This window comes from Melanerpes formicivorus, unplaced genomic scaffold (assembly GCF_026170545.1).
Source record: "Melanerpes formicivorus ecotype bairdi unplaced genomic scaffold, bMelFor1.0.p_v2 SCAF_18, whole genome shotgun sequence".
In the NCBI taxonomy this organism is placed as follows: domain Eukaryota; kingdom Metazoa; phylum Chordata; class Aves; order Piciformes; family Picidae; genus Melanerpes; species Melanerpes formicivorus.
Window position 1 is genome coordinate 12261848 of NW_027142370.1, and position 70881 is coordinate 12332728.

At 46.8% G+C, this 70881-nt stretch overlaps 2 protein-coding genes across 2 annotated transcripts in view; both read right to left on the minus strand.

Annotated features, from left to right (window-relative positions):
* Positions 1-5050: 5050 nt before the first annotated feature.
* Positions 5051-47541, minus strand: CPZ (carboxypeptidase Z). Its single transcript, XM_068149649.1, has 11 exons — positions 47324-47541; positions 33668-33691; positions 31615-31989; positions 29707-29919; positions 26937-27133; positions 25616-25777; positions 20352-20510; positions 15413-15548; positions 13594-13733; positions 8049-8148; positions 5051-5611 (listed from the first exon to the last, which is right to left on the minus strand). Exons 1-11 carry the CDS (start codon positions 47538-47540, stop codon positions 5256-5258), a joined length of 2079 nt encoding a protein of 692 aa, XP_068005750.1. The 5' UTR covers position 47541; the 3' UTR covers positions 5051-5255.
* A 14677-nt stretch (positions 47542-62218) lies between these two features.
* Positions 62219-70881, minus strand: part of GPR78 (G protein-coupled receptor 78) — a 9295-nt gene continuing 632 nt past the window's right edge. Inside the window, exons 1-3 of the mRNA XM_068149729.1 lie at positions 70846-70881; positions 70257-70370; positions 62219-64977 (exon numbers count right to left, since the gene is read on the minus strand). The exon at positions 70846-70881 is cut by the window's right edge and continues 632 nt beyond it. Coding sequence (XP_068005830.1) covers positions 64740-64977; positions 70257-70370; positions 70846-70881 — 388 coding nt within the window. The 3' untranslated portion in view covers positions 62219-64739. The remainder of the gene's footprint in view (positions 64978-70256; positions 70371-70845) is intronic.

The window sequence follows — 70881 nt, forward strand, 5'->3', positions numbered from 1 at the left end:
TAGATTGTCTCACATTGCTGGCTGCTTTTGTATCCACCAACGACATCTCTGGCTTGGTTTGGAGCTGCAGTGCAGTGCTGGATGCAAAGCAATGGCACTGCCTTGGCAAACTTTGCTAGACAGCTGGTTTGCAGGACTTCAAAACAGGCTGCAATATTGTTCTGGAGTGCTTCCCTTGAGCTGCTAAATTGAGGCATGAAAGGGAGAAGAACTGTGTAAACACAGTGAGGAATGATAGCAGGAAAAGCTTCTCTTAGGGATTTTGACACTTTGAGTTTGGTTTTCAGGCAGCCAGCTTGAGACGCCTCGCCTTCCATCTTTAGGAAAACAAAGCTATTGCTTCCCATGTGTGTGTGGCCCAAGAATGGGACATCATTTTGTTCCAGGAGATGAAGATCTCAGCAGCTGCAAACTCTGCTGCCTTTGTTTATTATTGTTATTTTTGATCTACAAAAGTTTTTTTTTTTCTTAATGGAACCAACTGACTCAAATCTTTGCTGGTAGAATTCATGCACCCAGCTTGGGGCTGATATCCTGAGAGTCTCTGAATGAGTTCTTCACTTCTTTTTTATTCTGCCACATGAATGAAAAAAGGAATTGCATTTTAGCCTGGAGAAGAGGAGGCTCAGGGGAGACCTTCTTGCTCTCTACAACTACCTGAAGGGATGTTGTGTACAGGTGGAGTTGGTCTCTTCTCCCAGGCAACCAGCACCAGAATCAGAGGACACAGTCTCAAGCTGCACCAGGGGAGGTTTAGGCTGGGTATTAGGAAGAAATTCTTCACAGAAAGAGAGATTGGCCATTGGAATGGTGAGATTCTTCACAGAAAGAGAGATTTGCCAGGGAGGTAGTGGAGTCACCATCACTGGAGGTGTTAAGGAAGAGACTGGATGGGGCACTTGGTGCCATGGTTTAATTGATTACATAGTGTTGGATGATAGTTTGGACGCAATGATCTTGAAGGTCTCTTCCATCCTGGTTAATTCTATTCTATTCTATTCTATTCTATTCTATTCTATTCTATTCTATTCTATTCTATTCTATTCTATTCTATTCTATTCATTCCTATTCCTATTCCTAATCCTATTCCTATTCTATTCCTATTCTATTCTACATAAGCAGATCTTTCATAGAATCCTTTAGGTTGGTAAAGACCTTCAAGAACACTTTGTCCAACCACCACCCCTACTCTACCAAGTCCACCACTAAGCCATATCCCCCAGTATCATATCTACACAGTTTTTAAACACCTCCAGGGATAGTGACTCTACCACCTCCCTAGGCAGCCTGTGCCAGTGCCTGACCACTCTTTCAGTGAATTTTTTTTCCTAATTCCCAGCCTAAACCTCCCCTGATGCAGCTTGAGGCCATTGCCTCTTTTTCTGTCACTAGTTACTTGGAAGAAGAGATCAACACCCACATCACAACAACCTCCTTGTTGCTTTTCATGCTTGTAATGTCCTTAGAGAGATTTACACACTTCAACTTGTTGGGAGGATTCATTCCTGGCATAGCAAAGAGGTCTGGACAGTTGGCAGGTCAGAACATTTATTAATGTGATTGCTGTGTGCAGAAAAGGTTTGGCTCCAAGGAAGAGAAGATCCCCTCTGAAAAGGAGCCTAGGAAATTAATTATTAAGGAGGATGCTACAAAAGCACACATCAATAGTGGTCAATGTGTGGTTGGAGGGTAATAGAAAATAATTCTGTAGACTGACTTAAAAGGAGAGGGCGTCTCAGGAGCACACACTGCAACTCCTGACAGCACTGCCTGGCTGCTGAACCTGTCACGTTCCAAAGCAGCACTGGAAGAAGGCCAAATTCAGTCTGGAATTTGATTTAAGCTCTATGGAGACTGCCAGGGAACTTAGACTCCTAGAGCTGCCTGGTTGGAAAAGACCCTAAGATCATCAAGTCCAACCATAACCTAATATTTCCCTGTACACAACTGTTAGACCATGTCCCTAGGCACCTCTTCTAAACATCTTTTATACACCTCCAGTGCTGGTGACTCCACCAATACCCTGGGCAGCCTGTTCTGGTGCCTGATGGCCCTTTTGGGGAAGACATTTTTCTTAATATCCAAGCTAAACATGCCTTGGTACAAACTTGAGGCTGTTCTCTCTCATCCTATACCTGCGAGAAGAGATTAACACCCAGCTGGCTACAACCTCCTTTCAGGTAGTTGTAGAGAGCAAGAATGGAATGGAATGGAATGGAATGGAATGGAATGGAATGGAATGGAATGGAATGGAATGGAATGGAATAGAATAGAATAGAATAGAATAGAATAGAATAGAATAGAATAGAATAGAATAGAATAGAATAGAATAGAATAGAATAGAATAGAATAGAATAGAATAGAATAGAATAGACCAGGTTGGAAGAGACCTTTGAGATCATCGCATCCAACCCATCATCCAACAGCATCTAATCAACTAAACCATGCAATCAAGCACCCTATCAAGACTCCTCCTAAACACCTCCCTGGGCCACCCATTCCAATGGGCAATCACTGTCTCTGTGTAGAATTTCTTCCTAACCTCCAGCCTAAACCTCCTGTGCTGCAGCTTGAGACTGTGTCCTCTTGTTCTGAAGTTCTCCCCTCAGCCTTCTCCTGTTCAGCTTAGGTTGGTTTTTCACTTCTTTCCTATGTTATTGGTACTTGAGCTGTAGGATGATGTGTTTGACTGAAGCATTTTTAGCCCTCTTCTTACTCAGAAAGTATTTCCTATGCTCCCAACTCTATCTTGCATTGCACTCTGCACATGAACATCTTCCACAGAGATGCCGGAGAGAGCTGATCCCTGCTTTCATTTTCATGTGTTAATTTGAGAGCTGCCTACAGCTTCTTACATCTCACCACCACTTACAATCCTTTTAAGCATGTTGCACATATTGCAGGGTGGGGTGGGAGCTGGTTTTATTTATTTATCTAGTTGTTTATTTTGAAAGAAAACTGTCAGATAATAACCAGACATTTCTTGTCTGAAATGAATATTCAAGGAGATTTATGCAACCTAGTCCAGAATCCAAACTGAAGCCAATACTTTTCTCTCCCAAGTAAGTGTAGAACTGTCTGTATTAATCTCAAATAAATATTGAATTCCTCCCTCCCTTCCTCATTCCTTCCTCCTGAATTCCTTCCTTCCTTGACTTGATGGGCCTACTCATGGTGCCAGAGACAGCCTCCAAGAATTTATCTAATAAGTATCTTATTGTAGCTATTGACTTGCCTATAACTTTTGAACATACCTTATCGATATTGAAGCCTTCAACTCCTGAAAAATCTCTTGTGAAAATAGCTCATTACTGCTCTCAACTTTCTTAAGTCAAGAATAGTGAAGACTTTCCTAAGAACAATAGTGAAGAGGTGATTTGGAACAGTCAGCATGGCTTTGCCAAGGGTAAATCCTGCCTGACCAAACTAGTTGCCTTCTATGAGCAGGTGACAAAATTAATAGCTGAGGGGTGAGCAACTGATGTAATTTACCTGGACCTGAGCAAAGCCTTCGACACTGTCCCACACCACATCCTGGTCTCCAAACTGGTGACACATGGGTTTGATGGGTGACCACTAGATGGATAAGGAACTGGCTTGATGGCCGCACCCAAAGAGTGGCTGTCAATGGCTCCATGTCCCAGTGGAGGCCAGGGACAAAAGGAGTCCCTCAGGCATCAGTCCTGGGACCTGTCTTGTTCAACATCTTTGTGGGTGCCATGGACAGTGGCATTGAGTGCACCCTCAGCAGGTTTGTTGATGACACCAAGCTGTGTGGTGCAGCAGACAGGCTGGAGGGAAGGGAGGCCATCCAGAGGGACCCTGACAGGCTGGAGAGGTGGGCACAAGCCAACGTCAGGAGGTTCAATAAGAACAAGGGCAGGGTCCTGCATCTGGGTCGAGGCAATCCCAGGCACAAATCCAGGCTGGGCAGTGACTGGCTGGAAAGCAGCCCTGAGGAGAGAGACTTGGGGGTGCTGGTGGACAAAAAGCTCAACATGAGCTCTCAGTGTGCACTTGCAGCCTGCAAAGCCAATCAGATCCTGGGCTGCATCAGGAGAAGTGTGGCCAGCAGGTCGAGGGAGGTGGTCCTCACCCTCTGCTCAGCTCTGGTGAGATCCCACCTGGAGTACTGCCTCCAGTTCTGGAGCCCCTATTACAAGAGGGATATGAAGGTGCCGGAAGGTGTCCAGAGAAGGGCCACAAGGATGAGCAGAGGGCTGGAGCACCTCTCCTATGAGGACAGACTGAAGGAGTTGGGGCTGTTCAGTCTGCAGAGGAGAAGGCTCCGAGGTGACCTCATTGTGGCCTTCCAGTATCTGAAGAGGGCCTACAGGAAGGCTGGGGAAGGACTTCTCAGGATCTCAGGTAGTGATAGGACTAGGGGGAATGGAATGAAGCTGGAGGTGGGGAGATTCAGGCTAGATGTGAGGAGGAGATTCTTCCCCATGAGAGTGGTGAAGCCCTGGAATGAGTTGTCCAGATAGGTGGTCGAGGCCCCGTCCCTGGAGGTGTTTAAGGCCAGGCTGGATGAGGCTCTGGCCAGGCTGATCTAGTGTGGGGTGTCCCTGCCCATGGCAGGGGGCTTGGAACTAGATGATCCTTGTGGTCCCTTCCAACCCTGACTGATACTATGATACTAAGTGATGCCCATCACACTTCAACTGTGATCCTATTGAACCTCTTACTTACTAAGCTGCAGATATATTGCCAGTTTCCTAATAACGTTCTTTTTTCTGCCTGAAATCTACACCAATACCACAAAGTGGGTTTAAAAACATAAACTAATTAAAAGTTATTGTGAGTTGTAGTAGAAGAGTTAATAAACTGGACTTCATATGCTAAAATAACAGAAAGAGAGGACAGAAAAGAGCTTTCTGAAAGTTGTTTTTATAATATGGTCATTAATGTGTAGAAAAATGCATTAAAGGCTCAGGAATATGTTTCTGCAGGTACTTGGAACCTAATAAATAAGGACTGTGGTCATTAGCTCCATGGGCAGAAGTACAGAGCATTGCCAAGAACAAAAGTGCACAACAGCTGGGCTGTGAATGGGTGAGCACCATGGCTTTTAATAGAGAAAACCACTTGAACACAGTCAGTTTGTGAAGAGAGAATGAAAGAGGAAAGTGTGCTTGGATTCACTTTGTGTTTTCAGATGAAACATTTAAATATTGCCAAGAGCAGTGAAGAAAGACCCCTGGAGTCGGGGGGAAGGGTAGCAGAGCCAGGTGAGCAGAGCACCCTCATTCCCTTCAACGCTGCTTGAGCAGCCACAATGGTTTGTGCAGGTCTAGAGAGCTGAAGTAAGACCACCACCAAGGCTTCTCCCTGCCCACTGATGACCCACCTCGAGCCTCAGGCTGCCCATGTTGGGCATGAGGGTCAAAATGTTCCAGTGGGTCATAGGGGTCATAGGTGTTTTCCATTGAGCGGCGGAGGAGCTTGTTGGGCCAGCCCTCAATGGGTCGCAACACAAAGTCGACGCGCCCAGCCTGCTTCATCTTGGCAGGGATGGTGACCTTCTTCATCACCCTGCTGTAGCCTGCTGCTTGGGCAGTCACCATGTACGTCCCTGGGGGCAGCAGTCGCCAGTAGTCTCCATCAGCAGCTTAAGAGAGAGAATGACAGAACAAAGCTGAGTTTAGCTTTTGGTCTTTGCATCCTTTATAGCTCTACGTTCACACACACACAGAATCATAGAATTGTTAGGCTTGGAAGGGACCTCAAGGATCAGCCAGTTCCAACCCCCTTGCCATGGGCAGAGATACCTCACGCTAGATCATGTTGGTCACAGCCACGTCCAGCCTGGCCTTCAAAAGCTCCAGGCATGAGGCTTCCACCATCTCCCTGGGCAACCTGTGCCAGTCTCTCACCACCCTCATGGGGAAGAACTTCTTCCTAACATCCAATCTGAATCTACCCATTTCTAGTTTTGTTCCATTCCCCCCAGTCCTATCACTCACTGACACCCTGAAAAGTCCCTCCCCAGCTGTCTCGTAGGCCCCCTTAAGATACTGGAAGGTCATGCACGAGCATTTAAGGGGCAGGTTTCCAAAGGATCTCAGAGGAGTTTGGGCTCAGAGTTTGACCAAAATTCAGATGCAAACACTTGAATGAAAAAGAAAGAGATCCCCTCTGTGAAAATCTGCCCTTTGGGAGCTGGTGGAGTAATATCCACACACAACATCTCAGTAACTGCATTGCCTGTATCCCAGGGCAGGGAAGCTTTCCTGCAGGCTGCTTTCCCAGGGGTACAAGGAAAGAAATTGAATGAATTCAAAACTATGTGAAACCTAAGAAAGTGAAATCCAGGCTGCAATATATCTCTCCACATATCTTGTGTCTAAGGAGCTAAGAAATCCCTGCTTTGATTATATTACATCCAATTACTTTGCAGACATCTTAGCACATTAGGCTGTGGAGTCAGAGCTGCAGCTGGGATAAATTGCCATTAGTGTAAAATTGGTGCAAATTTCCTCCAGCTGAAGGTTCCTCCAGCCTGCAGGCACAAGCAGGGAGTTTTAAACCAGAGTATTTATTCTTCATTTTATGTTTCCTTCATTTTGAAGGGTAGGTTTTCTTAGCTCGGAGTTAATGTGGCCTTAATGCGAGCTTCTCATGGAATTTCTCAGCCCATTTCAACACTGAAATGAAAAGGCTTCTTAATCATATGACATTCTTAACTCCACCTAACTCAAGAACAAATACCCCTTTTTCCTTCAATGTAAACAACATGTCTTATTTAATCCTTAATTCTTTAAAGGTCCACTGCCAATGGGAAGCCATTGTCTGGGAAGACGTTTGAAAAAGACCCTAATTCATGCCAGAGTCTCCCACCAGGCTCAAGAATCTGCATCATCTCCACTATTGTATCCCCTCTAATGTTGGTGTTTTGGAAAGCTGGAAAGCATCCACTGCATTATGAACCGTTCTGCCTTTCCCAATTGATTCAGCAACTATCATTAGAGCAAAATGTTGCCATTCCTGTCTCCTATTTTGCACTCCTCTGGCCAGCCCTCCTCTCGCTGCAATCAATAAGAAACGGAGAGCATTGATTTCAGTCAGGGCCTAAAAGCTCAGAACTTTATGACTGTGAAAATTAACAGCTGCATATGCCTCAGTACATGGTTACCAGCTGCTGACAGGTAGAAAGTGGACATAACTCAACGTTCTGATAGGACTGTGGGCCAAAACTTGCATACATTGATGCTTTCCCACCTGAAGAACAAAGGCTGTGAGCCCTTCAATCACTGCAGTTATTCCAGTTGTTAAAGGCAGTGTGGATCCTACTCGCTGAATGTCTACACCTTGTGCTCACAGTATTTCAGCTAACTTATTCTATCAGGCTCTGCACCTCCACAAGCTGAGTTAAAGCCCCTGAGATGGGCTGTTGCCATGTTGCCTCAAACACGAAGCATAAAAGTGGAGCTCTGAATCTCACTGAAGACATATTGGCTTTACTGGGCAGCAGACAGCTCCAGGGAGAAGATTCCATGGCAAGGACTACGTCAGTCTCAAGGTGACAGACTCACCAGCCAGTTTGACATGTTTTCTCTCATCTTATTCTAGAAACAAACCCACAGCTGAACCTTCAGTTCTCCATTAAGGTGCTGTTCCTCTCAAATCCAACAAGTCTTTTTTAGGTGAATTTAAGAAGGACATTGAGACTCTTGAACATGTCCAGAGAAGGGAAACGAGGCTGAGGGAGCTGGGGTTGTTTAGCCTGGAGAAGAGGAGGCTCAGGGGAGATCTTATTGCTGTCTACAACTACCTGAAGGGAGGTTGTAGCTAGGTGGGGGTTGGTCAGGCAATCAGCACCAGAACAAGAGGACACAGCCTCAAACTGCACCAGGGGAAGTTCAGACTGGAGGTGAGAAGAAAGTTCTTCCCAGAGAGAGCTGTTAGCCATTGGAATGTTCTGCCCAGGGAGGTGGTGGAGTCACCATCCCTGGAGGTGTTCAAGAGGGGATTGGACGTGGCACTTGGTGCCATGGACTAGATGATTTCACTCTGCCCTAGGAGAAAGCTTCAATCAAAACTATTACCTGTGGTGATGTCGTGCCTGATGCCCCTGACTGAAATACGAGCGTTTTTTATCGGGTTACCAAACTTATCAGACACAATTCCTTTGATCCCACGATGAACCTGGCAAAGCAAAGTAAAAGTTAGAAGGCAATCACTTCTGACATTATCACCTCTTCGTCTTCTACAAGGAAATCTCTGTAGAGAGGAAACAGCTTTCAAGAGGTTCAACCTGTTATAGAGGCTCTCAGATGCCAAGCTGATGCCCTTTCAGATCACATCCTCTATTTTGAGAGCTCCAAGGTGGCAGCAAGAGCTTTTTCTGGGATGTGCTTCAAGAAAAACTTCTCTGCACAGATCACTGGCACCTCAGGATCTGACCACAGTATTTAAAGACTGGTGAAGAATGTCTGCCCCAGCCCCAGAACCTCAAATGCAAAACAAAAGCTTTAAAAAACCCAATCTGCTGCTCTATACACACAGAGAAGGTCTCACTTTAACTACTTGGGACTCATCATCTCTCTGCTGCCTACACTTCACTACATGTCAGGATGTCATGATAGCAGTGCGTGTAATATCCTGTTCCTCTTCTCTGCAGGCACAGAACTGAGCTGCTTGATTTGAGAAACATGCTTAGTGCCAAACTGAGAAGCAACTTGAATTCTGTCACCCAGGAGGTGCACACAGAACTCATCATAGCTGAAGTCCAATAAAACTAAACAGGAAAAATATAAATCTAAGTATTTAAACATTCACAGACTCATAGAATACCAGGTTGGAAGGGATCTCAAGGATCATCTAGTCCAACCACTTCAGGATATGAGTATAGTTTAAATGAGACAGCCCAGCACCCTGTCAAGCTGGGCCTTGAAATTAGGATAGAATAGAATTAACCAGGCTGGAAGAGATCTTTGAGATCATCGAGTCCAACCTGACATCCAACACTATCTAATCAAGCACCCCATCCAGTCTCCTCCTAAACACCTCCAAGTGACGGTGGCTCCACCACCTCCCTGGGCAGCACATTCCAATGGCCAATCTCTCTTTCTGGGAAGAACTTCTTCCTCACCTCCACCCCAAACCTCCCCTGGCACAGCTTGAGACTGTGTCCTCTTGTTCTGGTGCTGGTTGCCTGGGAGAAGAGACCAACCCCCACCTGGCTACAACCTCCCTTCAGGGAGTTGTAGACAGCAAGAAGGTCTCCCCTGAGCCTCCTCTTCTGCAGGCTAAGCAACCCCAGCTCCCTCAGCCTCTCCTCACAGGGCTGTGCTCCAAATTCCTCCCCAGCTTTGTTGCCCTTCTCTGGACACCTTCCAGCAACTCAGCATCTTTCCTAAACTGAGGAGCCCAGAACTGGACACAGGACTCAAGGTGTGACCTAGCCGGTGCTGAGTGCAGGGGCAGAATGCCCTCCCTGCTCCTGCTGGCCACACTGTTCCATATCCAGTCCACCTGGGCACACTGCTGGCTATTATCTATTATAAATATATTATCTATTATTACTTACTTACTATTTATTTCTGCTAGGTCTCTTCCAACCTGGTCTGGTCTATTCTATTCTATTCTATTCTGTTCTATTCTATTCTATTCTATTCCTATCTATTATTAATTATCTAATGTATGGTAATCCAACACCTTCCTTGGGAGTTTGTTCCAATGTCTAATAGTTTGAATGGTGCAATTCTCTTTTCTGGCATCCAGTCCTCTTAAGTTTCTTCTGTTTTGTCTCTTTTCCTCCATTTTCTGCTGGACACTCTATATGATCTTTTTAAACAAAAAGGAATTCTATTACTAATTTCCCCCCTGGGCTGCTATGATCAGCTTGAGCCTGCTCTTTACTTCTTTCTCTTCCTCCCATTTTTCACTCTCCATTATTCTTTGTCATAAAAGAATAGAAAACAATAACAATATCACCAAAGAAGAGCCTCAAAACAATGGAAAAAATAAATGTGCTTTTCTCTCAGAATTTAGGAGGGTTTAAAAAGAAACATTTTACTATCTGACTACAATAATTCTTAATATGAAGCTGGAGGGGAAAAAAAAAACAGAAACAAAGAAGCCTAGCTTGGTGGCAGCAGTGCTTTATTCCAGGTGAGCCTGTGGTGTCACTGCTCTTGTTAACCAGCCTTTCTGTACTGAGTGGAGTTACTCACTGGAGGGCTTTAGAAACTGCTCAGTGTGAGGATTTGAAAACTCTCCCTGAAGACCTGATCTCCTTCTGTGACCAGAAGACTGCCTAGTGGATGTGGGGCAGGCTGTGGATGTAGTCTACCTGGACTTCAGCAAGGCCTTTGACACCATCCCCCACAGCAAACTCCTGGTCAAGCTGTCAGCCCCTGGCTTGAACAGCAGCACTGAGCTGGGTTAGGAACTGGCTGGAGGGCTGTGCCCAAAGAGTGGTGATGAATGGTGACACATCCAGCTGGCAGCCAGTCACTAGTGGTGTCCACCAGGGATCAGTGCTGGGCCCCATGCACTTTAATATCTTTACTGATGATCTGGATGAGGGCATTGAGTCCATCATCCGTAAGTTTGCAGGTGAAACCAAGCTGGGGGCAGTTGTTGATCTGTTACAGGGTGGAAGAGCTCTGCAGAGGGATCTTGCCAGGCTGGACAGATGGGCAGAGTCCAAGGGCATGAGATTGAACACATCCAAATGCCAGGTTCTGCACAGTGGCCACAACAACCCCATGCAGAGCTACAGGCTGGGGTCAGAGTGGCTGGAGAGCAGCCAGGCAGAAAGGGACTTGGGGGTACTGGCTGACAGTAGGCTGAACATGAGCCAGCAGTGTGCCCAGGTGGCCAGGAAGGCCAATGGCATCCTGGCCAGCAGGAGCAGGGAGGTCATTCTGCCCCTGTACACTGCACTGGTTAGGCCACACCTTGAGTCCTGTGTCCAGTTCTGAGCCCCCCAGTTTAGGAAAGATGTTGAAATGCTGGAAGATGTCCAGAGAAGGGCAATGAGGCTGGTGAGAGGTGTTGAGCACAAGCCCTATGAGGAGAGACTGAGGGAGCTGGGATTGCTTAGCCTGAAGAAGAGGAGGCTCAGGGAAGACCTTCTTGCTGTCTACAACTCCCTGAAGGGAGGTTGTAGCCAGGTGGGGGTTGGTCTCTTCTCCCAGGCAACCAGCACCAGAACAAGAGGACACAGTCTCAAGCTGCACCAGGTTTGGGCTGGATTTTAGGAAGAAATGCTTCATAGAGAGATTGGCCATTGGAATGTGCTGCCCAGGGAGATGGTGGAGTCACCATCACTGGAGGTGTTTAGGAGGAGTCTTGATGGGGTGCTTGGTGCCCTGGTTTAGTTGATTAGATGGTGTTGGATGATAGGTTGGACTTGATCTTGAAGGTCTCTTCCAAAACAGTTAATTCCTATTCTATTCTATTCTATTCTATTCTATTCTATTCTATTCTATTCTATTCTATTCTATTCTATTCTATTCTATTCTATTCTATTCTATTCTATTCTACTCTACTCTACTCTACTCTACTCTACTCTACTCTACTCTACTCTATGTTGTGATGAAGCGCTGCAGTTTGCTTTTCAGCATGGATTTGAGGATTTATCATATGGATGGGGGGTGTGGGGGGAGGTAAATCTGTTCAGAAGAGTCATCTCAGGCCCAAATTTAATTTACAGTGTAGACATACTCAAAGCAGTATGACCTCATCCCACTTCAATAATCATTTTGCAATTACAACATGATGGGGGTAAAAAAATGACGAGGTTGACATTTCTTTACCAATGTTGGTTTGCTTTGCTTCAGTAAATACACTGGGGTTTGGGTTGCCCTGAGCCTGTGCCACAGAAGTTAGGGGAGAGACTTTTTGCTATCACTTCTGACCAGGATAAGAGATTGGCATTTATGAAAATGAATTCTACTTCATGTTAAGCCAAGTAGATTTGTGCACACAGCAAACAGCCTGGCATCCATCAGAAGAAAAAAAGTTTGAATTGGCTGTGGCAGACTTAATCCTTATCAGGAGTAATTCAGTCATCCTTATCTACAAAGTTGGTTTGCTTACTGCCCTGCATTTACTCAAAAAGCTTTTCCAGCATAGTCTTCTGCAGTATCACCCCACACTATAAAAAATCTTTACATCTTGAAGACTTCAGCTGCAATCTATATGGATTTAACCCAGCTCCATTTGGATTCACTAAAGCTCATTTTCATCAGACAGCTGTAAAATGAAATGAGTTTGGTGGTCTGGACTGTAGACTTTATTGAATGATAATACTTACCACAAGTAGCAAGAGGTTGCTTAGAAAGGCCATAAAAACACTCCTAACAATTTTAAATTACTGCATGCTCTATCAAAACAAGGCATGGAGAAAGCTAATCTGCTAATGGCTGAGAGAAAGATGAGCAACTTCTGCTTCTGTGTTCACTTACTTATTGTCAGTGAGGCATTTGTTTGGGCTGAGCTTAAAGGCATCATTAAAAATGATTCTTACATGGTTTGGTTTAATGCTCACAGACAGGGAGTTGTGCCTTTAGAAGATCAGGCTTCACATCTTTTTCAAGCTACTTTCCTAAAGAAATCAAGGTGGGAAACATGGAAATGGCTTGTCTAGTAGGATACTTAGACCTTCTTTATAGCTGGATCTACATCTGCTGCCATGAGCCAGAGTGTGGACCACAAAGATGGAATACAGAAAGGAAAAAGTTCCAGGAAGCTCTGTAGAAAACAGATCTTGGGGTTTTGTTTTGTGGGGTTTTTGTTTGATTATTTGTTCTTTTGGGGGGTGGTGGTGGTGTGTGTTTGTTTGTTTGCTTTGGTTCATTTATTTTACTTCAAGAGAAAGGTTGATCCATATTTTCCTGAATATTTTCTTTAGCATTACGTTTTGGACAGTTGATTTATATTCACTTGGTGCCATGGTTTAGTAGTCAGGAGGTGTTGGGTGACAGGTTGGACTTGATGATCTTTGAGGTCTTTTCCAACCTTATTGGTTCTATGATTCTATGATAATCAGGGGAGCCCTTGTTCCCAACCTCTCCCTGAAAGGATGTTGGAGCCAGGTGGAGGTTGGTCTCTTCTCCCTAGCAGCAAGAGACAGGATGAGAGGAAATGGCCTCAAGCTGCACTAGGGGATGTTTAGGTTGGATTTTAGAAGAAAATTCTTCACTGAAAGGGTTCTCAAAGACCAGAACAGGCTACTAAGGGAGGTGGTTAAATCCCTACCCCTGGTGGTGTCTCAAAGAGGCAGCAATGTGGTGCTGAGGGACATGCTTTAGCCCCAGCCTTGGTAGAGTTAGACAATGACTGGACTGGATGATTTTAAAGATCTTTTCCAATCAAAACCAATTCCAAAGTATTTAGAGACAATTTAATTCCCCCTTGTTTTCAAGGCCTTCAGAGTCCTCAGTGCCCATCCTCCCTGCAATGTAAGCAATGTATTACCTGCGTGTCCTGCTAGACAAACTGAGGCACCAGGGTGGAGTGTGATGACTGAGTCAGTGCTGTCTCAATAACTAACCAGGGAAACAGTTAAGAAATAAATACCTGACAAAGAATGAAGAAGACAAAGTGTAAGCACAATGCTTTGCAGAAGCAGAGCCCTACCATTTCCATGTAATTCAGCAGGGCACCTCTGTTTTCATGCCAGATTGTAAAGAGTTCTTCCTCCAAGGGAAACTTTTCACATCCTACCTCCACAGTAACTTCAAAGCAGTTTGTGTGAAGGTAATTAAAATCTGCCATACCTATGGGATGAAAAAGAAAAAGGAGTGCTCATGAACAAGCCACATAACCCTTAAGTGGAGCTCGGTGGTTCAGTCAGCTGAGTGCAGCCCCCTGAGTGCAGCCCCCTGTATGTATTGTAACAAGTGTGCACAGCCCAAATAGTAAAAGCATGCAACAAATCCAGGATTTACAACTCATTGCAACCACAAATCAACTAATGACAGTGACACTTCTCACAGGGAAAAACAACAAAGGAGAAGTATAATTTAAAGTGGTTATTCACCTGACCAAGAAGTAATAGTGGAGAGGTAAGGATTGGTTCATGCATCAGGAATAGTGTGGCCAGCAGGAGCAGGGAAGTCATTGTGCCCCTGTACTCAGCACTGGTTAGGCCACACCTTGAGTACTGTGTCCAGTTCTGGGCCCCTCAGTTTAAGAAGGACATTGAGAATCTTGAACGTGTCCAGAGAAGGGCAATGAGGCTGGGGAGAGTTCTGGAGCACAGCCCTGTGAGGAGAGGCTGAGGGAGCTGGGGTTGTTTGGTATGGAGAAGACTCAGAGCAGACCTTACTGCTCTCCACAGCTACCAGAAAGGAGGTTGTAGCCAGAAGGGGGTTGGTCTCTTCTCCCAGGAAACCAGCACCAGAACAAGAGAACACAGTCTCAAGCTGTGCCAGGGGAAGTTTAGGCTGAAGGTGAGGAGAAAGTTCTTCCCAGAGAGAGTTGTTAGCCATTGGAATGTGCTGCCCAGGGAGGTGGTGGAGTCACCATCCCTGGAGGTGCTCAAGAGGGGACTGGACGTGGCACTTGAAGCCATGGTTTAGTAGTCACGGGGTCTTGGGTGACAGGTTGAACTTGTTCTTTTCCAACCTTATTGATTCTATGATTCTATGATTGGATAATCACCTGTATCAGAGGTGTTTGCCAAGGGTCACCAGCAAAGAGGTGACCTTTTGCCATGAGCATGTTCAAAACTGTTTCTGTACAGGAGGCATTGGATATAATTTCCAGAAGACTGCAAGCTGAAGATACTTAAAGCTAATTCTCACTCATGCCCCAAAGCTTTCTAAATGCCAATTTTCAACACAATTTTCTGGGGGGAATCCAGCTGAGCCCTGCATGAAAACACAGCTGAAAGTTGATGTTCGCTGATACTTCATCCAGGCTGGTACTTCAGGAGTCATGGAGAAAACTGAATGTTGCTGGGGTGGGGAGGGGGAATCAAATTAAAAAACCTAAGCACAAAGGAAGGGGATGTTCTTCTCTGTTGTAGTTTTCCTTGAAAAAAATAGAAAGGAAAAGAAAAGAAGTTTCTTTAACCAGCCTGAAAAGAAGCAGCATGTGCGGAGTCTGCCAGATGGATGCAAAATCCTGCTGCTGAGGAGCAGAAGCATGGCATAGAACACTCACTTCTCCATTTTGGATCTGAAAGCTAAAATGCTATCATATGCAATAATATATTTGACCCTTGTATAACTCATTAACTTCCTACAGGTCACAGCAGGGCTGAATACATCCCAGGGTATAAAACATCACCAACACACAGCCGTGCGGCTTAAATCCCTTACAGGTTACGTCTTGCAAGCGTCTGACCTAAAGCAAATGGAGATGAATAAAATGATTTCATTCAAAACCTTGTGTCTCATAAAGGTCATATAGAGGTTTTACCTCACTTGATATGATGGTAAAGTGGTTTTACCTCCAGTGAAGCTGTACCACTCAGCACCATTTATAATACCTCCACGTTTTACAAAGCTGCCCCCGCAGCGGAGTTCGGATCGGTCGGAGATGACCGGGTGTGCATCTGCGTAGGCTTTGGCCAGCAATTTGAACATCTGGAACAAGAGGGTTACCAGAGACATTTGCTTTTACAAACTGTAAACACTCTCATTGCTGTTCTCTACAGTTACCCAAAATGATGCTGTAGTGAGGTGGGTGCTGGTGCGGAGTCCAAGGGCATGAGATTGAACACATCTAAGTGCCGGGTTCTACACATTGGCCACAGCAAACCCCATGCAGTGCTACAGGCTGGGGTCAGAGTGGCTGCAGAGCAGCCAGGCAGAGAGGGACTTGGGCCATGAGCCAGCAGTGTGCCCAGGTGGTCAAGAAGGCCAATGGCATCCTGGACTCTATCAGGAACAGTGTGGCCAGCAGGAGCAGGGAGGTCATTGTGCCCTGTACTTAGCACTGGTTAGGCCACACCTTGAGTCCTGTGTCCAATTCTGGGCTCCTCAGCTTAGGAAAGATGTTGAGTTGCTGGAAGGTGTCCAGAGAAGGGCAACAAAACTGGGGAGGGGTTTGGAGCACAGCCCTGTGAGGAGAGGCTGAGGGAGCTGGGGTTGCTTAGCCTGGGGAAGAGGAGACTCAGGAGAGACCTTCTTGCTGTCTACAACTACCTGAAGGGAGGTTGTAGCCAGGTGGGGCTTGGTCTCTTCTCCCAGGCAACCAACACCAGAACAAGGGGACATAGTCTCAAGCTGCATCAGGGGGGTTTAGGCTGTATGTTAGGAAGAAGTTCTTTCCAGAAAGAGAGATTGGCCATTGGAATGTGCTGCCCAGGGAGGTGGTGGAGTCACCATCACTGGAGGTGTTTAGGAAGAGACTGGATGGGGTGCTTGGTGCCATGGTTTAGTTGATTAGATGGTGTTGGATGATGGGTTGGACACAATGATCTCGAAGGTCTTTTCCAACCTGCTTAATTCTAGTCTCCCTAGTGTTGAGTGATAGAATGAGAGGAAATGGCCTCAAGTTGCACGAGGGGAGGTTTGGGTTAGAGATTAGGAAAAATTTCTTTGCTGCAAGTGTGTTCAGGCATTGGAACAGGCTGCCCAGGGTGATGGTGAAGTCTGTAGAGGTGTTCAAAACACTTGTGGACATTGCACTTTGGGATGTGGCTTAGTAGTGATAGTGATGCTGGGTCAATGGTTGGATTAAATGATCTTAGAGGTCATTTCCAACCAAAACAATTTTAAGGTTCTGTGATTTCTTGCTGCTGGCAACTGTTGGTGGTGTGAGCTCAGTGAGACACTCTGCATCCTCAAGACTGATGTAGAGGGTGAACCTCCATGCAAGGATATTTTGCCAGCCAGTTTTTATTTTTCTTCTTCTCCAAAGTCCTTCTCAGGGATTCCTTTCATCTAGTCTGAGCCAACATTAAGTAACCAGTGGATTTTGTTATGCTTGATGTCGACCTATCGTCTGGGGCATGAGCAGAGGGCTTGGTTGTGCTTCAGATCTCAGGTTTAGAAGCTGAAATTAGTTCTTGCTATTTTCACCCTTTCAAGAATGCCAACACCAACCTCAGCCTCACCAGGTCTTCACGCTGGCTGCTGCTGTTTAAAATAGACAGTGTCAATTTGCTTTGCACTTATCACTCTCACAAGACAACCTGCCAGGCTGATCTCAGTGACAGTTGCTTCTTTACAGGGCAGAAACCGTCCCTAAAAAGTGAAGGATAGGATGTGGTGGTGGAGGATGTCACCACTGGTTGCCTAAGAGTGTTGATGCTGATGAATAGCAGAGGAGTCACCACCCAGAGAGCAAAAGTGACAGGTACATGTAGTGAAGACAGAAGAGACAGCAGTGATCTGCAGAAGCTGTTTCTTTGAATCAGGTTCTTGTCACTTTTCTCCAATGCTTGTGCCAACTTTGTACAGAAATCCCACCTCTCCTTTCTGTTTATTTGAAAGCTCTAATTTCAGATTTCAGCACCATAAAGAAAGCAATTTTCAGATCCCACTACCCAGCAGCATGACTCCCACGGCATATTGCTTGAGGCAATGTGTGCAAGAAGTTGGGTGCTTAAAAGCCTGGTTTAGAAGCAATCCTGAAGCTGTATCCTTGATGCTGACCTCCAAGGTCCCTTCCAACCTAAGCCACTCTGTGATTCTATGTTGATATCAAGACCAAAATGAGTCAATTATGGGATCAGGTAGGTGACCAAGGAAAGGTGGAAAGAGTCTGCTCTGTAAGAGCAGAGAAAATGTACCAAAACACTTCTGATGGCCAAACAATGTCCTGACAATGCCAAATGCTTTTGCATCTCCCTTGAGTTTATATTTGTATTGCCCATCCCAGACAATTAGGTCTCCTTCAAAGAGAAGAGAAGAAATGGATGGTAATTAAAGATGTTAAGAAGAACTTTTACTGTCACTATTTTGGGGCCAGGACCAAGATCTTTAATTTGGCAATTTGGGTCCTAGCTCTGAACCTCCTGTGGAAGATATTTGATGGAAGTTTAAAAGGTGCCTGGGTGACTAATGAACATGTTCCTTTCCTTTCCCAAAGACATCTGCAGATGTTTTATTTCCAGTGACCAAGTCTTTTCTTCTTTCACACCAAGAGGCTCAAGGCTGTTGCCTGGCCACTAGCACAAGTGAATGAAGAAATGATATCCAAAATAAAGCTTTGTGAAGTCAGAATGTGCTCAGAGAGCAATACACTTAGCAGCTAAAGTATCATGAGTCATGGATCTCACCATCCCTGGAGATGTTAAGAATGAATGTGGTGCTGAGTGACGTGGTTTAGTGGCAGGGGCTTAGCAGCAGTGGTGGGATGTGAGCTCTAGGTGAGCTGTTGGACTCAATGATCTCAAAGTTTGCTTCCAACCTTAACAGTTCTATGATTTTATGATCATCTAACTCAAACACATCTGCTGTTCCTGTCTGGAGATGATGGAGAGACTGCAGCCCTTCCATCTGACAGGTGAACTGCTTGCTAAGGCACTCATGGCTGTATTTCTCCACCATCTCTGCATCCATCAGGATACTCTTAGCCCAGGCACTTGGATGTAGGTGCGCAGGCTGATGACTTCCCCTCATCCTCACCAAGAGCTTCTGGAGCTTTCATTGCCCCTGGTTGATTTTACTGCTAAATCAGTGTCACACACATAGTCAGCAGGTATGGCACAGCTCAGAAGAAATGGATTGATAGAGAAAAGGCTTAATAGCCACCAGTATGTAAATATCAGCCATGTGCTGCTGAGAACTGTCGCTTCAGAAGAAGTCAGGCCAGAGCCATGCCCAAAGAGAACAGATGCTCCAAGTCAAAGATCAGCTTCTGACTATTTTCAACCTCAGTTTCTTATAGAAAAGAACCACTTCTTCCTAAGAGGCCAGAGACATTTCTAACGCACGCTAGAAGGCTGAAAACTGAGCTGCCCTCCTCGTGGGCATGTCGGCAATGAATACTAGATTGAGGAAACCAAAGGGAAATAGGGAAGATGGCAAAAAATTTCACAGAAGATTTACAGCGAGTCCCAAATGGGGAACCTCCCAGGGACTAGAGGGGAAAACCATTCCTGTGCATCCGAGCTGGAATAAACGTTACAAGGCTGCCACCGTATGGCAGCCCAGCTGCTTTCATTTCCTGCATGGAAAATAATGCTGCTGGTCAGGCTTAGGGTAGGGTAGGGTAGGGTAGGGTAGGGTAGGGTAGGGTAGGGTAGGGTAGGGTAGGGTAGGATAGGATAGGATAGGATAGGATAGGATAGGATAGGATAGGATAGGATAGGATAGGATAGAATAGAATAGAATAGAATAGAATAGAATAGAATAGAATAGAATAGAATAGAATAGAATAGAATAGAATTAACCAGGTTGGAAGAGACCTTTGAGATCATAGAGTCCTACCTATCATCCAACACTATCTAATCCTTCTCTTCTGGAAGTCAGGGGTAAAAACAAACCACAGCCTGCACCCTTTATATAGGAAAAGCCTGGCATTTCCCACCATAGAATCACAGAATGTTAGAAGTTGGAAAAGATCTCTGGAGATCATTGAGCTCAACTCCTCTGCCAAAGCAGGATAGAATAGAATAGAATAGAATAGAATAGAATAGAATAGAATAGAATAGAATAGAATAGAATAGAATAGAATAGACCAGACCAGATTGGAAGAGACCTTCAAGATCCAGGTGGGTTTTGAAAGTCTCCAGAGAGGGAGACTCCACAACTTCTCTGTGCATCCTGCTCCAGTGCTTCATCACTCTCACAGTAAAGAAGTTTTTTCATCATGTTGAGGTGGAGCTTCCTGGGTTCCAGTTTGAATACAGAATACAGAATTAACCAGGTTGGAAGAGACCTTTGAGATCATCAAGTCCAACCTATCACCCAACACCATCTAATCAACTAAACTATGGCACCAAGCACCCCATCCAGTCTTTTTAAACACTTCCAGGGATGGTGACACCCCCTCATCCTGTCACAGGACACTACTGAAAAGAGCCTGGCCTGTTCTTGACACCCACCACTCAGGTATTTATAGATGCTCATAAGGTCCCCTCTCAGTCTTCCCTTCTCCAGACTAAACAGCCATAGGTCTCTCAGGCTGTCCTCATCAGACACGTAACTTCTGAAGTCATGTTTGGCCTCACAAAACATGGCTCAGTGTTTACAAATCAAAATGCTAGTGTGTAAAGTATCCTAATTTTAAAGCACATTAAGTAAGTGCATAAATCATGTCACATATATATACATTAATGTGTAATGTATTGCATATTTGACACACACATGCATCTGTAATCACACTTGTTTATCACCTAAATGAATCCAGATTTGTCACTTGTTAAAAGCTAGAGTCACCATAATTGCACAGGTGGAAATCCTTCTGATATGTGCACCCTGCCAAATCAATATTACCTTCTCATCAGGTGTAGGGGAGAACATCTTTTCCTCCATAGGATGCCTTGAATAGTCATAAGGATAAGTCACAACCAGCTCACCCCCATGGAGGCTGGCAGAGAGCACAAATGGGATAGATCTCGACCACTTCATGACTGCTTTTGTCTCAGGGGCAACCTGAAATCCAGGAGAAAACAAAACAAAACCACACTGTGAATAATCTTGCAGCTCCAAAGGGATTTCATCCTGGGCAGGATGAAGCCCAGCAGAGAAGGGAGTGTGTCAGAAAGAAGAATGCTGAGGCCGCTTGCTTCTCCCATTCCAATGAATAATAGAGGAAGAGCCCCAGTTTGCTCCAGGGAACAGAGGAAACAAACTGTCCACTGTGGAAAAACTGAAGAAAACAGCCCCAAACCCAAAAACAACAAAGAGGAACTTTGACAGAGGAGTAACTTTTTGTTGCATTGACATTTTCAGCAGTTCAAAGTGATGCTGACAGCAGCTTAGGCTTGAAAAATGACTGTACTGCTACTTGCAAAACTATCTCCTAATCCAATTCAATTTCTGACTCAGCAGGATGGACTTTGGATGGATAAACAGGAACATAGGGCTCAATTTGTAATTCTCAGCACTTGTTGGAAACACATTGTCTCACTTGCTATAAAATCACTAAGGTTGGAAAAGACCTCTAAGATCCAGTCCAGCCGTCAACCCAACACTATCATGGCCGCTAAAGCAAGTATCCTTTGGTTAAGGCTCATCTGCAAATAGAATCATGGAATTGTTAGGGTTGGAAGGGACCTCAAGGCTCATCTACTTCCAACCCCCCTGACATGATCAGGGACATCTCACACTAGATCAGCTTGCTCACAGCCACATCCAGCCTGGCTTAAAAACCTCCAGGGATGAGGCTTCTACCACCTCCCCGGGCAACCTCTGCCAGTGTCTCATCACCCTCATGGGGAAGAACTTCTTCCTAACATCTGATCTGAATCTACCCATTTCTAGTTTTGTTCCATTCCCCCTAGTTTACCTGACACTACCTGACACCCTGAAAAGTCCTTCCCCAGCTTTCTTGTAGCCCCCTTCAGAAACTGGAATAAATGAAAAGTGATGGAGGTAAAGCAGTTTAGCTGCAGTGAGCTGCTTCAGATCAGTCCCAAGAGGTCTTTGACAGGCCCTGCTCAGCAGCACTGGCCAAGGGAGCAGGCACAGAACTCCCAAAGATGCTTAGGCACTCATCTACCCCTGGAATGCTCCTTCCCCTTCTCTGAGGAGCAGTTTCAGCACCCTGCTGCAGTGTTAGACGGTTCTTATGACTAACAGTGTCATCTGCCGGCCAGTCCCTGCAAACCCAGGCACATACCAGTGTCGTTGGGGGAGCTGCGGTACTTTTCCTTGCAGCTTGTGAAGTTAACAGAGGAAAAGTGGACCGAGGGTAGAGGCTGCTAGTCCAGACTTTGCTTTGCACGAGTGCAGATATATGGGATTTAAAACAACGAGCAAGATCTGCTATGATGGACTTAGTTCTGCAGCTCCGTAGGGCTAACGTTACAGCTCACTCTTTGCTTTGATTCCACCAGCCATCAGCAAACCAGCCAGCCAGGATCCCAGAGTGGCCAATGACTAGTAACAGCGACTCAGCCAGAGAAAAAAATTACACAAAACCCCTCAAACACACAAAAACCCAACCAGCCCTGGGATGGTTTGATAGTGAACTTCGTCCCAGAGGAATTTGGGACTCAACTAGCCACTCTAAACTGAGCCCTCAAAAGTGTGTTGTTCATCCTCTGAGCTCAGCCTTTCTGAAGACCAGATGTCAGGTGGCTGTGTCACTGCTCACTCCATGGGTCCCTGTCTGGGGGTTCACTGGGGGATGGCTGAAGACCTGGTACCAAACCCACACCCTCCAAACCCTGTAGCACCAGCACTCCCCAGAAGGATGCTGCCCTAAACTCTCAGGAGGTCCCTGACGTGCCTGCAGCTGCCCCATCTGCTGCTGCCCAGCCTGAGAGGACATGCCTGATGCTAGAACCAGCCCTGCTTTCAAACAGCAACCTCAGGCCTCAATAAATAGATTTCTGAGTTGCTTCTTCAGTTCAGTGAGCAAGGGTGAGGTGACCAGAGCTCCTAAATTCAGTCCCTCCCCCTGAGCAGCCAGCTCCCTCACTAGATACTTGCACAAGGCCTGTGACACCTGCTGTGTCCCAGAGCCAAGCTCTTACTGAGGGGAGTGTTGTGGAAAATCAGGAGTTTCAGTGTCACTATTTTTATCCTGATAACATTTCAGTGACATCATGCAGAGTGATTAAGGCTTTGAACATCCTGGTGCAGCTCCACTGGATGACAGCAGATGCTCTCTGTGTCTCTCTGGCCTTTCACTATTCCCAGGCTTCTTCCTTTAATGTGGGGTTTGAACTTTTGGGCTTGGGTTTTGTTGTTTGGTTTGGGGTTTGGTTGTGCTTTCTTTTTTTGCTCAACTGGGGCTCTTGCTTTTCAGTCAGAGGAGATCAATTTTAAAGCATCCATCTCACAAGGACAATTTGGGACACGGTTAGAAAACAGCTGAATTATTTCTGCCTAAGCACAGGGAATGGCCACTACCCTTTTTAAACCTGCATCCCATTTCTGCCAATTAGACTGCAATTAAGCCCTAAGACTTCTTTCTTTCTCCCCCTTTTAGAAGCAACCAGACTCATTTTCCTAAAGACTCTGCCAGCCTCCCCTGGCACAGACATCCAAATTCTGTTTGAACCAAGTCAATTTAACCGACTTCATTTCAGATGAAGGTGAAGTCTCTCAGTCTGAGCCCTCAGACCACTTATTACAATAATTCCTAATGATAGGGAACAAAACAGGCTGTACAGAGAGGGTTACAGGGGAACAAGAGCTCTCCTGAGCTTATGGGGTTGGCTAGGAGCTTGCTTTCCATTTTCTGATCTTTGCACCATGCCCTGCAATACCCAGATAATGACTTTAATAAGGCAGGTAATAAACACTATTAAGTAATTGAGAGCTGAGAGGCTGGTGTTGAAGCATCTGATCTAATGCTTTCACATGCACAAAGCCAGCTGCTCAAAGAGCCACAGGTTCATCAGCCTGACAAAATGGAACCTGCCACGGGAGGCTGTTCTGTGGTACCACCAGCAGAGGAGAGGAGTGTGAGGCTGCCAGACCCTCACTGCCACGTTTCTCAACCATGTGAAACTGCAGCCAGCAGAGAGATTTTGTAGGGCAATTCAGGTCACAGGCAAATTGTGGTGGTAGGTAGGTGTTCAAAAAGGGATTGGACGTGGCACTTGGTGCCATGGTTTAGTAGTCATGAGGTGTTGGGTGACAGGTTGGACTCGATGATCTCTGAGGTCTTTTCCAACCTTATTGATTCTATGATTCTATGAAATTGGTTCCCTCCTTTGGTCTGCAAAGCATATGGATTCAGAGATGCTTTGAGTGATGTTTACTCCAGGTTAACTTTAGGGTTAGAAGAGCATCTAGACAGTGTCTGAGGTTTAGTGCTCAGAGGAATGACTCATTACACCACCACCTTAACTCAGTTTCTTCTTCCAAGACAGGAAAAAGTTTGCAGGAGAAAGGATGTCTTTGTAACTCAGGGTCTGCACCCACTCAGGCAGAGCTCTCACAGAGGTTGTTTGTGTTCCAAGGCTTGCTGGAGTGTGGTGACAGACACCCCAGGGTGACTAGCACACTGCAGCTGGAGCAGAGCTGATCAGGACATGCAAGGCTCTCTCCATCTAACCATCTATAAACTACTATGATGTTATACAGCATCAGAGAAAACTAAATGCATGGTAGAAAAAAACCCTACACATTCAAGTGTTTGCTTGACAATCCCAATGGCAATGAGAAGGACCAGGGCAGAAGCAGGACTTAGTGGAGAGAGTGGAGAGGGCAGAACCAGAATGTTCGGTTATGGAGACACTGGGTGGCAGACTGTGGACCAAGCTCACAGCTTGCACCAGGCAATATAGAATCATAGTATCTGTCAGGGTTGGAAGGGACCACAAGGATCATCTAGTTCCAACCCCCCTGCCATGGGCAGGGACACCCCACACTAGATCAGCCTGGCCAGAGCCTCATCCAGCCTGGGCTTGAACACCTCCAGGGACGGGGCCCCAACCACCTCCCTGGACAACCCATTCCAGGGCTTCACCACTCTCATGGTGAAGAAATTCTTCCTCATGTCCAGCCTGAATCTCCCCACCTCCAGCTTCATTCCACTGCACATTCCATTCCAATAGCACAAAGAGGTGTCAAAGCCATGGTTGTCCTTCCTCAGTGGTTCTTGGGCCTTCAATCCTGAACATGTAAAACAGCAGCAAGCACATGTCCAGAGGAAGATCTCCATCCCTTCCTTCACACCTCAATGTCTTTTCCATGGCCACTGCACCCAGTCCAAAAGGATGGAAGCAGCTCCATGGAAATCCAAAGGCATTTCCATGATTGTTTTAGGTATTCCAGACTGTTTCCATGGATCCAGCTGGTTACAGTCATTTATAAACATCCTTTTTATTGTGAAAGCTGATGCCACACAACTCCACACAGAACCTTTGTATGTTTCCCAAGGCAGAAAGCGCTGCTGCATCAAACTGGTGCAGAGCTTAGTGTGGCAAGCAGCAACTCCACAATGCCTTTAGCATGCTACAACAGGAGACATCACTAATGATGAATCATTACACACTTGTGACCCCTCCCTAACACTCATTATTCTTCATCTAAAATAGCAAATTCCAAATTACCCACAAAGTTTCCAATGATTTGTGACACCTGCCTCTTTGGCCAGACCTACACCATGATTTTCCACGCCAATTCTGAGCCTGGGCAGTTTAGTCCTACTTTAATGGTCTGATTATTGCTCTCTACAACTACCTGAAGGGATGCAGCCAGGTGGGGGTTGGTCTCTTCTCCCAGGCAACCAGCACCAGAACAAGAGGACACAGTCTCAAGCTGTGCCAGGGGAAGTTTAGGCTGGAGGTGAGGAGAAAGTTCTTCCCACAGAGAGTTGTTAGCCACTGGAATGTGCTGCCCAGGGAGGTGGTGGAGTCCCCATCCCTGGAGGTGTTCAAGAGGGGATTGGATGTGGCAATTGAAGCCATGGTTTAGTTAGTCATGAAGCGTTGGGTGACAGGTTGGACGTGATGATCTCTGAGGTCTTTTCCAACCTTACTGATTCTATGATTACCAGAGAATGACTTCAAAGCAAGCAATCTTGACTCCCACATTGCTCTTTAGCAGATGTGATTTATAAAAGCTGTAATTCATACCTTACCCCACCAGTAGGATTGCGGAATGGGGATGTGGTCAAGGCGGGCACCACGGATCTCAGCTCTTCTGTAAGCCTCAGATGTCAAATCAGGGAAATTTCTGTTCAGGTCCAAGTTCTGAGCTGTTTGTCGTCCAATGACCCATCCATTGTAACCAGCTCCCTAAGTTGCAAGATAACAGCCAAGCTCAGAGCCACCTCCTGAGTCAAAACATCACTTTGTAGCCATTGTTTGAAATGTCATTTCAACCAAAGGAAAGTTTGAGATGAAGTAAGTGAAAATGTCTGTCCTCTTCAAAAGCCACACTTATTAATCCACATTTACTAATCATGTTTGATCCCCATGGACACTGAGGCACTAACGAGCAGGCAGGAGGCATTTAACTCACCACTGATGTGACTCACAAATGGAACACAGCAGCTTCTTACTCAGCACCGAGCAGCATGCAGAGTGGGTTAGAGGAGGAGAAAAAGAACACACAGCTGACGCTCCAAGGCTGGATCAGGCAGAGTGCAATCACCCCAGACTCACACAACAGAAAGAGCTCATCAGATGAGCACTGCAGAAAAAGAAAGGTCCTACTTCCATGTTAGTGGTGCTAGGGCTAAAAGAAGAACAGCAGGCAGCATGTAACAGAAGTTTTGCTTTCACAGGTCTCCTTCACACACTGGCAGGTCTCTGAACGCTGCCACCCATGATGCAAGCATGACAACAAAGAAACACAGACTGGCTTGAGTTGGAAGGAACCCTATAGATCATCATGCTCCAAACCCCTGCTGTGGACAATGACACCTTGCACTGGATCAGGTTGGTCACAGCCTCACCCAGCCTGGTCTGAAACACTTCCAGGGATGAGACTGCCCCAGCTTCTCTGGGCATCCCTTTCCACATTTCATTGTGTTTATTATGCCTTATATTCACATTTTATTCCATGTATTCCTCCTCTTCTAGAAGAACATCTGCTCCATAGTATCAAACAAGACTTCTTTATAAAACAACTTGCAAGTGCTCAGAGTGAGTCAGTGGGCATTTTGTTCTGGAGCTGAGATCAGAAAGTGCCAAATGTCTGATCAAGTAACACAGTCACTGCCACGTCACCGCAGGCAGGCAGCACGAATGACAAACAGAGCCCTGGTTTCCTCTTATCTCTGGTCATATCATCTTTGGAAAGCAACCTACCACCAAATCAACCTGGGATTCAGGCTGCTGATTGTTAACACTGCCTCCCACACGTGACGCTCCCCCTTCCCACCTTGTCCTTTCCCGTGGGGCACCTCAGAAACACAAAGCCCTGAACGTTTCCTTACACAAAGTCTTTTACCTCTTCTGCAGCCAGTTCGTAGCCATCAGGGTTGAGGGAAGGCAGGAGATGGATTCTGGTGGTGTTAATCAGGGTCTGGATGCGAGGGTTCCCGAGCAGATACTCTGAGCACAGGTACTGAGCGAGGTATATCAGCAATTCTTTCCCCACAACTTCATTGCCATGCATATTGCCAATGTATTTAAATTCTGGCTTGACTGTGGAATATGAAGGAATGAGATGCTTTAATTTGATTATACCTGGATGGTTCCCCAAAGCAGAGCAGCCCAAATAGCTTACTGATAAGTCAGGAAGTATTCTTCACACTGATTTAATGCATATGTCTTTGTAACTAGCACATCAGTTCCAGGTGAATTTCCCTGCCTGGCAAGTCAGTTCAGCAACAGAATCACAGAATGGCAGGGGTTGGAAGGGACCTCTGGAGATCATCAAGGCCAATGCAACTGTCAGAGCAGGTTCACTTAGAGCAGGTTCCACAGGATAGCATCCAGGTGGGTTTTGATCGATTCCAGAGATAGAGGCTCCACCACTACTCTGGGCAGCTTGTTTCAGTGCTCCACCACCCTTAAAGCAAAGAAGTTCCTCCTCATGTTTAGATGGAACTTCCTATGTTCAGGTTTGTGCTCATTACCTCTTGTCCTGTCACTGGGAGCTACTGAAAGCACAATGGTCCCATCTTCCTGACACCCACCCATTAAGTATTGATAAGATTGAGAATATCCCCTCTCAGTTTTTCTCCCTCTAGGCTAAAAAGCCCCAAGTCCCTCAGCCTTCCTATTTCAATAGTGTGGAATACCGCAAGTCCACTCTTTCAGGATCTCAGGCCACAAGAGGCAGTCATTGCCCTGAGCTTTTGCAGGGCCCATCATTAATTGTGAACAAAGAATGCTGCAAACAAAAATGCCAAGCCATGGCTGGGAAGGGACAAAACACACCCCTGGCAGACTCATTGAGCCTGGGCAGCCTCAGTGCCTTACATTGTCACAGATCCTGGAAACGACCTGCAGATGTGTAATACATCAACCCCTTTACTTGGAACAGAAATTAGGTCGTGCATAAAAAGTGGCATTTAGGCTAAATAGCCTTGGAATAGAGCTATTAGAAACATAAAACTTCACAGTTCCCTGCAGTCATTCTCTCAGTTTCCATCCTTCCTTAGAGACTAATGGAAAGTGTCAAATAGATGCAGTTTGGAGGCACCCTTTCCTGTCTGGCCTTTCATCCTCCTCTTTGATCCTGACCAACCTTCAGCACTAGACACTTAAGGAGGGCTGGCACAGAGCTGTTGTGCCAGCTTGCTCAGGCTGGTGAAATCACCAGCCCTAGAGCCATTCCCATCCTTTTTTTTCATGCTGTCCTGAGCAGCATGAAGCAACAGATTTAAGAAGGACATGCTAGATAGTATGTTAAAGCACCATCTTCTGTCAGGCCATATCACAGGTTTAATTTAACCCCTGATTCATAGGCTTTGTGTTTCCCTGGCAAATGGAGCAGCAGTTTAAAAAGACACCTGCAGCTTCTTTTATTACAAAGGAGAGGCAGGAGGATAAGGCAGTTGGTGTTTGCTCTGTTAAAGGCACCTACTGAGATCTTAATGAAGTTTAAAAGCACCTCAAAATACTTCTAACACCGTGCAAAGAAGCGAGGCTGAGAGTAAATAAAGATAACGCCAGTCATGGAATTCAGGGAATTGCTTGGCTTGGAAGAGACCTCTAAGATGCTACGCCAAGCCTAACTGTTAAGCCAGCACTACCAGGTCACCACTAAACCACATCCCCCAGCACCACACCTACATGGCTTTGAAGCCCCCTCTCCAGGGATGGGGATTCCACCACTGCCCTGGGCAGCCTGGGGCAGTGCTTGACAACCCTTCTGGGGAAGAAGTTATTCCTCATGTCCAACCTAATCCTCCCCTGGAACAATTTGAGGCTGTTTCCTTTTGTCCTATCACTTAAATACAGAACAAATAAATACAGAATTAACCAGGTTGGAAGAGACCTTTGAGATCATTGAGTCCAACCTATCACCCAGCACCATCTAACCAACTAAACCATGGCACTAAGTCCCTCATCCATCATCTTTTCAAACACTTCCAGTGATGGTGACTCCACCACCTCCCTGGGCAGCACATTCCAATGGCCAATCTCTCTTTCTGGGAAGAACTTCTTCCTAACATCTAGTTTGAACCTCCCCTGGGGCAGCTTGAGACTGTGTCCTCTTGTTCTGGTGCTGGTTGCCTGGGAAGAGACAAACCCCCTCCTGGCTACAACCTCCCTTCAGGGAGTTGTAGACAGCAATAAGGTCTCCCCTGAGCCTCCTCTTCTCCAGGCTAAGCAACCCCAGCTCCCTCAGCCTCTAGTCACAGGGCTGTGCTCCAGACCCCTCCCCACCTTTGTTGCCCTTCTCTGGACACATTCCAGCAACTCAACATCTTTCCTAAACTGAGGGGCCCAGAACTGGACACGGGACTCAAGGTGTGGCCTAACCAGTGCTGAGCACAGGGGCAGAATGTCTTCCCTGCTCCTGCTGGCCACAGCATTCCTGATACAGAAGCAACCTGAGGCTCATGATATGCAGCAATGACCATAGCACTCCATCCACCAGATTTAGACAGGGACTATTTTTGAGCTGGGAGTTGGTAACTGAAAAACAATACCCCACAAACACTGCCCAAGAAAATGCTCTGGGTTTTGAAGAACTGAGCACATGGGAAAATCTGGCCCTTGCCCAACTCCCTTCATGCAACTCAGTCAGCACTGGTGTAACTCACGCAGTTCATGGTGCCCAGGCTTGGTTGAAAACTCAATCACAAAAAGATCCTTCCCTTCAAAGCTGCGACCGATGCTGTACGTTGTTGCAATGTGGGAGCACTTCGAAGCGGTCTTCTTCAAGGTGCTCACCATCTGGGAATAGGAATGGTGCTTGAACTGGATAAAAGTTGCAGGCAAGTCTGAAGGCAACTCTTCCTCAGCATCCACTTCTCCTGCAAGGTAAAAATCATAGCACAGTGTTTAAAATCACAGTGCTTGGAGGATTCCATGGATGCCTGCACTCTCCTGCAACATACCTTAGTCAGCAGTAGAACACTACAGAACAGAACAGAACAGAACAGAATAGAATAGAATAGAATAGAATAGAATAGAATAGAATAGAATAGAATAGAATAGAATAGAATAGAATAGAATGAATTGAATTGAATTGAATTGAATTGAATTGAATTGAATTGAATTGAATTAACCAGGTTGGAAAAGACCTTTGAGATCATCAAGTCCAACCGATCACCCAACCCTATCTAATCAACTAAACCACGGCACCAAGCACCCCATCCAGTCTCTTCCTAAACACCTTCAGTGATGGTGACTCCACCACCTCCCTGGGCAGCACATTCCAATGGGCAATCACTCTCTCTATGAAGAATTTCTTCCTAACATCCAGCCTAAACCTCCCCTGGTGTACAGACACAGGACAGGGCTCATCTCCATGCTCGCTGGCAGACCAAACAACCAGCTCTGAGCTGCCTGTATGTGAAGCAGAGAAGCAGCTGCTTCTTGAGCATGCTTTAATTAAGTGTTAAAAATAGGTGGAACAAAATGCATCAAACCTTAGAGGTGCCTATAAAGATGACAAGCTGACAGGGCAAGCCGAGAGAGGCTTTGTGCCATCGCTGCGTCAAGCTGAGTGAGATGAAACCCTGTGGTGGGTTAAAAATTCCAACACCCCCCGCCCCCCAACATTAAATTGCCAAACCAGCTGAGGTTGGAAGCAAATGAAGCTGTATTTTCAAGCAAAACTGCAATCTACAATGAAATGCTACGACTGTGTACAAAATATACAATATTTACAGGTATTTACCATTTATAAACAGCACAAGAACCACCATCCCCTGGCCAAAACCCAGGGAATCTAATAGCTTTCTTGCCCCCCTGGACACAAAGGGACAAGAGAAAAGAGCAGAGATTTGGGTTTTGTTTCAGTACTTAGCCAAAACAAAGAACATAGCCAGGGTCAGCAAAGCCAGCCAGAAGCAAGTTAGTGTCTCCCAGAGCCAGGAAGCCAAAAGAGAGAGAAACAGTATCTACAACTGTAGGGAGTTGGGATTGCTTAGCCTGGAGAAGAGGAGGCTCAGGGGAGACCTTATTGCTGTCTACAACTACCTGAAGGGAGGTTGTAGCCAGGAGGAGGTTGGTCTCTTCTCCCAGGCAACCAGCACCAGAACAACAGGACAGAGCCTCAAGCTGCACCAGGGGAGGTTTAGGCTCCAGGTGAAGAGAAAGTTCTTCCCAGAGAGAGCTGTTAGCTATTGGAATGTGCTGCCCAGGGAGGTGGTAGATTCACCATCCCTGGAGGTGTTCAAGAGGGGATTGGACGTGGCACTTGGTGCCATGGTTTATTTAGTCATGAGGTGTTGGGTGACAGGTTGGACTTGATGATCTTTGAGGTCTCTTCCAAACTTACTGATTCTATGAGTCTATGATTCTAACCCCACTCTACTGACAGTGTGTCCAAAGGGATTGTTTTAGAACTTGTCATTAGTTTCATTTTTACACCCAGTGGTGATTTGTTACCACTTTTCTGTTCCAAGACCTGTGGAAAATTTTGAAGGCAATAGCCTGAAAAACTACCACAAGCCCTTCCCGTGGAGATGAGCAAGCAGCGCCAGCCGAGCTCCCTTCCTCACCTCGCAGCTTTGCCAGGGGGTCAAAGCAGCCCTCCTGCTCCCCAGCGAAGAAGCGGTCGCAGTCTAAGAAGTAAGGCCAGGCCATGTCTATGGCATCAAAGGCATGGAGGCAATTCCTTTTCAGGTGCTCGCAGACGTGCCTGCAGGGCTTGATAACTCGGTCCTTCTCACACCGTGGGGCCAGCACTGAGCAGCCCAGCAGCCTCAGGTCCGGGTTGCACTCCCCCTGCAGCAGGTTGTGCAGCACGCTGATGAGCAGGTACTCGGAGCTGTACTCGATCACCTCTCGAGCCTTCTGCTCCAGGAAGTTAGGGTACATCGTGTGGGCGTAGGCAACGTCAGAGCAGGAACTTAAGGCTATGTCCACACATTTTGCTATAGGAAGGAGATGAACAGATGAAACACAACTTGCTTCACTGACACAATGAGCAGTTAATATAATAATAATAATAACAATAATAATAATAATAATTAAATAATAATAATAATTATTATTATTAATAATAATAATAAAATAAAAAACCAGGTTGGAAGAGACCTTCAAGATCATCGTGTCCAACCCATCAGCCAATCCAACCCACCTAATCAATTAAACCATGGCACCAAGCACCCCATCAAGTCTCCTCCTGAACACCTCCAATGATGGGGACTCCACCACCTCCCCAGGCAGCCCATTCCAATGGGCAATCACTCTCTCTGTGTAGAACTTCTTCCTAACATCCAACCTAAATCTCCCCTGGTGCAGCCTGAGACTGTGTCCTCTTGTTCTGGTACTGGCTGCCTGGGAGAAGAGACCAACCTCTGCCTGTCTACAACCTCCCTTCAGGTAGTTGTAGACAGCAATAAGGTCTCCCCTGAGTCTCCTCCTCTCCAGGCTAAGCAACCCCAGCTCCCTCAGTCTCTCCTCATAGGGCTTGTGTTCCAAACTCCTTACCAACTTCGCCAATGCATCGGGTCAGAACAGACTTTTAATGGTCATCTTGTCCAACCCCCCTGCAGTAAGCAGGGACTTCTACCAACTAGATTAGGTTGCTCAGAGACCCATCAAACCCAACCTTGAACACCTTCAGGGATGGGGGCCTCCAACACCTCATTGGCCAAAGTGTTTCAGTGTTCTACCACCCTCACAGTAACCCTCACAGTAAAGAACTTCCTCTTAATGTCCAATCTAAATTTACCTTTCTCTTGTTTCAAACCACCATCCCTCGTCCTTTGTAAAAAGTCCCTCCCCAGCTCTCCTGTATCCCCCTTCAGGTACTGGAAGGCTGCTCTAAGGTCTACGTAGAGCCTTCCCTTTTCCAGTCTGAACATCCCCAACTCTCTCAGCCTGTCCTTGTAGCAGAAGTGCTCCAGCCCTCTGATACTTTTTGTGGTCTCCCTTGGTCCCACTCCATCAGATCCATCTCCTTTTTGTGTTAAGGGCCCTAGAGATGGACACAGTACCACAGGTGAGGTCTCACACGAACAGAGGGGCAAAACCAGCACAACAAATAACATATTCAATGGGGTTTTGTGTTGTTGCTGTTGCTCACAAAAAGATTGGAGGCCCTTTGCAACACCCTCAAATTACTTTGATGTCTAAAACCATTTCTGGAGGCATGATGGGAAGCATGCTTGGTCTGCAGATTGATAGCAAGAAGATGTCAATCAGAATTCAGAGGGTATCTGACAATTTGATGGGGCATCAGGGATTATCTGATTGACAAGAGCTGCTCCTGAAATGTATTTTGTTAAATCAAAACCTGAGCAGCAATGAAAGGACAAATCCCTGGCCAGAAAACTGTGAGCTACTTGCCCCACATTGTTCATTCAACAAATGGCTTGGAAACTGCCAGTGTTCATAAAGTGTGCTTTCCAAAGGCAAAGTTGTCTCATACTCAATTAAATGTTACCTGATTTAAATTAAGAGGGCAGTTTGAGCTTATTAAACACCAGGGAATCTATAAGACAGAAAAAAATCCCTGTTGAGGTGCAAAGTTGCTGGTGAAGAGAGAAAGAAGAAGTACTTAAGGCTTGGGATTCTCCATGGACAAGAAGCAAAGTCACAACATACCTTTCTGTACTGTTTGGCACTGACCTGCAAGAGGAGAAAAAAAGAAGTATTAAAGTGCAGGCAGCTGTGGTAGCTGTCTCATGTTAGGAATTGCTCAGCCTGGAAGCCCCACAGAGGCTGCTGCAGCTCTGTGTTCTGAGGTCCAGCCACACCATGGCCAGCCACATATTCTTAACAGGCACATAGTACATGCATGCACCAACAGGAAACATTGCACAGGCAAACACAGCACCAGGAGCATCATCCCATTCCCATGTTTGGATAATCTGGATGAAAAAACACTGATGAAAAAGAAGTACAGGTGGATGACTCCCATAGCTCGTCTTAGACATGCTGGAACCCCAATAGCCAGGCTCAGTTTGCCTGGTAGCGGACCCCTGGATCTAGCAGTCTTGCAGCTGCCTCATGTGCTGACATACAGATGAAAGCTGGCCCAGATTTAGGATCTCACTGGTAGCCAACCCCCAGCCACCACAGTTGTCCCAGTTTCTTGCTTGGACCTCCTGGTTCTTCCAGTAGCCAACTCTTGAGATCACAGCATCATACAGAATCACCAAGGTTGGAAGAGACCTCAAGGATCATCGAGTCCAACCTGTCACCACAGACCCCATGACTAGACCATGGTACCAAGTGCCACGTCCAATCCCCTCTTGAGCACCTCCAGGGATGGTGACTCCACCACCTCCCTGGGCAGCACATTCCAATGCCTAACAGCTCTCTCAGTGAAGAACTTTCTCCTCACCTCAAGCCTTCTCCAGTGTCTTCAATATCCAGCCCAGGATGACAGCAGCTCAAACACTCTGCTTCCACATCTTTTGTGTTGTCCATTGCTGGTTCATCTGGAAGTGTTCAAGGCCAGGGTAGACAGGGCCTTGAGCAACCTGGTCTAGCAGGAGGTGTCCCTGCCCATGGCAGGGGGTTGAAACTAGGTGATCTTTAAGGTGCCTTCCAACCCACAGCATTCTATGAATCTATGACCTTTCTTCCCCATCCTATCTCTAACAACTGAATTTTAAAATCCATTTAATAGCAGTATGAAACTAATTATTTCCCTCCCCAACTACTGTCCATGGGAAAGCTTTTCCAAAAGCTTGCTCCTCCAATGGCTAGAAATTGTCATTGATTTCCCTACAAGAGTATTTGTGGCCAGTTTCCATCCATGTGGTGTTGTGCCAGCATTGTCCTTTAGCTTAGGCAGCTCTCTGCACTCCCTGGTGCACTCTGCCATGTGTTTGCAGACAGCAGTCAGACCCCCTTAGCTTTTGATTCATTTGGCTAAATGAATGAAGCTTTCTTGAAGGAATATGGTTTGATGAGCCAGGAGAGGTCTCTTTTTCCTCCTGCAGCCAATGATTTGACATTGCACTTCTTCAATTTTGGCAACTAAAGCAAAATGTTGTGAGCTAGAAATGGGTAGATTCAGATTGGATGTCCGGAAGAAGTTCTTCCCCATGAGGGTGGTGAGACACTGGCACAGGTTGCCCAGGGAGGTGGTGGAAGCCTCATCCCTGGAGGTTTTTAAGGCCAGGCTGGATATGACTCTGAGCAACCTGATCTAGTGTGAGGTCTCCCTGGCCATGGCAGGGGGGTTGGAACAAGATGATCCTTGAGGTCCCTTCCAACCCTAACAATTCTATGATTCTATCAAGGTATCAGAGTGGTTCAATCACTATAGGCAAGCTTTGTAAACAACAGGTATGCTTTGCTTGTGAGGTATATGGGATTAGGCTGTGTTGCTTTTTATTCCAGCTGTCACTCTGGGGACAGGCATCTAACTGCACAGAACCATGGAATCATTTCACTTGGAAATAACCTTTAAGATTGACTCCAACCATCGAGCTGAACAATGCCATGGACAATAAACCATGTCTCAAAGTGCCACAGATTTGTTGAACACCTCCAGCGATGGTGACTCCACCACTTCCATGGGCAGCTTGTTCCAATGCCTGACCACTATTTCTGTGCAGAAATTGTTCCTAATATCCAGCTTAAACCTCCCCTGTCACAGCTTGAGGCCATTTCCTCTCATTCTATAACTTGAGACTAGGGAGGAGGAGCCCAAATCCCACCTGGCTCCAACCTCCTTTATGATAGTTGTAAGGAGGAGCCCAAATCCCACCTGGCTCCAACCTCCTTTATGATAGTTGTAAGGAGGAGACCAAATCCCACCTGGCTCCAACCTCCTTTATGATAGTTGTAAGGAGCTAAAAGGTCTCCTCTCAGTGTCTTCTTCTCCAGCCTGAACAATCCTGATTTTCTGAGCTCCTCACTCAGTGAGTGGAGCATTTGTCCTTGCAACACCAAATTCCTTATGCTTTCTTTTCCCCCCTCCCTACTCAGAGAAGTCTAAACTTCCACTGCTGGCATTGTTGTTTAAATGTAATCATCTCTGTATGTGTTGTTAATGAGCTGATCATTCTGTAGCCAAAACAAAATCCTTGACTGAGAACAAGATTTTATCTTGGAGGGAGACACTGAATTGGAAATGAGTCTGGTTCTATATTATGATTTGTCACTGTTCCACATTACCTCATAAAATAAATGTGGGACCCAAACTAGCAGAAGCAGCCCACCTTCAGCACCAGCGTGGTCTGGTAAGCAGCAAGCTGGAAGAACTTCATCCTGGTTTGGTACCTTATGCTAATAGCAATTAGCATAATTAATAGGGGCTTTCATTAAAGGGTTGCAGTGTTCCCCCCAGGCACAATCCCCTCAGTGAGTTAAGAAGTTCAGGGCAGTTCTGAAAAAGCTTCATCTCAGCCAGATACTGCCTGGAGTTCTACATCTGGGGGTAATCAGGGAACAGCAGTTTGTACAGTGCTGGCTGGGACAGAGCAAGGAGTCAGCTCTTGGTTAAGAGCTCCAGCAGTCACTCGTGCTGATAAAGCCACATCTCACTACCTCCTTGAAGCTGGACAGTCTTGGGTCCTAATGCCATCACACTCACAACTTCTGAGGCCTTGGACACAAGTCTGGAGCCAGCCAAATGTTCCATGCAGAGGGGCAAAGCTGGTGTGGATGGGACCAGGTTGGGTTCAGCCACATCCCAGTGAGCAGAGTGACACTTTCTCTGGTCATCACTAGGGCTGTTAGCACTGAGTCCCCTCCAATACCTTGAAGAGTGGTTAAGAAATATTTCACAGAACCATAGAATCATCTCAGTTAGAAAAGCCCTCTAAGATCATCAAGTCCAACCATCAATCCAGCACCACTCTGGCCACTAAACCATGTCCCACAGTGCCACGTCCACACCTCCAGGGCTGGTGACTCCACCACCTGCCCAGGCAGCCTGTTCCAATGCCTGACCACTCTTGCAGGAAAGAAAATTTTCCTAATCTCCAACCTAAAAGCACTTTTCCTGTTCTCCTGAGCAGAAGATGACTGTATTGTGGCTATTGCTTTAGACCAGAGGGTCCTGTGTGATAAGCAAAGCTCTTCATGGGTTCATCTGGGTTGTATCAAGGGCCTTGCAGCAACTCCTCATTGTTCCTCAAAGGTAAGAGGCATTTGTGACCAAGCTACCAATGTCCTTTCTGTTTGTGTCTCCGGCATGCACTGATCAAATAACAAACCTGGGGCACCTACCCTCTTCCACACTGCTGGGGCTGTGCAGGAGTGCTACTGCCATCAGTCAGCTTGTTACGTGGCACAGACCTGTTCCCTTCCTATTCTGCTTATTCAGCTGGAGCAAAAAGGGACTCTGGCAACATGCTGGAACAAGCAGAGGAAAACCTAAAGGAAAAGGCAGCTGGCAAGGTCTGGGCATGGTGCTGCTGCTTCCCTCCACTCTGATTCTCTGAGCAGCAGCAGTTTTGCTGTGTTTAGCAGATGTTTCTTTCTGCCCAGCTGGCCAGGAGAGGTGTTGGGAAGCAACGGATAGCTGGTGGAAGAGAGGTGGAATTTCCCTAAGTCATATGCTGGAGCTGGGTTCACAAGAGGACTGGAGCATTTTATGAGCAGAAGTAGGTGCAGGCACAGCAGAGGTAAAGTCAGCTCTGGTTTCAGACTGTCAGCTACCTGGCATCCACATCATGTAGAAGGTAGAGGCAACCTGTTAAGCAGCATCTCCATCATTTTTCAGAAGTCCTGGCTCACTGGAGAGGTCCCAGAACACTGGAAGCTGGCCAGCATGGTGCCCATCCACAAGAAGGGTCGGTTGGATGAGCCAGGGAATCACAGACCTGTCAGTCTGACCTCAGTGCCAGGCAAGATCATGGAACAGGTCATCCTGAGTGCAATCACACAGCACTTACAGGATGGCCAAGGGATCAGGCCCAGTCAGCATGGATTTAGGAAGGACAGGTCCTGCCTCTCCAACCTGATCTCCTCCTATGACCAGCTGACTGCCTGGTGGATGTGGGGCAGGCTGTGGATGTAGTCTACCTGGACTTCAGCAAGGCTTTTGACACTGTCCCCCACAGCAAACTGCTGGCCAAGCTGTCAGCCCATGGCTTGGACAGGAGCACTCTGAGCTGGGTTAGGAACCGGCTGGAGGGCTGTGCCCAGAGAATGGTGGTGAATGGTGCCACATCCAGCTGGCAGCCCGGCACTAGTGGTGTGCCCCAAGGATCAGTGCTGGGCCCCATGCTCTTTAATATCTTTATTGATGATCTGGATGAGGGTATTGAGTCCATCATCAGTAAATTTGCAGACAACACCAAGGTGGGGGCAGGAGTTGATCTGCTGGAGGGTAGAGAGGCTCTGCAGAGGGACCTCGACAGGCTGGACAGATGGGCAGAGTCCAACGGTATGAGCATGGCTACTAACAAAGACGCTGGTTGAAGAGGACAGGGGGTTTTATGAATGAGGAACCCAACTCTGTAAACACCTTTCCCATGGCAACTGCAGTTGTTTATCTCAGTATTTGATAAGCAAGGGCGATTCTTCAACACAGGATAAAGCATTAACACTACTTTTGATCCAGGATGCCCCTCACAAACTCAGCTACCAGGACTCACTCACTGGCAGCAGAACAGACTGCTCCCTCCTGCAACATTAACCTAGATCTAAGTTTAGGCTTAGACCTAAGCCTCACATTTTTGCAGCACACCATGCTGTTTTCTCTCTGTCTCTGCCAGAGACACCTATGCAGCTTCTTCTGCCATCTCCAAGGCAAACTCTGCCCAAACTGCAACACTTCTCTCCACCACAGCCCCATGCAAGCTGCCATGTGACTGATGTATCAGTCACATCCTTCTTATAACCTGCCAGCAGAGAAACAGCTTGAGCTAGAAGGTTATCAGGAGTTAACTCACTTAAGAGCAAGAGAGAAAAAGTCTCTCAACTGCTTTGCTTTATAGCAAGTCTGAGGTGCATACAAGTGCTGATGTGGTGGTTGGACTCTTCCTGTGTCTCCTAACGCCAATGCTTGTGTATGTTTTGGAGGATGCAGCTCTGCAGGGGCCAGGGATAACTCTCCAGCATGTGTACTTCAATAAGTAAGTGTGGATGCACGTAGCTGGGTCAGAGCTTGCCAGCCTGGAGAGCAGGCAGCAGGAAACTCTCTGAGGTCAGCTCCCGTGCTATAGCCACAAGCTCTGCTCCTAGAGCCCTGCAGACGTGGGTCTGGGTCTGGGTCTCTGCACACAGATGACCAGGACATCCCTGTCCCCACCCAGTACAGCTCCTTTGGTCAAAGCTCTGGTAATCTCAAAGGTATTCAGTTTTCCAGGTCTCCAGATTAACTTGGAAGCCTTCAGCTGCTGCTGCTTCTGTGCTTGACAGAGCCCAAACCTCTTCCTCTTTTTTGAGCAGAGGCTTCCCTGGGCTCAGCAGACAGCACTGCATTCTCTCCTAGTCCTATCTGTGGACAGCTTGGTACAGAGGGACCTTTTTCTTCCTGACCCAGAGCAGCCTTTTCCATTTCTTTATGTTTATTTTTGTGCTTTAGCTATTCCAGCAGAGCTACAAAAGCCCTTTCAGTAGCACCGCTGCTATTTAGGATTATGGATAAAGTGGCTTACTGAAGAGGGGAAAACCATTTCAAGCTTTCTGAGCCCTCTCAATAATATACATTTCTGGTTTTCATTTGCAAAGCCAAGCTTGAAAATCTACAATGCAGCACACACACATTTCACTGCCAAGCTTACATTTTTTCCCCTTGATGATTCAGCACTGCAAGAAGAAAGCTGCTGTGATTAACCCTAACCCAGACAATGGAGCTCAGCAGCTACTTTCAGTGCCACAGCTTGGCCACTTGCCCTTTCCAAAGCAAAGCCAGCAGGAACTTGTGTGCTTGAGGAGATGAAATGAGCCCAAGGGCCAGTCTTAATTTCAAAATATCTCAGTCATTCAGTGAGGTTTATCCAAGCACATTGTTATGACTGACAGATTGAACAAGATTAAATAATTCATCTTGCACAACCAGCACACCCCCTACCAGCTTGCTGGGTTTCTTACACCGCTATCTTAATCTGGAGGACATGTGTACTCACTTCAGTCTGCTAATAGTCAAACTCTTTGCTTCTCCAAATAAAGCATTGCATATTCTGATCATATTTGTGCCACTCTCCTTGTGGCTGCAGACAGCTCAAGTCAGTCTTTGCAATGGTCATCTGCCTTGCAACACTAAAGAGGCAAAGCTCAATACCAAAAGAAATCTCAAACTGCTGTACTCCCCCAGTTTGCAAAGCACTGCAACAAGACCTGCAAATGGCAAAACACAGCCTGCCTCTGAAGCTAGTTCCTGGCCACAGCATGAGGACAAAAGCAGGACCAGAATCAAAATCGTCAGAAAGAAGGTGTAGGAGGAATGTAGAAGTAAAGGGAGTAGTGGCAGAGGTTGGCTAGGGGAGGAAGTGATGGAGCAGGAAGCCCAGGAGAGAAGGCATCTGCATGGCTAAGGCATACATGCAGGGGCAGAATTGAAGATCCCCAGCTACAGAGAAGGAACTTCAGGAAAACAGAGAGGAGTGAGTGCAACAATCAGCCCCCACGGTTAACTGCTTTTCCTGGATACACCAAAGCTTTTGTGAGTAGAGGACTGAATTCCTGCTACCAACCTTCCACTCCAGCAGTTACTGTAACTGCCCCAGGGGAGAGATGTGTTTGCAAAGAGGCAGAAGCAGAATGCAGGAGCCTCACAGGAGCTCAGTTCTGGCTCTGATCCCTCACATGAGGAAGATTGAAAGCACCTGAAAGAGATTAATGCCTAATCTGCCTTCACTTTGCCCAGCAAGATCACAGCAGGAAGACCAAAGCCACTGTTTCCCCTTAATCAGCCTTCTTCCTAACCCACCTGCTGCCTGGCTTTTGGTTCAACACCTGTTTTTATGGGATTAGGGGTTTATTGAAGGTATTCCCACAGCAATGACACTGCAGCTGGCTCTTCCAGGACTGTTTCTCTCGCAGAACTGGCCCAGAGCCTGCAAGAAGATGCTGCAGCTCTCCCATGGGTGACAGAGTCTATACAACCAGCAGACCGCAGGTCAAAGTCTGTGCAGATGCACACCAAGACCTGCCACACAGATCAAAGCCAGCTTCACGGGTGGCCAGGACTTCTCCCTTGTCTGGAATATCCAGATGCAATTCAAATATGGTTGCAGCTGTGGAAGCCTAAAAGAACTGATGAAGAGCAGTTCTATCTGCCTGCCTGTCCCCACTGCCTGTCTTGGTGCCTCTAGTGACAGGACCCCCACTCTGTCTCTGTGTCTCTGGAGGTGTTCAACAAATCTGTGGCACTTTGAGACATGGTTTATTGTCCATGGCATTGTTCAGATCGATGGTTGGAGTCGATCTTAAAGGTCCTTTCCAAATTAAAGCTGTGTCTCTGGCCAGTAACTGCTGCTCTAGGGAGTCCTCCCAGCTGAAAATCCATAATTCCCCTCAAAAGAAAAATAAAAGCCACTAAATGCTTCTATTTAGGCCTCAGCTGAGATCTTTTCCAAGTTGTGAGGGGAAAGCCCACTGACAGAAACCCAAACACAACAAAGACAGTGGCAGTGACAACGAAATGCCCCAGCGGCTGTCAGATTGGCTGCAGGCTTGCTGGGCTGCACATGTGGCTAGGCTGCTGCTGAACATGCATACACTGTGCACCAAGATGATCTGGAGATCATGTCTGGTCAGTGAGGGAAGGAGAAATCAGCTCAGATCTGGAGGATGCTGGTGTTAGAACAACAGCAGGGTTGAGACAGTGGAATAAGTCAGGAAACCTCTGCAACTATCACCTAAAGAATCACATTTTTGTCAGAGTGACTGGAGATGGGTGAAAACATTTACTGGGCTGGCAGCCTGGAGCTGTGATGACTCCAGGGCTTTACTTTGTGACCATATAACTAAGTTCTCACTGTTTAAGGACACAACAATCTCTAAGTGCTTTGGCCAACAGAAGCTTACCTTTGAGTAAGGTCAGGTCTGTTGGATGCCACGGGAGAGAGGATCATGTCTGACAAATTGAGGCTTTCATCTTTGGTGCTACAACCCTCCCAAGAACCTTTGCCAAGACACCCTTTAAATATGGTCTGTGCAAGCCCCTAGCATAACTCTGCCTTTTCATCAGTTTGGATGTATGAGGGCTGTAGCAATTAACAACACATCTGGTTCCTCTACAGGTAGTTGAGCTTCAGCCAAATGTGGTATTTTTATATCACAGAAGATTGGCAGTTAATTCAGCAGCCTGGATTGAAATCTGTGCCTTGATCTCATGTTATCTCCTAGATAAGATGTCCTGCTATAACCCTCTAAAACTGACATGGTGCCAATTGCAGCAATGGAGTTACAAGAGGATAGAGAAGGGGATTGAAATGTCAGGTTTACTTCTGCAATGGGTAGACCAACCCTGTCCTTAAACTCCATGGATCTATTACAGCTGGGAAGGTGACTCTGTCCAAACAAGACTCAGCACTCAAAGCCCTTAGTCATAAAAGCCCAGCAAAGAGATCAGGGCATGACCCACCAGCTTCAAACACCAAGTTCACAACATGATAGGTGCCTTCTGTGGGGTTTCTGCATCCTCAGTCCCAGCTACAACGATGACATCTCAGAGAGCCAAGGTTTAGTAGTCATGAGGTCTTGGGTGACAGGTTAGAATGGGAAGGGAAGGGAAGGGAAGGGAAGGGAAGGGAAGGGAAGGGAAGGGAAGGGAAAGGGAAGGGAAGGGAAGGGAAGGGAAGGGAAGGGAAGGGAAGGGAAGGGAAGGGAAGGGAAGGGAAGGGAAGGGAAGGGAAGGGAAGGGAAGGGAAGGGAAGGGAAGGGAAGGGAAGGGAAGGGAAGGGGAAGGGAAGGGAAGGGAAGGGAAGGGAAGGGAAGGGAAGGGAAGGGAAGAGAAGGGAAGAGAGGGAAGAGGAAGAGAAGGAAGAGAAGGAAGAGAAGAGAAGAGAAGAGAAGAGAAGAGAAGAGAAGAGAAGAGAAGAGAAGAGAAAGAGAAGAGAAGAGAAGAGAAGAGAAGAGAAGAGAGAAGAGAAGAGAAGAGAGAAGAGAAGGAGAAGAGAAGAGAAGAGAAAGAGAAGAGAAGAGAAGAGAAGAGAAGAGAAGAGAGAGAAGAGAAGAGAAGAGAAGAGAAGAGAAGAGAAGAGAAGAGAAGAGAAGAGAAGAAGAAGAGAAGAGAAGAGAAGAGAGAAGAGAGAAGAGGAGAAGAGGAGAAGAGAATTAACCAGGTTGGAAAAGACCTTTGAGATCAAGTCCAACCTATCATCCAACACCATCTGATCAAGTAAACTATGGCACCAAGCACCCCATCCAGTCTCTTCCTAAACACCTCCAGTGATGGTGACTCCACCACCTCCCTGGGCAGCACATTCCAAAGGCCAATCTCTCTTTCTGGGAAGAACTTCTTCTAACCTCCAGCCTAAACCTCCTCTGGCACAGCTTGAGACTGTGTCCTCTTGTTCTGGTGCTGGTTGCCTGGGAGAAGAGACCAACCCCCTTCTGGCTACAACCTCCCTTCAGGTAGTTGTAAAGAGCAAGAAGGTCTCCCCTGAGCTTCCCCTTGTCTTGGGTTTCACTAGGAAACAAGCATTGGAAATGCCCACAGCAGGTGAACTCATGGTCAGGTGCCATGAAGCTGGGGTCAGAGTGAAGCTCATGGAAGCAAGTGGCTTTTCCCCTTTTACTTGGCAAAACCCATGGCATGCTATGGCGATGGGAATGGCAGGGAGGGTGAGGAGGGAAGTACAGCATCTATGTCAGCTTAACTTTGCAGAAGACTATCAGTTGTGCTCAGTGCCATCACAAATTCTATTCTGGGCTCCAAAAGAAATAGAGTGCCTGCCCACGATGCCCCGGTGGGTTGTCCCTCCCCAGCTCACCACCACATACCTCCCACTCCCTCCCAGCGCCAGTGGTTAAACTCTGAGACCCTCAGGATGGGACAACGGCTGGCTCAGGAGCAGAGATTGCCAGGAAACTGGGAAAGACCAAGGTGCTTGTGACAGCAGAAGTCTCGGAGGTGACAGCCACACCAGCCAGGGCTACCCCGGGAGCAGTGCTCCAGCTTCTCCCACACCTGCACGGCTTGAAAGCAAACATCTCCAATCCTCAGCAGAGACACCTAACAGGCTAGACAGTGAACCCCAAACACCTTTCACATGCCGGAGCAGGGAGCAGGGGAATAGCAAAAGGCTCTGGCATCCCTTGGGGCGTCTAAAGCCAGCCCAGCTCGGGTGCCAGCCCAGCTCGGGTGCCAGCCCAGCTCGGGTGCCTGCCCAGCAGCAGTCTGTACCAGCCGAGGAGCCCACACGGTGGCACCACAGACGGCGCCGGAGGCAGCGCCGCGGTGCCCGCTGCCGCCCGCTGCCCCCCGGACTGATACCGGGGCTCGGGTGTACCCTTCCCGCTCAGCCTATAACCCCGAGAGGTTCCCACACCGTGTACATTGGCTCCAGAAGTCCCCAGCCAGGCAGTCTGTGATCATGAGTGATCTGGAGAAGGTTTTATCGCTGTTATTTTGCAGTCTGACCCCTGGTAGCATCTTAATGGTAGAGCTGGCCCCAGCTGCAAGGAAAGTCATCTGCTTTTAGGATTTCAAAGCATGTGACTTCGGCCTGCTTCTACTTGGGGTTCTTTTTGTTGCCAGTGCTGGAGAAACGCTGCATTTAACTAATCACCGCTGGAATGCATCAGCCAGCAGCAGAGACATTGCACAACTCAGATAAAACAAGAACCTGTTCTATCAACTCCCTCCACCAAGAAGCTGGCCACTTTTCAAGGGAGACATTCTAAGCTGTGTTTTCCTCACCCAGACTAGGGGCTGAGAGGCCTGTAAAACTCATCAGGATCCATAGGTGCTGCCTTGCAATGGGACAATGTAGCATCTTACCACTAAGGGGGGGGACGGTGGCTTACTGGCTCACCAGGAGGATAGGACACAGCTGGAGAGAAAGGATCTGCCCTCTCCCAGTGCAGGTTCCCAGCTGCTGCTCAGAGAGCTCCCCACACAGCGTGCTGCCTTACTGTGGGGTGACAGCAATCATCTCTGTATTACTCTGAACAGAAAAGCACAAAACATTCTGTAAGGATCTGGGGATTGCAAAGTATGTTTCATTTGTGTTTCTTATTAAAATTAAAAGGGGGAAAAAAATAACAAGGCAAAATGAGTCACAGAAGAGCAAATATCACCAAGAAGGCCAAGCAGCCTGCAGAAACCAGCTCCAGCTTGGCTGGGAGTTAGACAGTGGCACTGCTTCCCACTCCCAGTGTCTCCTGCATGAGCAGCTCCAGGCTGCTCTCCTCCCACAGGGCACCACAGGTCTGGCCACTGGGATCCACCAAGGGCTGCACAAAGGATCCCAAAACAGGGGAGAACTCCCCCTGAACTCCCCCTGCTACTGCTGAAGACACCACCTGCTGCTCTGGATGCTGAGAGGAGATTTTTGCAAGGTCTATTTGTCAATGCTTGCAGCACCACATTCCCTTTCTTTTCATGTAGCCTGACCTGACCTTATCTCACCTTTGGAAAAGGAAGACCTTTGAGAAGCCTGCCAGGTCTCTCACAGTCCAAGCTTCTGCTTTACTCCCTGGTCCAACATCCCTCAGGTCTTCTCTCATAGTCCAAGCTTCTACTTTATTCCCTGGTCCAACATCCCTCAGGTCTTCTCTCATAGTCCAAGCTTCTACTTTATTCCCTGGTCCAACATCCCTCCAGTGTCAAGTGTGTCCCTTTCTCACGCTGCATACCACATAGTGATGATGAGAGCTCACTTTCCCTACCAGAAGCCATCCCACTAGGGCCACATTTAGCAGTCCAGTCCCATCACATCCAAGATGTATTTTCATGCCCTGCCTGTCCTCCTGCCTTCCCCTAAAGACACCATGCTTGCCAAAGCACACAAACCCCTTTGATGCTCCCCACACTTGTGGTTTCTAGGCTTAATGCCCCACAGCAAGACTTTGATCAGCTGGAACTGGAGCAGAATCATACCTTGCAGAGAAAGGGCAGGCTGCAAATCACACAGCCCCTTCCTGTAACTGGCTGGAAATAGTCTACAACACGTCTCTTTGTGCAGCTTTATCCAAAAATAAAATCCCTTTAGGCTGTGGTAGACCTCACTTTGATGTTGGTGGGAAGAGCACTCTCAAATTATAGGCAGCACACAGCACATGGGCTGTGTTGTGCAGCAGTTGAAGGCCAGGGACTGCCTATGGCTTATATTTAAGCCCTGAAAAACAGCTGAATTTCCTTGGGTAACATTCAGGTCAGTGTCAGGCTAACTTATCCCTTCCTATACTCCCTTAAAATAAATATTCTTTTTCTGAAGAATGTTAAGTTTGAACCTTCTGAAGATAGTTTTGCTCAAACAGACTTTGTCACTGCACTGGAGTTCATCCCTCCATTGTCACCATGTAAATGTAATTTAAGCCCACTTTGTTAAAATAGTAATAAGGAGGAGAGGGGGGGAAAAAAATCAGGTCTTTTAAAGAGATACTGTTCAAATTTGGGATTAGCCAAAGGGGTCCCTGACCCAAAAGCTTCCAGTTTGTTTAGCAGCATGTTCCTGCCTAACCTTTGATGGGTAAATCTGCTTTTCCAGCTGATCAACTCACACAAATTCCATATTGCTTATAGCAAGTGAAAACACACCCTACAGCTGCCAGAGCCCAATAAATCTGCTCATACTTTGGACTTGAAATAAGTGACCTAAAGCTAAATGTAAGGAGGAGATTATTTCCTTAAGCAGAGAAGCACACAGGAGGTCAAAAGTTCATCTCCTTGCAATCTGACCACCGCATTCCTCGAAGGCAAGGCTCTCGGAGATGGGGCAAATCCTCTCCAGCTTTCATGCTAACAAGGGTGATCCTGCTGACTGGGAACTCCATGAACTGGCAGAAAGACACATCTACACATGTCCTTAACAGACACTGATGGGGACATGTTACGTTCCCTCACATCACAGATCTTTTTTACTGTTGCAGAGCCACATCACCTCCTGCCTTCCCAACCTCGCTTCCCAAGCACAATCCCAGTTCCATCACTGGCCCTCTGTAGAATTCCAGAGCAGACCCCCTTGTCTCTAGGGGACAGTGACAGCTCCTGCCTCCATCACTTCAAATCACAGAATCATTTTGGCTGGAAAAGACCACTGAGGTCATGGAGTCCAACCTAAGACCACTACAGCCATTAAACCATGTGCCGGAGTGCCAGCTGGAGCCCTTTACACTGCTCATCTCCAGAAGAAGGAAGGGAAGAAGAAGGAGGACTTTTGGGTTGGTTAGCCTTACCTAGGGTCTCCTGGCCAGTTTCACAGCGGGGTGCTGCCTCGGTGGCCCTAAGCAGCCCACCAAGGAGGAGCAGAAGCCTGAGGACCATGCTGGAGCCCCTTGCAGAGCAGCGCAGTGATGTGGCACTCTGGGTCTGCTGAAGCAACTCCTCGCTGGGAGCCTCAGAGCGGCTCTGGCTCTCGGAGCTGCAGAGGAAATCAGTGCACAGGGAGGGCATGCCCACGTCTCACTGTGTGCAGTCCAGGCGTCAGATTTCAACGAGCATTGGAGCTGGGAAAGCCAAAGGCTTGGAGGCAGAGGGAGGAGGAAGGAGCTCCCCCCTCCCCTCTGCCTCCAGCCCGTCTCTCTCTTGCAGCCTGGTTTACAATTCCGTAAACAGTTCGAGCAGAGAGGTCCCTGCAGGGCCGTGCCTGCTGCTCCTCAGCCATCGCTCCCGCGCCGGGGGTCTTCACACGGAGGTTTTCCCGAGGGACATGGGACCTTCTCTAAGTGTCTTCCTAAAGCCCAGAGCCTGGGGAGAGCAGCGATGGAGGAAGAGCCAGAGAAGAGCAAACACTCGAAAGCAACATTCCTCCCCAGGAACGATATTTCACAACCCTCTCAGCTGCAAGCTGAGAGCAGAACACAACAGTGAAGGGACTCCAAGCTGCATCCCCTCCAGCACAGTGAGAATGGAAACCCCCAAACAGCCACCAGGACTCCCCTCTGCGTGCTCCTCCTGAGCATTTTGGTTAAGATCCAGTTTCCAGAAGCAACCCTGCAGGGGAAGTAGCCTTTTCTGTTTGCCCTTTTGAATACACAAAACAGCCTCACAACTGTAGCTAAGATCCCAGAACAGTAGCTCAGGATGATAAATCTATATTAAATTGGTGATTTAGGGTTTTTTCCCAGTGCCTTTGGCGTTGTTTTATTTGTTTGGGGGTTTGGGGTTGGTTGGTTTTGGCTTGGGTTGGTTTGTTTGGTTTAGTTGCTCATTTGATGGGTTTTGTTTGGTGGTTTTGTTTGGGGGTTGAGTTTGGTTTGACTTGGGTGGTTTCTTGTTTGTGTTTTGGGGTTGGGGTTGGTTTTGTTTGGTTAGTTGGCTTTTTGTCTGGTTGGCTGGTTTTGTTGTTGCTGCAGGGGTGTTTTGGGGGAGGAGAGGGTGTCAGGGCAATATGCCTTGTGTGGTTTTATTCCTGCACAGCAGGTGTGGTGCTTGACTTTGTCAGGATGTGAACTTCTCATTTCTTACCTATACACCTAAAAAACACCCCAAAACACAACCCCATATCACAAGAAAATAACTTTTTTCTTCTAGAATCTAGTTCAAAATAGACCAAAGCAGGTGTAGTTAGGAAGGAGTTGGTCTCTTCTCCCAGGCAACCAGCACCAGAACAAGAGGACACAGTCTCAAACTGTGTCAGGGGAAGTTTAGGCTGGAGATGAGGAGAAAGTTCTTCACTGAGAGAGTTATTAGGCATTAGAATGAGCTGCTCAGGGAGGTGGTAGAATCACCATCCATAGAGGTGTTCAAGAGGGGATTGGATGTGGCACTTGTTGCCATGGTTTAGTCATGAGGTCTGTGGTGACAGGTTGGACTTGATGATCTTTGAGGTCTCTTCCAACCTTGGTGATTCTGTGATTCTGTGATCCTTCCAGGCACTGTATGTTCCTTGGAGGACAAATAGCTGCTTGCACAGGAGAGCAGAATAGAATTAGAATAGAATAGAATTAGAATAGAATAGAATAGACCAGACCAGATTGGAAGAGACCTTCAAGATCATCATGTCCAACCTATCATCCAACACACCTAATCAACTAAACCATGGCACCAAGCACCCTATCAAGTCTCCTCCTGAACACCTCCAATGATGGTGACCCCACCACCTCCTTGGGCAGCCCATTCCAATGGGCAATCACTCTCTCTATGTGAAACTTCCTCCTAACCTCCAGCCTAAACCTCCCCTGGCACAGCCTGAGACTGTGTCCTCTTGTTCTGGTACTGGTTGCCTGGGAGAAGAGACCAACTTCTGCCTGTCTACAACCACCCTTAAGAATCAGTCCTTGCAGTTAGAGCACCACTGGCTCAGAGCAGTTATGGGGCTGTATGAGAATAGAATAGAATAGAATAGAATAGAATAGAATAGAATAGAATAGAATAGAATAGAATAGAATAGAATAGAATAGAATAGAATAGAATAGAATAGAATAGACCAGACCAGACCAGGTTGGAAGAGACCTTCAAGATCATGGAATTGAATAACACACACACACTATAGGGAACACACTATAGAGGCTGACAGGGCAGGAAAGATCTCAGAAAGAATTGATTACTTTTGGTATTTGGAAGAGGTTACACTGTTAGATGGATTAGGAACCTATCAGATGGATTAGGAAGCTCAGCAGTAATGACTTCAAGGGAGGGTGGTTCCTCTTGCCTCCAGGGTCTTCTTACGGAGACTGCAGTGTGTGCCCTAAGAGTAAACAGCACCAAAGTCCAGCAGGGTTCAAAGAACAAACTTCTAAGGATAAGAATATTATTAAGCTGCCCTTTTTTCTGTCCTAATTACACAGCAGCATGCCTGGGCCTTCAAACAAAAATGTACAGCACAAGGAAGGTGCACTTGGTTCTGAGAGTTATCTGGGTAAGGAATATTGAGTAGAAGAGAATAAACAACAAGAGAAATGACAAATGAAGCCCACAGACACTCAGGAGTGAACGAGCAGGTGATGTTCTGCTAATCCTGACTACACCAAATGGGACTGGCAGCAGGTATTGCACAGATGCATGCCCAAAACCTACAAGGCATTAAAAGCAGCTAGGGAAGGGGTGGCTGGGACTAGAGGGATTTCCCTACCTCCTCCTTTTTCAGTTCTGGGCTTTACTAAATCTTGTAGGCTTTCCAGGGAGTTGACATCAAGCTCTGGCTTAGGCTTAAATATGATCTATTTGCCCCAGTTCCAACAGAGTTTTCAAAAATACCAAATCCCAGAATGATGAGCAGATGAAGCAGCATCAGCTGGCTTTAATCATTTGCACTTGAGTCACTACACCAAAGTTAATAGTTTTAGTAGTTCCTGTTGCTGACTACCTCTGCCCTGGTCAGACCTTTCTGTTATTCTTCGGTCCACAGTACAGCAGCAATCCAGGAGTCCTCAGGCAGGACTGAGTACCAAGCCTGGTTCATGTCTCTGACAGGTACTCAAAGGAGGATGAAATGCAGTCCATTTAACTTGCATCCTCATGATTCTTATTATGGCCATAAAATTTAGCAGAGGGAGATATCCAACCCAGACTGGTTTTCATTACCTGGCTCTTTTTATTTTGACTCAGCAGATAGGAGATTGAACAAGAAACAGAAGCAATGCTGCCATAGAATCATTTTGGCTGGAAAAGACCTTGGAGACCTTGGAGTCCAACTCTTAAGGCAGCACTGCCAGGTTGCCACTAAACCATGTCCCCTACCACTACAGCTCTGTGGCTTTGAAACCCCCTCCAGGGATGGGGACTCCACCACTGCCCTGGACAGCCTATTCCAGGGCTTGTTGACCCTTTTGGGGTAGGAATTGTTCTTCATGACCTATCCAAACCTCCCTTGGTGCAACTTAAGGCTGTTTTGCTCTTGTCCTAGCACTCGGGGCAGAGAAACTGATCCCTGTTTGGCTCCCACTTCCTTTCAGGGGGTTGTAGAAAGTTGTCTAGATAACTGTTTTCTGAAGGACAGTCAGAGGGCAGATCATAGAATAGAATCACAGAATCATAGAATCAATAAGGTTGGAAAAGACCTCCAAGATCATCAAGTCCAACCTGTCACTCAACACCTCATGACTACTAAACCATGGCACCAAGGGCCACATCCAATCCCCTCTTGAACACCTCCAGGGATGGGGACTCCATCACTTCCCTGGGCAGCACATTCCAATGGCTAACAACTCTCTCTGGGAAGAACTTTCTCCTCAACTTGAGCCTAAACTTCCCCTGGCACAGCTTGAGACTGTGTCCTGTTGTTCTGGTGCTGGTTGCCTGGGAGAAGAGACCAACTCCCTCCTGGCCACAACCTCACTTCAGGTACTTCTAGAGAGCAAGAAGGTCTCCCCTGAGCCTCCTCTTCTCCAGGCTAAGCAACCCCAGCTCCCTCAGCCTCTCCTCACAGGGCTGTGCTCCAAACCCCTCCCCAGTTTTGTTGCCCTTCTCTGGACTCGTTCCAGCAACTCAACTCTTTTCCATGGTTTGTTGATTAGATGGTGTTGGGTGATAGGTTGGACTCGATGATCTCAAAGGCCTTTTCCAACCTGATTAATTCTATTCTATTCTATTCTATTCTATTCTATTCTATTCTATTCTATTCTATTCTATTCTATCCTATTCTATTAAAAAAAATACAAATATTTAAATTCAATGCAAGATGAAATTGGAGTTTAATTGTTGTTTGGTTGCTTGTTTTTAACTATTTTTTAGGGTTTTTGCCATATTTCTTTTCTTCATGCACTGGGAACAAAAGCAAGCAATAAATGTGTAGGTTAACCCCTGCCCAATAGTGTCCCAGGTGCTCCTTTCCTCCCTGGTTAAATATCATGAACCTAAAAGAAAACATTGCAGCTCTTGAGGAAAAAAAAAAAAGAGGTTTCAATGATTTAGATTCCATACAAGTGCTTCAAGTGATAATTAGATTCTGCTTTCATCTTCTGATTTGTCACAGATTAACTAAGTCAATGACCTGCACAATTAGTTGCTTACACCACTTCCAGGTGATCCACAGAACCGATCCTATCATGAGGACACAGTCTCAAGCTGCACCAGGGGAGGTTTAGGCTGGAGGTTAGGAAGAAATTCTTCACAGAGAGAGTGATTGCCCATTGGAATGGGCTGCCTGGGGAGGTGGTGGAGTCACCATCACTGGAGGTGTTTAGGAGGAGACTTGACAGGGTGCTTGGTGCCATGGTTTAGCTGTTTAGGTGGCGTTGGGTGATAGGTTGGATGCGATGATCTTGAAGGTCTCTTCCAACCTGGTCTATTCTATTCTATTCTATTCTATTCTATTCTATTCTATTCTATTCTATTCTATTCTATTCTATTCTATTCTATTCTATAGAGGAATGCAATTAAAGCAGGAGAAGGTCTCACCATCCCAGCAACTGAACACAGGCATTTCTTTCAGCTTACTTTTGTGCTTGCTTGGGCTCATCAGTAAGAAATGAAGCCACTCAGAAAGTTGCTTTTGATGACAGGAGAAAGTGATGGCTAGTTAAAATTCAGCCCTGATCAAAGGCACAAGTGATACCCAAAAAAAAAGGAAGGGAACCTGGCACCAGATGTTAGAATAAGACCATAAAGGGTCAACAGTAATAAACAAGATTCTGCATGCAGCAGAACATGTGCTAAATAACATGACCAGGTCAGCAAACCCTGCTGCAAGCATATAACATCATTTAAACTTAATCATTACAAAGACAGAGCCGACATGAGGACCTCGTTATCTTCTCAAAGGCTGCCTCTTATCACTCCCACATGCAAAGCAGCGAAGCAGAAAGACTGCTGTGGGGTTAGTGGCAATGCATTTAGTGTGGTTTCAGTTCAAGAGGAGGCCCAAAGGTCTGACTCTGCCTGAGTCCCAGAAAGCAAGGGGGGGGGGGGGAAAAAAGGCATCACACAAATAAGTTGATGAATCATAGAACTGAATACATAATGGCTACAAGGAAAAATAAGTGTGCTCAGAAAAGATCTGTGCTGAGAACTAAAGGTCTTTCTTTTCTTCTGATCACAGATGGAGTATTAAAAATTAATGTAAGATCTACCAGAAAAGAACTTGACAGTCCTATTTTGAGACTCATTTCATCTCTTCTCCCTGTCTCACAGAACATTAGTGCCAAAACAGTCAAAAGAAGTCCTCCAGGGCTTGCTTTGCACATTTGCAGAGGTGCTGGGAAGCATTCTGACAAAGTGACTCCGAGCACTCCGGTTTGTAGCTGCCTGATGGGGGAAACACTTAACAGACCCCCAGGTCCTTAGAGGCAGATCCTTGGCACTTTCCAAAAAACAAAATCAGGCTGACACCCTCCAGAAAATTGGGTGTCAAGCTCTGACAGCAAGGAGCAGGAGCCACTTGGATGGTACTGGCATAACAGCTCTGAGGACTTCAAGTCAAATCAAGTTCCAAGCTTAGATTTCCCCTAAACAGAGAGACATTTAACAGATAGAAAATGTTAGGCCAGTTCTTATTTTCTTCTTTCATTCAAAGAATGTCCACATTGAATCACAACATGGTAGAGGTCCCTGCAGGTGTTCAAGAGGGGATTGGATGTGGCACTTGGTGCCATGGTTTAGTCATGAGGTCTGTGGTGACAGGTTGGACTTGATGATCTTTGAGGTCTCTTCCAACCTTGGTGATGCTGTGAGGTTGGAAAGGACTTCTGGAGATCATCTAGTCCAACTCCCCCCTGCTAAAGCACAGGATTGTGTCCAGGTGGGTTTTGAAAGTCACAGTATCACAGTATAACTTAGGTTGGAAAGGACTTGGAGGATCATCGAGTCCAACCTATCAACACAGACCCCATGACTAGACCATGGCACCAAGTGCCACGTCCAATCCCCTCTTGAACGTCCACTGGAGACTCCACAACCTCTAAGTGAAGGCTGCTTGAGCACCCTCAAATTCAAGAAGTCTCTCTTTGTGTTTAGATGGAACTTCTTATGCTCTAGTTTGTGCCAGCTGCTCATTTTCCTATCACAAACTATCAGTGGGAATTACAAAACCCAGATATAAAACAATTGTAAGTAGCATTTTTTTCTAGACAGTCATTGGAAGATGTTTTCTCTGGCCTGTGGTATGCAGACAAACTCCACCTGCCACCCTAGGGGTGAAGATGTGCTGAATTGCCCACAAAGGACAAAATCCAAAGGTGCTGGAGGAAGACAGCAAAGATGGAGAGACCAGGCTGGAGGCTATCTTTGGGATCATAGAGGATCCCATGCAGCCAGCATATCCCACAGTATGATATCCAGGCATCACAAACAGCCTGCCTGCTCTAGAGAGAGCAACCTCATTTCTGTTAGAATCATAGAATCAACAAGGTTGGAAAAGACCTCAAAGATCATCAAGTCCAACCTGCCACCCAAGACCTCATGACCACTAAACAATGGCTTCAAGTGCCATGTCCAATCCCCTTCAGGTAGTTGTAGACAGCAATAAGGTCTCCTCTGAGCCTCCTCTTCTCCAGGCTAAGCAACCTTAGCTGCCTCAGCCTCTCCTCATAGGGCTGTGCTCAAGGCCTGTTTCCAACGTCTTTGCCCTTCTCTGGACACATTCAAGAGTCTCAATGTCCTTCTTAAATTGAGGAGCCCAGAACTGGACACAGGACTCAAGGTGTGGACTAATCAGTGATGAATACAGGGCACAATGACTTCCCTGCTCCCGCTGGCCATGATATTCCTGATGCAGGCCAGGATGCCATTGGCCTTCTTGGCCACCTGGGCACACTGCTGGCTCATGTTCAGCCTACCATCGACCAGCACCCCCAGGTCCCTCTCTGCCTGGCTGCTCTCAGCCACTCTGACCCCAGCCTGTAGCACTGCATGGGGTTGTTGTGGCCAAAGTGCTGCATCCGGCACTTGGACTTGTTGAATGCCATCATGTTGGACTCTGCCCATGTTCTCCCAGCCTTATCAAAGTCTACATGGACATAACTCACACCAGACCCATATGCAGCAGCTCAGCTCCTAAAGTGGCTTGTAATGAAGTCACTAATTCCTAGACAGGGATGTTTCATATGTAGTTTGTAACAATATCTAGGAGGGGGACATTGGTCCAGAGCTGCTTCCTGTGGCTTGTTTTGAGTTCAGCCAGAGAGCCAGAATCCTGCACAGCGCTGCTGTGTGCCATGCTTCTGTCACAATATTGTGCACCCAATGGCATTAAAAACATGAGGGGTTTGATCTCAAGAAGAGCATCACCAAATTGGGAGGGATTTGGAGAGAGAGAAAAAAATAGGTGGGGAGCTTAAGCATTGATCCATCATAAGAAATAATTTGAGCTGCTGAATCTTTGGTTTTGTTGTTTTGGTTGGTTGTTGCTTTGTTGTTTTCTTCCCCCCACTGCTCCCCCCCTTGGCCAAATAATGACTAATTGGATAGTCAGGACTTTGAAAGAAATGAGTTATGCAGGACAGGCCAAGGCACAGTTCTGAAGGGTCAAGAGAAGCAAAAGAGCAGGGAGCAGAAAAGAAAGTCTCTAGGATCTTAATTACTAGCCACAGGCTGAACTCTGGGAACAATATCAGCCACAGGCTAAACTTGGGAACAGCTCCACTGATTAATCAAGATTTTTTCCTGCTTCTCAAAACAGAAAAAAAGAGAGCCTTTTGGATTAAAACTCTGCTAAAGTCACCTAGTGCTGCTGCTGCTGCCACCACGATGTTGCTCCGGTCAGCTGCTGTTAGACTGTTAGGTCTTGCACAGAAATGCCTCATCTCCCACATATCAAACTCACCTCAATGGGAGAGGTTTCTTCAGACTACAAGGCTTCAGGAGATCATAGTATCATAGTATCATAGTATCATTCAGGGTTGGAAGGGGCCACAAGGATCATCTAGTTCCAACCCCACTGCCATGGGCAGGGACACCCCACACTACATCAGCCTGGCCAGAGCCTCATCCAGCCTGGGCTTAAACAACTCCAGGGACGGGGCCTCAACCACCTCCCTGGACAACCCATTCCAGGGTCTCACCACTCTCATGGTGAAGAACCTCCTCCTCACATCTAGCCTGAATCTCCCCACCTCCAGCTTCATTCCGTTCCCCCTAGTCCTATCACTACCTGAGATCCTGAGAAGTCCTTCCCCAGCCTTCCTGTAGGCCCCCTTCAGATACTGGAAGGCCACAATGAGGTCACCTCGGAGCCTTCTCTTCTGCAGACTGAAGAGATGGCCATTAGCAGCTCAAAAGCTGTCATCAGTCATCCTAGCCATACTGTTAGCTCCCTGAGCTACAGCTCCCTGTGACAGCTGGGAATTCCTATTACTCTGATTTCCCTCAACTCTTCCTTTCACTGAGTTATCCTTTACTCTCCTACTGTAATTAAGGAACAAAAAAAAAGAACCAGTGACCAAAAATATTAACTTTACTTGTTAAAATGTTGATGATTCAAGTCCTTCCTTTAATTCATTGTGAACAGGACAGCTATAGAGCACAGATATCCAGAGAAATTCCTGCAGGAGCTCCAGTTTCTCCATTTTCCTACAGACTGTGCTAGATACAGCTCTCAGTGGCTCCTTCTTTCTCCCTGAGGGAAACATCATTGCACTGGGAGACAAGTCCAACCTCCACCTTTCCTCTGTGAGGAAGTCAGGATGTCAAGAAACCTTGCCAGCTCAGAGTAAGCCATTTACATACTTCATCTTATGTTGGACCTGGTTAGCTTCAAGTTGCCAAGCAACAGCTACCCTCAAGACTCATCAAATCAATCCAACAGCAGTATGGGAAATGACAAGGCAAAAGGTCCTGGAATCCATTTATCTCTGGTTTTGCAGGTTCATCTCATGTACAATTGAGAGGGAAAAGGTGACTGACACTCTAAGGGCTGAGCCTGAGAGCATCAGCGTTGGAAGGGGAGGTTATGAGCAGCCAGGGAAGTGACAGACATTTAGTCGTGGGAGAACAAGCCCAGAGAACCCCGCTGTGCACTCACCTTGGGTAGGCTGTGTTTCCGTTCACTCTTCCCTTCAGGAGGCTTATTGGAACAGTAGGTGGGAAGTTTTCTTGAGGCTCCAAAGCATGTGAATTTGGGGTTTATGAGGGATTTGTGCTGAGCACCTCGATTCAGGTTGATCAGGTAATTTTGCCTGAAAGTGAAGAAGTGACAGCAGTCACGGTGCTGCTTTCTGTGTGCCACCAACTGCAGAAATTGGTAGGCTGCATGCTCACAGGAGAAAAATCCATTCAGTAAGAGCCTTGGTTTGATTCCTTTGCCTGCACATAAGGAAAAAATACGAGGGGAATTGCTTTCTTCCTAGCTTATTTAATCTGCATGTTGCAATCCTGCTCAGCTGCACAAGATTAGAAACTGCAAAGGCTGCCAGTGGAAAACTAATTAAAACCCAACAAGGATAACACAGAAATCCAAAAACACAGGATAAAATAAACAAACTAAGTGAGAATGCCACCCAATAGCCTGAGGGAAAGCATCAAGGAAGGAAGGGTTCTGAATACTTTGGCTTTCAGCTGACTTGAGAAACCAGAGGGCAGATGGAGATTTCCAGAGGTGATGAAGGTGGAAGAAGTATGGGGACTGAGTGAGCATTCAGCAGCCTCAAAGGGAGCCCAGGTGAGCAGAGATGCAAAGAGCAAGCACTGCTGTTCCTGTTCACTCTAAGCCCAGAGATGAAAATAACTGAGCAGATGAGAATTTCAGAATAAACAGGCTTTTGAAGGGAGGGAGGGAGAAATAAATCCTGACTTTGAATTGCTTTTCAAAGCCACTGTCACAGTGCTCCTCTGGGTCTAGAGGACAGGAGCTGACAAGTGACAAATTCAGTTGGCTGGAGCAGTGATAGATGCTCAGCAAGCCACAGACAGGCATCAGAAAGGTGACAGCAGGGGCATACATGGGGAGGCATGAGAAAGCTTGGGGAAAAAAAACAGGGAGCCAAGGTTTAGGTGGCTGCAGGACTGAGGGCAGCTCCCTCCACAGCCTCACCACCTGCATTTCCAGTCTGATCAATATCTTCATGGTATCATTTGAAGAAAAACTTCCATCTCTTAGATGACATTTCCTTTCAGTGCCATTCATGTGATTAGCCAGAAACAAGAATCCAAGGATTTTTTATATCCTCTCCCCCCCATGTGATCAATGTAGGGAGTAGGCTTCTTAACTGAGCTGGGCTTCAATGGGGCTTAAAGATTGCTGCAAATTGAGACTTGGACTCTACAGATGAAAGCCTTCAAGTAAAATCTTGGCTTACCTCCACCAGTAAAGTTAGGATCTTACTCTTAACACGTTTCCCTTTCTGCCCACTAGTAAAGTGAGTGGATGTAGTGCATGGAGCAGCCCTCAGAAGAGGAATAGGAACAGGAACATCATCTCCCCCTTGGTAATAAGAGTCCTACCCATCATCTAGATGGAATCTGTGCTCTAATGCACAGCATCTCCAATTCCTATCTGTACAGAAAGAAAGCAGGGCTCCTTTCTCCCTAGCTTCCAGCCTGTCCAAGGTGACATTCTCCAAGGAAAAGAGATCCCAGCTTGAGCTCTCACATCCAGGGAACACCACTGAAGCTCTGTCTACAAAAGCACAAAAGGGAGCCGTGGCTTCAATGCATGCAGCTGTGTTTTATGAGTAAGGGGTGTTTGTCACTCCTTTTTATGTGGTGCTGGTGTCACAAAACCCTCAGGATGGGAGGAGGAACATCTTGTTCTCGTATCCTAACTAGCTTTCTTCCAGAAATTCAGCTTCACTGCCAACTGAGTATCCTCAGCCACCACGAGAAGTAGATTTCTAAACACCTGACAAATTTTGAGCTAAAGGTCAAGAGAGACTCAGGATGAAAGTTTTTGCTTTCCATTCCCAGGCATCTTTGAAACCATGTTTCATTCAGTGTGATCCTTTTTTTATTGGCTGTGTGGTCTTTCCTTTGTCTGTGCCTCTGCTCCCCTGAGAAAAGCAGTTCCAGTACTTCCCTGGCTTCCAGCAAGGTAGTGAGAATAAAAAGATAATGAAGTATTCAGACTCCTGTGTGGGGAGCCCAAAAGATATTACTAATGCCTCAAGCAGGCTTCATCAGCAACAACAGAAAGTCTGATTAGCCTTGTCTGAAAAGCCAGATTTCCAGCTACAAGCCAGTCTGAGCTAAGCTCCTGTAAGAAGCAATCACAGTCATGCCTAAAACCCAACTAATTTATAAAGCTCATGTATCACCAATGGGTATTTTGTTTTACCATGAAGAAGGACAAATATGAAACACAAGAGATGTTTAAATCTCCTTGTGAAGAGGCACACCCAAACCCAGTCTCCAGCCCCATGCCATGGAGACAGGGCACTGAGCAACCCTAGTGGGGGTTTGATAAACCTGTTTGCAAATGTGCATCAGGGCTGCTAGGTGCAAGCACAGAGAGCACAGGAGTTGAATATGGAAAGACAGGAATTATAGAAGTGAAAAGAAGGTGGTAATGAGGCTGCCACTCAAAGGCAGGCTTCACTGAAATACAATTAGAGGACTAAGCCTTCAGCTGAAGAGCAAGAAAAAACAACCACCAAAAAAAAGAGAAGTCAGACTGAGAAAGTGGGTTCAGTAAAGCTACTCCAGGGTTAGGCATGAGGAGCAGGAGCATTCTTGGAAAGCAGCTCAAGGTTGAAATCCTTTTGGTTCAGGGAAGGAAACTTGGAAGCTTCAACATATGCTGGATAGTTCGGTGCAGGTTTGCTGGATACAAAGGTGCTTGTGCCATGTGCAAGCAGCAGGATGCAGGGAAGGGGGTGAAACATGCACAGCAAAGAACTTAGGGCATGTCCCAGAGAGGATGGGTTTGGGTTTTTTTTGTTGTTTGGAGGGGCTTGGCAGTGGACTGCTCTAGAGCTTGCAGACTAGTGATGGTGGATTGGAAGGAGAAGTGAAGATGCTTCAGTTGTGGTCTATGACATTTCTGAAGGCATCTGGTTAAGCAAGTGATGAGCGTGGACTGGAGCGATCTGCAGTTCTCTACGCTCAAAAAATACCTTTAACCATCTGGACCCGGTGACATCTAACACACATGCTCTGCAATGTGTTCCATTTGCATAGAGAACGTATGAGGAGCCTGGCTGGGACTGCATTGCTCACTTACAGAAAAGAGCAGAAGCACCTAGTTTGCATCCTGCACCCTCCCGCCCTGGTAAGTAAAGCCTGCAGTTAAAGGGAGGAGAACCAGGGATCTGCAGAACTGGGCCTCATCTTTGGGGCTGTGTCACATTCACAAGCCACAGGGAACAGCATCTCCAGCTCAGAGAAGGAGCTGGTTGCCTGTACTGTGCCAGGTGACATTTTGCTCTCCCAATCTTTTGGCACTGAAAGGTATGAATATATTTACAACCTTTCTTAAGGTCATCTCTGCTGTGTCTCCAGCTGAGCCATTAAATATTAATTGGACCTGCTTTCCAAAAATAAAAAGCAGAGCCTCTAATTTACTTGTGTAATTAACACCTCCCACAAACCAGGTGTCCTCCTGAACCAGCCTGAACAAGCCATTTGCTCTTCACAGTCCTGAAATATGCTCTCTGCTTTGGAGGTAGACTCACAGTAGCTTCTTCATACTGTGTGCACAAGTGCACATAATGTAGTCAAACCTCTCTAGCCATGCAGGGCGGTTCTCTTTGATTTGGGCTGTTTAGGTTTTTGAAAGCACTTTATCTAGATGAGTTTATGCACCTTCTCACAGGTAGTTTATTCAATGAAGCTGAGTGCTGCCTCAGGAGGGCTCAGATTTTAATCTATAATTCATAGAATCATAGAATCAACAAGGTTGGAAAAGACCTCAAAGATCATCAAGTCCAACCTGCCACTCAACATCTCATCACTACTAAATCATAGCACCAAGTCCCACATCCAATCCCCTCTTGAACACCTCCAGGGATGGTGACTCCACCACCTCCCTGGGCAGCACATTCCAATGGCTAACAACTCTCTCTGGGAAGAACTTTCTCCTCACCTCCAGCCTAAACTTCCCCTGGCATAGCTTGAAACTGTGTCTTCTTGTTCTGGTGCTGGTTGCCTGGGAGAAGAGACCAAGCCCCTCCTGGCTACAACCTCCCTTCAGGTAGTTGTAGAGAGCAATAAGGTCTCCCCTGAGCCTCCTCTTCTCCAGGCTAAACAACCCCAGCTCCCTCAGCCTCTCCTCACAGGGCTGTGCTCCAGGCCTCTCCCCAGCCTCATTGCCCTTCTCTGGACATGTTCAGGAGTCTCAATGTCCTTCTTAAATTGAGGGGTCCAGAACTGGACACAGGACTCAAGGTGTGGCCGAACCAGTGCTGAGTACAGGGCAGAATGACCTCCCTGCTCCTGCTGGCCACACTCTTCCTGATGCAGGCCAGGATGCCATTGGCCTTCTTGGCCACCTGGGCACACTGCTGGCTCATGTTCAGCCAGCTGTCAGTCAGCACCCCCAGGTCCCTTTCTGTTTGGCAGCTCTCCAGCCACTCTGACCCCAGCCTGTAGCACTGCATTTATGAAGGGCATGATCACTCTCTGGTTCTGTAAGAGCGCTTGCATTGCAGAGCTTTAGTTACCACATGCTTAATCTGTGTAATAAGCCTAACATTCCAATTAGCTCTAAAATTAAGTTCAGTGCCAGGGTTACTCCCATGGAGGCAGAGTAGATGTGTGTTCAGAGATCATTGAGCTCAGCAGATTGCTTGTAAGACTTACCCACCTCAGAACTTGCCTGCTCTTTAGTGAGGCTAAATAATTTGTGGAGTCAAAAGTCACCCAAGGGCCCTGTCACCCCCAACCCCTGCAGAGGGACACACTCCACAAGCCCACGTTGCTCAAAGCCTCATCCAACCTGGTCTTGAACACCTCCAGGAAGGGGCATCCACAGCCTCCCTGGGCAACCTGTTCCCAGTGTCTCACCACCCTCACTGGAAAGAATTCCTTCCTAATCTCCAGCCTAAATCTCCCCTCCTCAAACTTCAATCCATTCCCTCTCATCCTCTCACTACAAGCCCTTGTGACAAAAATTCTTGCCCCATCTTTCCTGCAGCCCCCTTCAGGTATTGGAAGGCTGCTCTGGAGGTCTCCTTGGAGCTTTCTCTTCTTCAGGGTGATCAGCCCTGATTTGCCAAGCCTGCTGAAGTGCAAAAGTGGGACATCAGGTTTCTGTAGTGGCACAGAAGAAGGGTGAGGCACGTGGAGGGAGGCAAGAAGGCAGCAAAATTGCAAACATTCCATGGACAACTTTTGGGTTTTTTTTTCCTTTTTTCTTGTTTTGTTTTGTTTTGTTTTTTCCTGAAATACTGTATTTACACAAAATTGGAGAGAGTACAAATACTTTACTAAGAAGACAAAACCATTGTAGTACATTCAATTTAAACACAGGCAGAACTAGAGATGCAAAACACAGAGGCCAGAAGGTACTTGCATGGGGAGGAAAAAGAGAGGGAAGAACAAAAATAATATCTAACCAAAGAAAAACCAACCCCAAAACAACATCAGAAAGGCCTCAGAGATTAAAAGCAGGAGATAAGAGAACATTGTGTTTGTCAAGCAGCAGCATCTTGCTTTGCCTTGCTCGTTGTGGCAGGTGGAAAATCCCTCTTGATGTGCTGACTGCTCGACGCTGCGTTAACGGAACGCTCGTGTGCAGAATCTTCAGCATGGGGCTAGGGCTGTAAACTGCAGAGGGAAAGGATGTTTGTGGCTAGTCACATGCTTGTGTGTTTGGTTTGAACCAGGAACAGCCTTCTCAGTGCTTCACAGGGTCAAGTCCATTGATACATCAAAAAATAACTCCTCTTTACTGTCGTCTTGCTTTTTATTCCCCTCTGAAAATATACTTTAGAATTGCTTTAGTTTCCCACTCAAGCACTCAATCAGAAAATAGTCTCATAGACTATTTTGATTCTTATCTTATATATTCACACACACAGAGAATCACACAAAACCAATAAGGTTGGAAAAGACCTCAGAGATCATCAAGTCCAACCTGTCACCCAACACCTCAGGACTACTAAACCATGGTACCAAGTGCCACATCCAATCCCCTCTTGAACACCTCCAGGGACATTGACTCCACCACCTCCCTGGGCAGCACATTCCAATGGCCAACAACTCTCTCTGGGAAGAACTTTCTCCTCACCTTGAGCCTAAACTTCCCCTGGCACAGCTTGAGACTGTGTCCTCTTGTTCTGGTGCTGGTTGCTTGGGAGAAGAGACCAACCCCCACCTGGCTACAGCCTCTCTTCAGAAATACCCTTCAAAACAAATAATTCCCACTGGCACAGCTTGAGACTGTGTCCTCTTGTTCTGGTGCTGGTTGCTTGGGAGAAGAGACCAACTCCCACCTGGCTACAACCTCCCTTCAGGAATACCCTTCAGTACCACTTCCCCCCCTCCCCCCCCAAGCTTGTTTAGGTTTAATAATAAGGGAGGGAAAAAAAGAGAGAGAGAGAGATAGAGAGAAATACATCTAATTAATTAATAAATAATAATAATAAAGCAGCTTTGTGTTTCTGGGCATTTGGCAGCAGGTCTGTGTAACAGCTGTCAGACATCTCTTGGTCTCAGTTGGAAATCACCAGGTTAATTGAGCAACACAAAAGAAAAGGTGGTACAATATTATGACAAGCCACCAAATCTAGCCAAATGCATGAAGTATTTTACACATCACCTCTCCCTTCCCAAGAATTCATCTGGTTTTAGCCTGCTCATCGCAAACAGGTAGCTGCTGAAATCACAGGTGTTACCCACAGTGGTATCTGTCTCTTCTACTAACTGGCTGATTGATTCTTAGTTGTTTTCCTCTTTGTTTTTATTTTCTGAACAAAAGCTTGTTTGGGGTAGGATCACTAGCTCAGAGATGGAACTACAGTGCTATTGAATGAAATCCCATGTAAGTCTCGGTTGCTTTTGCTGCAATTATTGTAATCACATACCACTGAAGAGCTAAAGAGTTAGGAACTCAGATACGTGGGCTTTGGTTATGCTTGATAGAATACTGGCATATCAAATGGATGTACCACTTCCTACAGGCTATGTTACAATCATGATGCTTAGCAATAAATAATCAGAACCACAACCTCAGATTCAAAGTGCTGACTCACTGGAGGCACCAAGACAAGAAATCAAATCAACTCACATAATGTTAGAATGGTAGGGGTTGGAAGGGACCTCAAGGGATCATCCAGTCCAACCCCACCCTGCCAGAGCAGCATCACCCGGGGCAGGTCACACAGGAACATGTCCAGGAGGGCTTTGAATGTCTCCAGAGGAGACTCCACAACCTCTCTGGGCAGCCTGTTCCAATTCAAAGACTTATTTGTAATGTTCAAAACTAACACTGGGCTGCCAAGTTACACAGGCAGCACGGAGGGCTCTGAACCTCTCCTTCTGATTTGGCGATTCTTGTGGTCCCACAAGACACTGGAACACCACATCTGATGTGGAACACTCCAAGACATATGAAGTCTTCAGATGTGAAACTTTAAAGGCTCTCTAAGCTTCTCTCTAAAGCCTCTAAAGGCTTTATTCAAACCCCTCAAGCCTACTTGCTCAGGATGAAGGCTTTGCCATACATTGTACTTGGCTGGAGACCAGGGAAGAGCCTTTCATGGAAGTCCACGATGAACTGCATGGCATTAATGCAGCATTCACCCCCCAGAGACACTGTCACCACTGTCAGCATGAGAGGGAAGAAGCAGCTTTCCAGCAGCAGCAAAGGCTTGTGTCACTTGCAGGAGAAGACTCTGCACATTGTTAGTTTGTTCTGTGCAAGCAGTAATCGTTCTCGGTGTCCAGGGAGCTGTTGTAGCCCGAGGATGGGTACAGGTCCCTCTTCAGGATCCTGTTGACCATGTTGATCAGGACTTTCTTGTACTGCTGACGTAGAAGGGAGTAAACAAATGGATCCGATGCAGCCTTACTGTAGGTGAGGCACTTGCTTATAATTCCCCAGTAGTAATTTATGGTAACAAAAGGAAGGAGCTCTATCAACCTGTTAAACATTAAAGAGAAAAGGAAACGCTTGAGTGTTGCATTCACACCGAGCCCGGCGCTCGGCTCAAGCTTCATGAAACATTAAAGCAGCACTTATTTTTCCTACAGCACATGGTCCCTGAAGGAGAGGAGCCCTGTTCTTACACCTCCCATTCAATAAAGGCAAAGACCACTGGGAGACACGAATCATTCCCTCCATGGAAAGAAGCAGAGAGTCTGTTTTCAATGTCAGTGCTCTGCTGCCTCAAAGAAACGGAAGCGCTGCAGCTTCTTGCTCACTTGATGAATTTAAAGAGTTCTGCTCGTAAATGGGCAAAATCTTGGTGGAAAAATTGGCTACCCCTCTCCCATGGTAAGCTTGAGGCAGACAGATGTGACCTGTAGCACCCAGGATCACTCAACATAGCTGCCCAAGTACAGCTGTCTAGTGACAACTGAGATGTGTCAGCACAAGCCCCTTGGCTGTTGTTTCTGGAAGCTGTGGGTCTCCTCCAGGTCCTGTATCCTATCTGCCCACCTATGCAGGTATTTTGGATTCTATGCAACATCTCAAGACACTAGAAACTTGGTTCCAGATCACTGAATCCACTTCTTCAGATACAGAACCTCTGTTACAGCACTGCTGTGAATGCTCACGTATGCAAAGAGGACTGCTGATAGACCACTGTAGCATGAAGAACAGCACAGAAGTGTCTCAGAGAGATCTGGGTGGCACCTGCAATCCCACAGTAAGCTAACTGCACCTACTTACTCTGACTGCTTCAGTGCACACTTGGCTAACTGCTGGTGCAGCCAAAGAAAACAAGGAGACAACACTTTTATCATCATTACAGGCCCAGTCAGCTCTCTCCAGATCTGCACCTCCTGGCCTGTGCTTCATGGATGATTAGTGGCCTCAGCACCTCAGTTGAGATGGGTGCATTAATCATGGGGGGAGGAACCGCAACAAACCTAAAGCTTTTCCCACAGAAATGAGAGCAAACCCTTAGAATCACAGAATCATAAAATCAGTAAGGTTGGAAAAGACCTCAAAGATCATCAAGTCCAACCTATCACCCAAGACCTCATGACCACTAAACAATGGCTTCAAGTGCCATGTCCAATCCCCTCTTGAACACCTCCAGGGATGGGGACTCCACCACCTCCCTGGGCAGCACATTTCAAAGGCTTATAACTCTCTTTGGGAAGAACTTTCTCCTCACCTCCAGCCTAAACTTCCCTTGGCACAGCTTGAGACTGTGTCCTCTTGTTCTGGTGCTGGTTTCCTGGCAGAAGAGACCAACCCCCTCCTGGCTAGAACAACCCTTCAGGGAGTTGGAGAGAGCAATGAGGTCTCCCCTGAGCCTCCTCTTCTCCAGGCTAAGCAACCCCAGCTCCCTCAGCCTCTCCTCACAGGGCTGTGCTCGAAGCCTCTCCCCAGCCTCATTGCCCTTCTCTGGACACCTTCAAGTCTCTCAATGTCCTTCTTAAGTTGAGGGGTCCAGAACTGGACACAGGACTCAAGGTGTGGCCTAACCAGTGCTGAGTACCAGGGCACAATGACTTCCCTGTTCCTGATGGCCATCAGACTCTTCCAGCATACAGCTGGCCTACAGCTCACCTGCAGTGGGCAAACTCTCCAGGAAAGTAGGGGCACAGGGTGAGAAGTTCTGTTACCTGCACTTTTTTATTCTTTTTTGTAAAGCCTTTTGCAACAGCAAGAATATAGAACTTTGCTATATTCATGCCTGAAGAGAAAAAAGCACCATGAGACAAAATGGCCCTTTCCTGCACCCTAAACTATCATAGAATCAATAAGGTTGGAAAAGACCTCAAAGATCATGAAGTCTAACCTGTCACCCAACGCCTCCTGACTGCTAAACCATGGCACCAAGTGCCACATCCAATCCCTTCTTGAACACCTCCAGGGACGTTGACTCCACCACCTCCCTGGGCAGCACATTCCAATGGCCAATCTCTCTTGCTGGGAAGAACTTTCTCCTCACCTCAAGCCTAAACTTCCCCTGGCACAGGTTGAGAGTGTCAGGGCTTGAAGATCTAAGACCAGAAGCTTTTTTAAGGCTTAAACAACCCTCTGGCCTCTTTCCAAAGTGCAGAGCTCCCAACTTGCAGGAGAAAAGTCAGAAATCAGAGCAAACCCTTCAGACCAGTCCAGTGGCATACAGCTCACCTGCCGTGGGCAAATTCTCCAGGAAGGTAGGAGAACAGGGTGAGAAGTTCTGTTACCTGCACATTATTATTTTTATTATTATTGGGAAAAAAAACCCCACAATAGTAGTTGACTTTTGAAGCTGTTCTAATCCCTCTGCACAGGAAAACCACCCTGCCACCACTGGGGCTGAACACTGCAACAAGCAGTTGAGCTGGGCTAGGAAAACCGCTGGCTTGTGTGTGTAAAAGTGAAATCATTCCTCTGGTGAGTGCACTTAAAAACCAGGAGACTTCTGTCTGAAGCTGCTTTGGAATAAAAGCCATTCCAGTGGATTCAAACCAGAGAGAACAAGCAGACACAAAGTGTAAGGAAGAAGGAAATGTACAATAAATGACACTTGCTGCATGGTGGCTGAAGTTTCTCCCACGCTGTGTATCAGCCTAATACAAGCAATGTACATTTGCTATTTCCAGGATTGATGCTTTTCTAGAGGCACTAAACAAGAAGAGTAAAGGCTCTTTCAGTCATGAAAACAGATGCATTACTGTGTGTTCCCTTGAATGCATTATGGGCCCCAATATAATCGCACTGAAGCCAACAGAAGACAAATTACACAGATTTTAGGGAGATAAAGAGCCTGGGCAAATCAAGGCAGCCTTGGAACTCTCCATCTGAATGCAGTTTGGTATTGTTTCCTTGTTTTCAGTGCTGCTAAAAAAAAATAGATCTAAAAAAATGACAAAAAAATATATGAAATTCATCTGTCAGCTCCCAGGGAGCAGATGAATCTGTTGTTAATGATCACAGCTGAATCCACTGCTAATGATCACAGCTGAATCTCTTGCTAATGATCACAATCTCATTCACATTTCTGGGATGAGGAGCTCACAGCACAACCTGAGTCACCAGGCCAACGAGCAAGAAAACAGGGAAGGTATCATTCACATAGATATTGCTTCAGTGCCAGCCCCACAAACAGCAGAGGCAGGGAGGAATGGAGAATTGGGCATGGCAGGAAGTCCTCCAACTTCACCTCCACCATCACCTGAACACTCTCTTGCCTTTAGGGTAAAGAGCTTTTGAGGATATCCTTCTGAGATACTTCTTCCCATTTTGCTGTCACTGAATCAATTCAGTCCTTGTGATGGAGACAGAAGCTGTACCTTGACACACACATTTCATAGAATCACAGAATCATTTTGGTTGGAAAGGATCTCCAGGATCATCAAGCCCAACTGTCAACCCAGCACCACCATGCCCACTGAGCCATGTCGCAAATGCAATGTCCTCTTGTTCTTTGAACACCTCTAGGGGTGATGACTCCACCACCTCCCTGGGCAGCCTGATCCAATGCCTGATCACTCTTTCAGTGAAGATTTTTTTCCTGATATCCAACCTAAACCTCCCCTGCTGCAACTTGAGGCCATTCTCCCTTGTTCTATCTATTGCTTGTTACTTGGGAGAAGAGACCAACCCCCACCTCACTCCAACCTCCTTTCAGGTAGTTTTAAAGAGGGAGAAGGTCTCCCTTTAGCTTCCTCTTCTCCAGACTAAACAACCCCAGTTTCCTCAGGCAGTTTACATAAACCAACCCTCACTCTTCTCCCTAGTGCCAGTTTCTCACACAGAGAAAATGCTCCATCTGACACTTGCCAAATGCAAGGTCTGAAGAAGGAAGCCACTTCTATTTTAGCAAGTTATGAGGAATATCTCCACCCTGAAAGCTGTGGCAGTGCTGGGATTTGCTGAGCTCAGTGTTGTTTAGATGGAAAGAAGATGGCAAAACCCACTTTGCTTAATTATATCTGGATTAGGGCAAAAGAGAATAGAAAATGACTCTCAATGTACTGAAGAGTGGTCAATTAACCTTTTAGCTCTGTGATGTAATGTTAATATTTGTAATGATCCTTTTGACTGCAGGGAGAAACTGAAAAAGGCAGTTATCTAGGCAGCCAGCCAGGAAGTCCTTTCAACATATAAATGCCAACTAATCCTAAAGGTCAAAAAAACCACAGCCATTTTGGTGCACTGGCCTAAACCTCTCCCCCCTGCCTAAGAAAAGGACAATGCTAATGCTCATAAATGGCCTATACAGATGTGTCAAGTTAGTGCACTAAAGCTGTCTGGCTTCTGTAAGCTGGTGTAGCAGCAGACCTCATCATTTAGCAGCCTTGGGGAAGCTCTGCCTAAGGTGGTTCTGCAGACAAGCACCCCTTTCTCAGCACAAGTCTGTGCTCTTCAAGGGTGCCTTGAACACACTCTGAAGCAGGAAGTGTTTTAAAGGCATTTGTGGAAGACGTAGCCTGGTTTAGCTTAGAGATAAAAGGCTGAATCCTGAGGTGCTGTGATTCAGTGGAGTTACTCTGGCTTCCAGCTCAGCCATTTATTCAAGGTTTAAAAATAATAACCATATGCTGTTTAAAGACTAGCAAGCAAGGAAGGAGAATGCTGCCTGACTACTTCAAAAGGTGCAAACCACCAGCAGTGGATGGCAATAATCCTGGCCAGCTGAGGAGCGTGGTGTTGCCTATACATTTTATAAGTCCTGGGAGGTAACTCTTACACTTCATCACAAAGCCATCCTGCACCCTTTGCAATATATTTACAGACATTAATGTTCCCAGACACTAATCTTATCTGACAAATTATCAGCCTGGATTAATTTAAATTATGTCACCTCAGCTTCCAACAGCAGCAAGCTTGGCCTTATGCCTTAAAACAAAACCAAACCAAACCACAACAAAACAACAAAAAAGCACAAGAAGCCTGAGCTCATCAGGAAAAGCTGTCTGCTTTCCTCTCTATGTGCTAATAAGGAAGGGTGGCAAGTCTTTTAAACTGCTTTCATCTCCCACTGGCATGTAATTAATTCCTGGTGCTTGTCCTAAAAGCCTCTTGCACTTGGCAGTGGCACCCAGACCTGGCTGCAATGAGGGAGGGAGAGCCAGGCACTGTTTGGGTCAGGGTGTGTGTGTGCGCTCTGCCCCTCAGAATCAGCCCTAGGTCTTCATCAGGCTCTGGCATCCCAAAACAAGCTGTAGCCCCCTCCCTTCCTCACTGGACACCTGTGCACCAAGGGACAGACCAGGCTGGGAAAGTCCCTTACCCCAACAGAAGATACTGACCTGGTGATAATGTAAGGACCAAAACAGATCACGAAGGACCCTATAAAAATGCTGATTTTCTTGGTTGCCCGCTGCCGCCTCCTCTTCTGCTCGTTCAGACAGCGCTGCTTCACACTGCCAGGGGAGAAAAGCAGCCCATGGGTTAAGGCAAGAAGCCAGGAGGTGAGATACGAGCCCAGGGGAGAGGGGAAGGACTCGCTCTCAACCCGAGAGTCCCTGCCCCAAGAGAGCACAGGATGGCCCCGGTCTTGGACTGTGGCAGTATCCAGGGCAGGACAGCCCCAACCCCTCCAAGCCAGCCTGGGGACAATCTCACTCACCAAAGCAGCAGCCTCCTGTTAAAGGGAGCTTGGCCAAGTGAGAGCACCCAGCAAGCAGGGCTAGCATTTAAATGAAGCAGGCTACAAATGCACAGGGCACCTGGCACTATGAGCAGTGTCTGAAACTAGAGGCAGAAGCACTCAGCATGTGGCTGGGACAGGCAGGAGAGCAGAAAAGGTTGGTGGGGGAGGCAGGACATCCTCCCTGCCTGGGGTACCTACCGCCTGCATCGCGGGGCTGTGAACACGAACACGCACACACGCATTACCTGGGGTGGATATCCACCAGCAAAACCAGAGTCTGC

What these genes read in the sequence shown, in the direction of transcription:
- CPZ (XM_068149649.1), bottom strand. Translation starts at nt 47,540, where the DNA reads ATGCCCTCCCTGTGCACTGATTTCCTCTGCAGCTCCGAGAGCCAGAGC. An exon ending in CCCCCTGGCAAAGCTGCGAG is followed by an intron (nt 29,920 to 31,614) that starts GTGAGGAAGGGA and finishes TTTACCTTGCAG; the next exon opens with GAGAAGTGGATGCTGAGGAA. An exon ending in GCCTGGGCACCATGAACTGC is followed by an intron (nt 27,134 to 29,706) that starts GTGAGTTACACC and finishes CATATTCCACAG; the next exon opens with TCAAGCCAGAATTTAAATAC.